The sequence below is a fragment of the Cornus florida genome, unplaced genomic scaffold, assembly GCF_030987335.1.
Source record: "Cornus florida cultivar Cherokee Brave unplaced genomic scaffold, ASM3098733v1 CherokeeBrave_3.0.0_Hap2_Chr08, whole genome shotgun sequence".
Lineage (NCBI taxonomy): Eukaryota > Viridiplantae > Streptophyta > Magnoliopsida > Cornales > Cornaceae > Cornus > Cornus florida.
The window spans coordinates 62,858,920-62,931,008 of record NW_026775578.1 but is presented as its reverse complement, the minus strand read 5'-3'; the positions used below and the strand labels follow the sequence as shown (position 1 = coordinate 62,931,008).

Genomic DNA, 72,089 nt, shown 5'->3' with positions numbered 1-72,089 from the left:
GATGTAGGAAGCTTTAAATGGATATAACTAATTCTCAAGATTTAAATAACATTCAATTAGATGTTATTTACTGTTATTATGATAATGTGATTTTAATCAGGTGCATATTTGTATTTTATGGTCTTAAACATGATATAAATATGTGTGGACTATTTGAGAACCATTGTCAAGATTTGGTTCTATGTCATGCCATTATCAAGATATGAATGATATGTCATTGTTAGGATATGCCTATGTAACTTATATGTTTCCAACCCATTGTTAGGATATAGGTATGGTCATTGTTGTTAGTGCGCCATTGTCAGGATATGGTTAGTTATATCTATAGTGATATTATATGAACCATGATACGAGCTTGAAGTCCCTTGATCAGTGGTTATGATAGAGGCGTATATTGCCAGTTAAGATGGGTAACTGGATTTAAGGATGTGTGTGCCATGGTAGAAGGAGGACTCGTGATCACATTTCTATGCGTTTTGCATGAGATACTCACTATCTGGTTGAGTTTGCCTTAGTCCAGTGAGAGTCTCTAGTGTGTATATTTATACTTATTGATTATATAGCTATTGCATATGTTAGCTATAGATGTATAGTTCTTCAGATCTTTGTTTGGGTTGTTGTTTAAAGGACTTGTTCATGGGTTTTTACCCACCTTTGTTATATTTTTCAAGTCATCGTTAGTAGTAGGATTAGCAATTGTTCATGCAGAACAGAGACTTGGCTTCATCATTCTTCTGGTGTCATCGACGTAGGATTTTATCTCCTAATTAGTTATTTCAGTTTTAGATAGTTATTTATTTTAAGTTATGGGATTTTTATTAGTGGTCCCTGTTTAAGGATTCCTGATTTATATTTTGGAGATTTAAATTATATTTGGGATTTTATTTTTTATTCTTCGGAGGTTCAGTTATATTTGGGTATTTATGGAATTATTCAGAGGATTTAATATTTATTTATTTATTTATTAGTTTTCCCTTCAGCGATATTATTTCTTTATTATTTATCTTTTTGTATTATGTACTTGTTTATTATTAATTGTTTGATATCTCATGGGTTTTGGGCTTGGACTTGATCAACCCACGGCCTGGAAATCTGGGGGTATCACATATTTGACTTAAGAAACTTATCCAAGATTTTGAACTTAAAAGTTGTAAAAGGATTACCTGAATTGAAGTTCTAAGAAGATCACACCTGCAGAGCCTATCAACAAGGGAAGCAAACCATGGTTTCATTCTGTTTCAAAGAAATTAACACATCAAGAGTTCTTATTTTAATTCATATGGACCTTTGTGGCCCTACTAGAACTATAAGTTGGTATGCTGTCAATACCAAAGCACAAAAGTGGTGTAGTGTGGTCAAGTTTGAATTTATAGAATGCCACTGCCACTACTGACTATTAATGTAGTTAGAGTGAGTAGGGATCGTCCCAAGAGAAATGAACAGTATTTTTGGAATCAATGTTGGATTAGTAGGTCGAATGATCAAAGAAGGTTTGATTTGATTAAACTATTGGTTCACTTAAAACAATGCAATTAAATGACAATTTAGAAATAGAGAAAGATATATGAGAAAAAAGGTCTTGGGGCTTAGAGTTCACCACTAAGCTTCACTTCACCAAACACTAGTAATTGTAGATTAATGGGGAAATTCAAGTTGTAATAAGTGTGTGTGTGTGTGTGTGTGTGTGTGTGTGCGCGCGCGTGTCACTAATTGAAAACAAAGCATAATGGATGGCAAATAAGTATAGATTGTCTAGTCAATCTAATGAATAGCACAACCTATCAAATGAGACTAATAACCATTCAATTAAAACACAATTAGTGCACACACAATAATCTAGAGAAATGAACTCCTTGCACTCATAAGTATGGAACATCAAACAAGAAGAATGGATTGTCCACCTATATAAGAAATTAAAGCAATTATACTACAACTAAGCTAGTGACATGAAAATTAAGCTAATTAAACTAAGGATGTGGCACAATCCATCAAGAAATAAGTTTAGACCATCAAATAAAATACAAGAGTATTCAATTAAGCACTATGCCTTGACCATCACTAGATTAATAACATCAACACACATAGACATGCATCAATTTCATTAAATCTAGAGAAAAATAGATGAACATTCATTCTAGCATACATAGACATATGGATAGAATTAAATGATCAATTGAAAGCATTAATCTATACAAAACAAGTCAAAATCACAAGATCTATATTTATTCATAGTCAAAACATCAATTACAATTAAAATGCCCAAAAATACACAAAATCTAGATTTAGGAAGCAAGCCTAAGGGCTATCTCTAGTCCCAAGAAAAGGTTTTAGCCACTCATTGTAATGGTCATGGAACCCTCAAGGGCTAACTTGGAGGTTGGCATCATCATTTTCATCCTTACTTTCTTCCCAAAACCCTAGTTCTAGAGTGAGAAACTATTTATATAATTGCTAAGATAAAACTCGATGAAATTTTTTTACAATATTGGTTCAATGAATCAATAACAAGCCTCTTTAAGTAGGCACCAAGTCAGAAATACAGCCTATGATTAGAGAAAATTCGTAGCTACCAAAATTAGGTAAAGTCCGGCACGCTCGGGAATTAGACAGTACACTGTCAGCAGTATTCTCGATCGGATTTTTGATCGATCAAACACTTAGCTTCGATCGATCGACGCTAGCATGGCATCAAAATATCCTCTTGGCCCTATCCACTTTGCTGAGCTGGCACCACCTCATTTCGATCGATAATAGCCGACTTCGGTCGATCGGGACTTCCTTCTATCGATCGAAGTTTCTCTGGTGCAATTTTCTTGGCTTCTTTCCAACTTTGCTCCTTAGCTCCAAAATTAAGCTAAATGGCTCTTATTAGCCTGTTTGAACTTTATTGACCTGAAATAGTCAAAGACACAAATAAGTACTAAGACATAAAAGTAAGATAGATGAATGAACTAAAATACCCTAACTTAGGTGCTAAAATGCGTCACATTTGAGCACTTATCACATCCCCAAACTTAGATATTGCTAGTCCTAGCAATGAACTACAAGGAAAGAAAGAAATAAACAACTAAGTAACTATGAACTAGAAAGCAATGAAATGATAACGCCACTTTCGTAGGGAACACGACTGCATTTAACGTATGTAATAAGCCTTTTGAACCCCCAGGTTACCCCTAGTGAACGAGTGAAGTCTCGTGAGGGTTTCCAGAAATGATACCCACAAACATTGAGCTCTTTCCAACTAAAGAGGCACCAATATACAAAACAAGCATTGGAATAAAACTACCTCAAGTATGCAATTTTTCAACCCTTTCCAAGCAGTCTCCCAAAATCTCAACATTAAGCAACTCACCCATCTTATTAACATAGAAGTTTTAAGTGGGAGACTTGTTCTGTCTAATACTACCCTGAAAGCAAATTCCAATTGTTGTCATACCTTTTTACAGATGATCTCTTAATCTCCTGTAAAGTATCAATCTCTAATGCCAGAATCCTTTAAGGAATTTTTAAACATTTTGGTGATGCATCAGGTCTTAATATCAGTTATCCAAAGAGTAGTGTAATCTTCTCTAAAACTGTCGAATGTAGAAGAGCAATTTTGAACCTGTTACAATGCAAAGAAAAGCATCTTCCCTTAAAATATTTGGGTATACCTTTGTATGCAACTGGTTTAAAAAGACCTTATTGCAATATTCTTATTGATAAAATTTCACAGAAGCTTAAAGACTGGAGCACCAAGTTGTTGTCAATTGCAGGCAAAATAGAATTGATTAAAACTGTAATCACTCTTATCTGCTTGTACTGGTGCAGTGTCTTTCACTTGCCTATTGCTATCATTAATCAAATTCAGAAGATGTGCAGAGACTTCATATGGGGTAGTAGAGATAATTTGAAGAAAATGCATCTTCTAAGCTGGAATATGATGTGTAGATCAAAAACAGAGGGAGGGTTAGGTATCAAAAAATTGAAAGATCTCCAGGTTGCTTCTCATTGCGTTCTGGCTTGGGATTTCTTGTTGAGTAAAGATAAACTATGGGTCCCTTGGTTTCAAAACAGGTATGCAACTAGATCCACATATTGGAATGATGTTCCAAAGTCCTCTCATTCAATTCTGTGGAAAAACTTGCTTAATGTTAGAGATTTAATGCTGAAGAATATTTAATTTTCAATTCGGTCTAGGCATCTTTTCAAGGTTTTGACTGACCCTTGGTGTGAAGGGGAAACACTACTTTAGAAATTTGGACATAGATTGGTTAGAAAGGTTGGGGTTCTCATGGTCTTCTCTTTTGTCCAGTTTAATTATAGATGGAGGATGAAACTTTACTCTTTTTCAGGATGAAATCTTCAGGCCTATTAAAGATTACTTGTCAATTCTACCTATCCATGCTAGGCCAAATAATTTACTTCGGGATGGTGGTGCCTTTGCTTTCAAAAAAGCTTGGCAAGGCTATAGAACTATATCTAATGAGGTTATGTGGTCCAAAGTTTGCTGGGGGAAAGCAAGACCTCGTTGGTCTCTGCATGGAGTTTTTCTATTTCAAGACAGATTGCCTACAATGTATAATTTGCAGAAGCGGAAAGTGTTGTTGGCTCCTCGCTGCTCAAACTGCTTACAACATATTGATACCAGAGATCATGTGTTTGTTCACTGTCCATTTGCTAAGAATTTTTGGGGCTAGTTGAAGGATACTCTCGGCTAGGGGCTGGATCTTAATTCAATTTTACAATGGATGATATGCTGATGTAGTTTTTACAACAGACCAATAATTTATTTCATACCATTCTTGTTGCTGGTTGTTGGAGTATATGGAAAGAAAGAAGCCAAAGATTACATGGACATAGCTCTAGTTCTACTTTAGAGGTGGCTAGGCAAATTTTATTCAAAGTCTTAGATGTGTATAATGTCTCAATTAGGGACATTATTTAATTAGCACTTTATTGTTTTTTTTTTATTTACTAGAATTGCTTTTCTTTAAGATCTTGTTCTTTCCAGCAAAATTCTAAGGGTATGCCCTCTGTGCCCCTGTATATATATATATATTTTTTCTTTTATACAAAATCCAATTATGAAGAGGAAAAAAAGAAAAAAAAAAAAAAAGTTATGGTCCTTCACACATCAAGATCATGATCATGCAAATCAAAACAACTCTAAAATCCTTTTTAAGTGAACTGGCATCAAATATGTTGCTATCTAAGCCAACTAAAGAAATGATCACATCCAGCTTCAAACTAACACACAAATCTAGTTCCGATCATCAAAACAAAGAATAGACCTTTTATTAAAACTTTATTCATCTAGGTGCGCTTATTCTTTTCACTCAATTTTTTTTTTTTTTTTTAACTAACCTAAGGGATCAAAGATGGAAGCATAGTGCAATGTGTTGATCTATTAAACTATCTAGCGATCCACGAGGTTGAGCGTTAGGCCAATAACTCCCAAACCGAACGGCTTTAGGGCATTAGGTGTTTAAACACCCCTAAAGACTTACAAGCTCAAACTAACTACGCTACAAATCAAAACAATCTCCATCTAATCATTTCCCACTTCTCACCTTTGGGGAGAAGTACTCACATTTTTATTTGCTTTTGCAAACCATTTTTTTTTTTTTTTTTTTAACCTAGAGTTTGGGCCCTCCACCTTTCGACGCAAGAAATTCAGTGCTTGATGAGTCTAGAATCCTGAGTGCTCAATGAAAAGGGTTTGTTATCCATTTTTGTCAAGATGAAAGCTTTTAATGCGCTATTAAAGCTTGTACCCCACAAATGAATGCTAGTGTGTGCCTGTGCTAGTGTAGAATCATAGAGTGAATCTCAAAACAATCACAAGATCAGGATAATGTAGACCACGAATGTAAGCAAGATATCAATCTTTTGAAAAATTTACTCCTAAATAGCATCCACAAAGCATAAAATGAGTATTGGACTCTCAAGTCAAGCAATTTTTAAATTCTACGTATCATGGTCCTCAAAAGATCAAAGTTATGGCTCAAACTCTCAAATCATATCAGATGCATAAAAACTAAGTGTGACATGTAAAATATGCTAACACACCCTCAAACTTAATCTGTGCATTGTCCTCAATATGCAAAGAAGCAACAAATAATGGAAAGATTATACCAAATGCGTAAAGCAAAAAGGACCCAACAATGGAAGCTTAACTCTAGAAGGCATACCCCCAAACTTAGATTCTGAAAACCTGTCTGAAAATGGTCACACTAACAACTATCAACGTATATGCATCAATGATATAAATGAGAAGTGAAACTGAGAACTGGGCAAAAATCATGGCATCTAGCAATGTAAAGCTCCGAATATCCAAAATTGAAATCAAAATCCCAAAAATCCATATATAGCAAGTAAATCCAAAACCAGATATCCAAAGATCAATGTATAAGCAAATGCAGTGCAAGAAATAATATCCAAAATATCCAAAACCAGTACAAGTGTCAAAATAATGCAAACATATCTAAGTGACAGCAGTGCAAGTATCAATGACAAATAATGAGGAGGAGAGAGAAAATGGTGGAATCAAGTAGTAGGATCTGGAGTCATCATATCAGCAATGTGCTGCAGTATATCTGACATCTGATTGCTGTGGCGAGTGAGAGAAGTGGTAAGGTCAGTCTACAAAGCGCGAAGCTCACGCCGCACCTCAGCTACATCTGCTCTCAAGTTATCGGATCGCCTTACTAAATCATCGTGCCTCCCTACCAAGTCATCATGTCTCCTCACTAGATCATCATGCCGCCTCATGACATCCTCGTGCCGCCCGGTCATATCAGCTCTGAAAGAAATAAAATCTGTGTGTAGCTGAGCGACCTTAGATCTGTAGCTAGAATCAATACTGGTATGGCGGGATCGAGTGTCGATCTGTGTTATCAGCTCAGTGGGAGGAACATGAGAAGGGTCAGCCTGCTGAGATGCAGTAGGTACATCTGGCTGTGAGGTAGAACCTGAAATAGTAATGCAACACCTCTGTCTGGGGGGGGATCTATCTACAGCATCATCCTCTAGAGCTGTCTCCTTTGCGGCTCATACTGTCTTTTCATATCCCTGTTCTTCCTGTTCTTAAGGTAAGAATTGTAGGTCTTTATCCACCTGGCCTGATCATAGGCTATCCTCTCTCTCTCTGTGCATCAGTCTCTGGAATCTCATTTGGGTCAAACTGATAACCCTGATCAAGTAGCAGTTGTGTAATCAAGTGGCCATAAGGTAAAGGCCAAGTCGCAACTCTGGAATTGTGTGTATGATGCAAATTCCTCCAAAACTTATGGATAAGCTCCCAAATAAGTGCAAGGATAGAAATCCAATAACCCTAGGTCAAACAGTATAGAGCCTGAAAAATCTCCTTTCGCCTCTGAGTACCATGGGCTGATGGAAAGGCATTGAGGTGCAACACGGAATCAATAAACCAACACCTGGGATTAATCTCAACCTGATCTGCAAAGGTGTTGCCCTTAAAGGCAGCATGTGGAGATAGTGTAGCTACCATAGTCAGCTCAAAGGGAAAAGGTGGAGCACTAAGATAAAATGGATCCTGAGAATCAGTAGCCAATGGAGATGAGTAGGGGTATCGGCAAATAGCAGCTATGGCTGAGGGAGAAATGTCGATCTCCTAAACGTCAATAGTGGTATGTAGAAGAAATTTGTCATCCTTATCCATCTGGAGGTACTGGTAGAACAATACAACCAACCGGGGATAGACAACTGTGTCTGCTGGTGTCATAACAGCATTAATGCCCATCCGAACAAGCTCATCATAGGACCAATTGTTCTGGTCCAACTCAGAGAAAAGATCATAGTCGAATCTGTACTCAGGATCCAGCTTCTTATGGGAGTAAGACTCAGCAGTAACCTCTCGAATAATAGGATGCTCGGCATCCATAGAAGATGACTTGGAATGGACTGCTGTGATATCCCTCGACTCCGAGACATGGGTTGATCAGGCCCAAGCCCAAACCCGAGGGAATATCAAACAATTAAAGTATTTAAAAGAACACAGAATACAAAATGAAATAAGAATAAAGAATAAAGGTGAAAGAATTCTAAATAATAAATCCTCATTAATTAATCCAATAATAAACCTCCAATAACAAATCCTCTGATACAATTAATTAAAATTACAACTTGAAAATCCATTATGTGGACCCCTAATCCAAAATCCAATTGAAATAAAATAATATCTAACTAAAACAATAATAAGGAAATCATACGTTAAAACGGATGAGTGAATAGATCGTCTCTGCTCAGCACGAACAGTTCTTAAGCCTGGAACTGACGAACACTTGAAAAATAATGGTGGGTCAGTCCCACAAACAAGTTTTAATCTATTACATCCCAAATAGAGACTCAGAACTCATATACATCCTAGTCAATCCAACAATAACTACATAGTCTGTATATATATAGATACACACTAAAGGAATCTCACTAGACTATAGGGTTGTTTCAACCTGAATAGTAAGCAACATGCAAAACGCACATATTGTGGGCATGAGTACCGAGACCTACCAAGGTACACAACTACATTATATCTAACTACACATCCCTGGTAATATACACATCCTAACCATGATCCTTAGACTCAAGCTTATATCATCGCATATAACTATATATATATATATATATATATATATATATATATATATATATATAATCCGTCCTATCCAAACATAAAATAAATATCCGACTTGTCATCCAACTGATTCAGTTGACCTAATATGAAAATATGTAGGATTTAACAACTTAGTTAATCCATTCCGTTATACATGAATAGGTAAGACTTAACGTTTTTAGTTAATCCGTCCCTAATATTGCACCATCTCATACTGGTGTATATAATGCATACATTCTATAAATGATGCCACAGTTATGATATCACATCAAATAAATCCATACATAGCATGATATAAATCATACAGATATTCATTTGCATTTAATTGAGCAAAATATAACAATTTTAAGTAGCAAGCATTAAATTTATCAATTAAAAATTAACATGCATCTCAAATAATTGTACTCCTCCACAATTTGATCAAATTTATTTAAAACCAAATAATTGATTAAAATAATTTAATCAAACCATATTTAATTAATTTAAATTAAATTAATTAGCTTTCATACTTAACATGTGTACTTAAATCATGTTTTTAAAATCCACCATAATCTAATTTAACAATTTAAAAATCATTAAAACAAATTAAACAATATATATACACACACAGTATACAAAAACTCATTACATAAATAATATATACTGTAATTTCAGAGTTTATCATGCAAATAGGTTTAATTAATTAAATTAAATATCCTGAAATTAATCTAGATCTATACAGAATATGAATCAAAGGGGAAGAGAAAAAAAGAACTTACCTTAAGGATTTTGATAAAAACCCTTGCCTCCTTCTTCCACTTTTCTTTCTTTTTCTTCCTTCTTTCTCTCTCTAAACTCTTTGTCTTTTTCCTCCAAAATATACTACGTGGTGTTATTTCTAGCCCCCTTTTACTAACCTATATTTATATATTTATAGGCTAAATAAAATAACCTAATCCTTTTCCTAATCCAAGTCAACTTAATAAAAGAAAATAATAAAATTAAAATATTAAAAAGGCAACTAAAACTATATTACGTACATACTCTATGTATATCCTTATTACACAAATATATAAAATATATACATCAGATTATTAATACTAAGTTACAATAATATTAATTAATTAATTACTTTCATTATATATATATATATATATATATATATATATATATATATATATATATATAAAAGTATCCATGGGTAACTAAAAATGTGTTACGTATATAATTTATGTATATCCTTATTATACAAATATAAAAATATATACATCAGATTATTAATACTAAGTTACAATAATATTAATTAATTAATTACTTTCCTTTTATATATACAACTATCCATGGGTAACTAAAAATATGTTACATCTATAATCTATGTATATCCTTATTATATAAATATATAAAATATATACATCAGATTATTTATTAATACTAATGTTACCATAGTATTAATTAATAAACTACTTTCCTTTTATATATATATATATATATATATATACAACTATCCATGGGTAATTATCCATGCCCATTAAACCTCCTATCCAAGTAGCCCATGTGATCTAATTGGTTGGCCCATTACTAATAACCATAACCATAAAATAAAATAAAATATCTAATCTACATTTAATCAAATATATCATTTAAGCACACAATCTAATTAAACAAATAATACAAATAACAAATAGACAAATAGTCAATTAATCAAGTAACACTTAATTCAATTAAACACATAAGCAATTAGCCAAATAATCAATTAAACAATTAAAAATGTAATTAAAACAAATAAATAAATACCGAGACTATCCTTTTAAAATTTAGGGGTATTACATTCTTTCCCCCTAACAAAAGGAATTCCGTCCTCGGAATTGGCCCTTACTTTCTTCCATTATTTCTGGAAACTGTAAGCAAAATACATCCTCCTGTTCCCAAGTAAACGTAGCCTCACCATGATGGCTCTACTTAATTCCAATGTATCAAGTAATATACATGGTTCCTATATTTAAGAAACACAATAATTATACAACTCATATGTTGTATCTAAAATATGACAAGGGTAATGATCCATGTTCCTCCAAGTTCCATAGAATATATGCACAAAACTTCTAAGCATCTAACGCTAACGATTTGGTAACGCTAATCCATAGGCTATTGCCTCAATTTATAAACACAATCCGTGAAAAGTCAAGTTAGTAAGTAAAACTGACATTCCTCCAAAAATCATCTTGCTTCCTATATGGAAGACATTACAAGCAAACTACTTCATGATAGAAAACTCTAGTATACGAGTTCGACTATTTACAACATCCTACTACCACATACAAACCGCACGCAGTCCATTACAAAAGAGAGTATTTCTCTCCAATGTATCTTTAAATAAAGTCAAGGTCTGATTGTACAACCTTTGTTTCCATTTCAAACCAACAAATGAGAGGTCTGCACTATTTAATATACAAAACCTCAAACATTGTCACTCCAACCTCTTTATGCTAACATTACCACAGATAAAAACTGAAAAGCGAAGTAAATGCTTCCAATTGTCCATGAAAACCTAGGATATAGCCTCAAGCATATCTTTTATGGTCTAATTTAATCTCTCGATCAATTCCTCTATCTATAAATATGAAGCAAAGTTGCTGCTCCAAAATTTTTATAAAGCTCCTTCGAAATAGAATTTTGTATCCACTATAATGGACATCCACATGCTATAACACCACTATCACTGTACTATAGAACTACTATGAAGCTCTAAAATGAACATTACTCCAATTAATGTCCTCAAGTGAACTTTCTCAATCCACCACTCTTAACCCATATGGAAATTAAAATTCCAATTCAATTTCTATAATCCTTACCAACCGTCCACTCTTGTTTAGTCCTACTTCCATATTCGCTATAGGAAGTGGCTAAAGATTCCTATGATATCCGATGATCAACTTTCCCACCTTTTAAGCAGGTGTTACACTTAAGGTAATTACATACATGTCCCTATCCATACCTGTTCACCAAAACTGACATTTGATGTCGTGATGTACCTTCTAACCATCTGAGTGCACTGATTGTCATATCACTATTTACAGAAACTATTAAATCCTCCTCTAATGCCTTAAACTCCATCTGAGTAAGGTTACACCTTCTCCAGGGTCAGCTCCGATATTCAAAGTTGACCTCCTGAATTACCTTGGTAATAACAAGTGTTATTATTACACATGCTATAAATTCAACTGATAACTCATCAACTAACCGAAAGATTTAAATATCGTATCGGTTGTTGAGAGCATCTACTTCCATAATTACTTCCACCAGACGGAACTTGATATAAAATGTGAATCACCACTTCTATCCATCTAAACCATCTTGTGATCCATTCTATTCGTATGAACTGAAGTCCTACCAGTTCGAATTAGACAAGATTAGCTGACCTAATTTATCAGTCAACCAATATCTCATCCAAAATCCTGACCCTTGTGTAAAATCAACAATCCCTCAACTAAATTCGTAAAATGCTCTCTCATTTCCACTTCAATATAGGAAATGGCTGCAAGGATCTGGTGATCTCTGATGGTCTATCTTGACCATCTAATAAATATTAGACTTAGAGAAAAAAAAATCACTATATCCCTCCTCATGTCTATCCTTCAAACATCTGTTTCATATCGTGATGCATCGTATTTCTACCTGGATGAATAAAGAACGAAGAGTTGTGAATCTCAGTCCTTACATCCACTCTCTAATTTATCTGCAGATAGTACCGTTAGTCTGGTACCAATAGCCTTCATATGCACCCATTGCCTAAAATGGAACCTCTTTAAAATCTAACTCTGCAACTAAATACATACACCACTAATCTGTGATAAACTTACCGATATTGGAAGTCAACCGGTAATTTTATTCATCAAAAGTCAATACAACCTTTCCACACACACTGTGAACCTCTTCTTGTTATATAGGTGATCGGTCTCACCATCTTGTCTTTAACACACCCTGTTTTTTTAACAAAAGTAGGTATCAATCCGATTTCTTATCTAACTTCCAAAAGAATATGGAACTTTTCGATCCATCCAACAAGTCGTTAATTTTCTAACAACAACTAATTGTTGCGAATTTTGACCTTTTAGAAAAATTTCATATTATTTATGTAAGCGAAGAGACTTGGTATCCTCCTCCATGTGCAACACCGGCAACTCCTCTTAATGACACACCCTCATGAATAAATTCTTGATTAAGAATTCACTGATGAAGATTTATTAAGTCTACTGTCCTCACTTAGCGTCATTCTACTAGGTACCTAAACCAACACGAAATCCTCCTTCCGACTTGGTAACAACTTCTGGAATTTCCAAGAAGATGTTCAACAAATCGGGCACCTCTAATAAATCATCGTTGCGTTACAGTGATCTTTATTTACCACAACCTCACGAATATAGAAGCATTATCAACCCTCTTATCATGGCGTTATAATATGATATAAATCCATACCTAGCGTAAAGTATATTAAACAAATCGTATTAGATTATTTGACTCGTAGTGATGGTTTTACTATCCCATTCCAAACAACATATCATAATGACGCATGTTCAGGTCTAATAGATTGGTTAAAATTATTTATATTTACCAAATCCTATGACCACATGCTCATATCCTAGCGTACTTCCCCAACTAAACCGCATACCAAAATCTCAAACAGCTAACAAAAATAAAATACGTGTAACAAACACAATAGCACAAAATATACTCATACTTAAAACATTATTCTTTCTAGGAAAAATCTCCTCTGAAGTCAACTTGTAAAATTGTTTCACACAATTTCCTTTTATAATTTCGTAGGTAATCATCCAATCTTGAAACATAACCTTTAAACCTAGCTTAAAAGTAACATATATTTGCATAAGCAAATACCAAGGGCTTAACTTTCATCCTCCTTATACGCGAAATGTAGACTATTTAACGTGGCGTTATAAAGCAAATTAGAACGTCACAGCGTAATACCAATGTTCTCCTGAATATGATATGAAATCATATGTTTTGTTCTGATAAGAACTTCATTAGATCCCTAAACTCCTAAAGAGTACTTCTTATATATCTTTTTTAAAGATGATAAGAAAGTTTAACTATAAGTAGATTGATCAACACCAATTCTACTAATATATTCACTATACTACTAAGAAATAAGATTACCCTTGCGCGATTATTCATCTTTAAGATTTTGTACCCTCTTACTTAGATACTCTGAAATCTCCTCCATTAGGATCCGCTTCGGGCTCTTCCTCCTCATTTTTCTCCTTTTTGAGAATAACTGAAGTCGTGTAGGCCTAAGATGCGATGACCTATCACACACACTTAAATCCTTTCTTGGCTTATACTTTAAAGTAGTTTCAATCGAAACTAAACCTTCGATCCCTAATTTTGTCATCTGGTCTAAGAAATCGATAACGTACTCCCTTACTTCTTTGGGTCTCTATCCCTTTCGCCTTGGACCCAATCTGCCTTCTAGTGCCAACCATTCTGTGACTACAGAATATAATTAACCTCAACTCCTCTTAAAGAACCGTAAATAGAGTATAACAAATCTTAATATGTGTTCTAAGTTTGAAGAGACGCAACGCGAAAATCACATAACGAAAGACACTTCTAAGGACACTTGAACCTGGAGTGCTCTAATACCAACTATGATATCACTCGACTCCGAGACATGGGTTGATCGGGCCCAAGCCTAAACACGAGGGAATATCAAACAATTAAAGTATTTAAACAAACACAGAATACAAAATGAAATTAGAATATAGAATAAAGCTGAAAAAAAACTAAATAATAAATCCCCATTAATTAATCCAATAATAAACCTCCAATAATAAAATCCTCTGATACCAGTAATTAATTAAAATTATGTAATACCCCAAATTACAACTTGGAAATCCATCATGCGGACCCCTAATCCAAAATCCAACTGAAATAAAATAATATCTAACTAAAACAATAATAAGGAAATCCTACGGATGAGTGAATAGATCGTCTCTGCTCAACATGAACAATTCCTAAGCCTGGAACTGACGAACACTTGAAAAATAATGGTGGGTCAGGCCCACAAATAAGTTCTAATCTACTACATCGCAAACAAAGACTCAAAACTCATACACATCCTAGTCAATCCAACAATAACTACGTAGTCCATATATATATAGATACACACTAAAGGAACCTCACTAGACTATAGGGTTGTCTCAACCTGAATAGTAGGCAACATGCAAAACGTACATATTGTGGGCATGAGTACCTAGACCTACCAGGGTACACAACTAAACTATATCTAGCTACACATCCCTGGTAATATACACACCCTAACCATGATCCTGAGACTCAAGCTCATATCATGGTATATATATATATATATATATATAATCCATCCTATCCAAATATAAAATAAATATTCAGTATGTCATCCAACTGATTCAGTTAACCTGACATGAAAATATGTAGGATTTAACATTTTAGTTAATCCATTTCGTTATACATTAATAGGTAGAACTTAACGTTTTTAGTTAATCCGTCCCTAATATGCCACCATCCCAAACTGGTGCATATAATACATACAATCCATAAATGATACCACAGTTATGATATCACATCAAATAAATCCATACATAGCATGATATAAATCATACAGATATTCCTTTGTATTTAATTGAGTAAAATATAACAATTCTAAGTAGCATGCATTGAATTTATCCCATAAAAATTAACATGCATCTCAAATAATTGTACTCCTCCACAATTTGATCAAATTTATTTAAAATCAAATAATTGATTAAAATAATTTAATTAAACCATATTTAATTAATTTAAATTAAATTAATTAAATTTCATTCTTAACATGTGTACTTAAATTATGTTTTTAAAGTCCTCCATAATCTAGTTTAATAATTTAAAAATCATTAAAACAAATTAAACAATATATATACACACCCAATATACAAAAACCCATTATATAAATTATATATACTGTAATTTCAGAGTTTATCATGCAAATAAGTTCAATTAATTAAATTAAATATCCTAGAATTAATCTAGGTCTGTACAGAATATGAATCAAAAGGGAAGAGAAGAAAAAAACTTTTCCTAAGGATTTTGATAAAAATCCTAGCATCCTTCTTCCACTTTTTCTTCTTTTTCTTCCTTATTTTTCTATCTAAACTCTTTATCTTTTTCCTCCAAAATATATTACGTGATTTTATTTCTAACCCCCTTTTACTAACCTATATTTATATATTTATAGGCTAAATAAAATAACATAATCCTTTTCCCAATCCAAGTCAACTTAATAAAATTAAACTATTAAAAAGGTAACTAAAACTATATTACGTACATAATCTATGTATATCCTTATTACACAAATATATAAAATATATACATCAGATTATTAATACTAAGTTACAATAATATTAATTAAATAATTACTTTCCTTTTATATATATATATATACACACACATATACATATATATAAAACTATCCATTGGTAACTAAAAATATGTTACGTATATAATCTATGTATATCCTTATTATACTAATATAAAAATATATATAAGGACCCGGTAAACGATTCGGACCCTCGGGTTCGGATTGTTACATTGTCTGTCATAACATGTCTTAGATTGAAGTGTTTTCGCAACCGTGCATTCCACTTAGTCTTTATTACATGACATGCATGCTTCTTGAATCCTAGGTTGACACTTGCTTTAATTATGTGCTCCATGTTATCCTGACTGCTCCATTTGATTTTAACGGTTGCACTTGTAGACAGTCTTGATACGATGTCATCCTATAGTCTACTTGTCATGTCATTATAGCATTTACTTGAGTTTTAGGTTTGTGAATGCACGTTGCATCATTTATGCTCATCACAGCCTATGCTTGCCCTGTTGATCCTATTTATGCTCCAAATGTTTCAAAAGTGACCTTTCTGCCCTCTATGCCATCACCCATTCTCTTGCATATCTGAGATTTCTTAATCATTTCTTGTACAAACATGATCATATTTGTCTATTTGCTGTTTCTACTTGATTCAGACTTTCTTTGTGTTTTCTTACCAATTGCTTACCTTATCCTATATCTATGCACTGATTTATTCTTGTTACTTTTGCAGATGCAGCGCAGACAAAAGACTCTAACTAGGAAATGAGTACACAGAGCTCCTCCACCTCCACCTCCAGAGGCAAAGTCTTCTTCTTCGTCTTCATCTTCAACATCTACAGCAGTTGTAATACCCCTAAATTTTAAAATGATAGTCTCAGTATTTATTTATTTGTTTTAATTGCATATTTAATTGTTTAATTGATTATTTGGCTAATTGCTTATGTGTTTAATTGAATTAAGTATTACTTGATTAATTGGCTGTTTGTATATTTGTTATTTGTATTATTTGTTTAATTAGATTATGTAGTTAAATGATGTATTTGATTAATTATAGATTAAATGATTAAATATTTTATTTTATTTTATGTTATGGTTATGGTTATTAGTAATGGGCCAACCAATTAGATCACATGGATTACTTGGATAGGATGTTTAATGAGTATGGATAATTATCTATGAATAGTTGTATATGTATATATGTATATATATATATATATAAGGAAAGTAATTTATTAATTAATATTATAGTAACATTAGTATTAATATATAATCTAATGTATATATTTTATATATTTATATAATAAGGATATACATAGATTATATATGTAACATATTTTTAGTCTCCCATAAATAGTTTTATATATATAAATAAATAAATATATATATATATATATATATATATATATATAAAAGGAAAGTAATTAATTAATTAATATTATTGTAACTTTTTTCGTAGTCACCAAGTAGCCTCATCAGCATGTATTTTGGTGACCCATTATTGGCTATAAATAGACATGTCTCCCATGCTTGATCATCATCCAAAATCATCAATTGTGAGTTTGTAATATCAGTTATATAGTGAGAGTGTTGGGGTGTATTTGAATTTTGGGTATAAGCCACTTTGCCTTGTATATCTTTATTTTCATAGTAAATTATTATTCCGTCTTCTCCTCGTGGACGTAAACATAATCGAACCACGTAAATCTTTGTCTCGTTTACATGTATATCATTTTATTTTCTTGTCATTTATTTTTCTCTTATTCTTATAAACTCCTATCCAATCCTTATTTCGTAACAGTTGCATTATTTTGCTACAGCTTTCCAACAATCTTGTACAAGTACCATATACCAGCATCTAATGCCACTGGATTTCCACTAGAAGAAAAATCCAAATGCATGTGTTTGTTTGTCACTTTTTTCTATAAATTAAAAGCCAAGTATAATGAATACGTACATAAAAGCAAAAACAAAGAAGTACTGGATTCCCACTTGGAGTTTAGATGTGTTTGGTTAATATATAACGTGTGTATATCCATATATGCCATATGGTGCAATGGCATCTCTTCGATATTTTATAAGTGGACGGTAAGAGTATGAATTCTCAAATGGACAAGGTGTGTGTTTGTTATTAATAAATAAATATATATATATATATATAGTTTTTAGACTTCTCTGCACATCGGTGAGTAGGAAATCTAATGTGGTCCAATTACAAATGTACAAATAGTTTATAATTTTAAATTTTCAAAAGTGACAAATAAGGAAATCAGTGAAGGTGACTAAATTTATTTATAAAAAAAAAAATTATTATCCTTATTTATCAATTTCTTGATTTTGTAATTACGGATTAGACAATACTTGGGTCCTCACCTGTGAGGATGTACACCATCTTGACGGCTGATTTGAACCAATAACATTTGAACACGCCCTCTTTAATTACCAAATCAAATATGGTGAGGTATATATTCACTTACCAAATCAGAGATGGTGGATTAATTACCATGATGGTGGATTATATTCTGTTATTAAAGAAGGACGTGTCCATTTATTATTAGTCTACATTGCCAATCAAGACAGTGTACATCGTCATTGGTGAAGACCTAAGTATTGTTCGAACGGATTAATTGTGCATTTGTGATTGAACCACGTTAGCAATAAGTAGGAATAACCTACTCACCAGTGAGTATGCGAGTCTTGTCCGTGCAAACAATTCCTTGAAAATGGGGTGTAGGAGTACCGACTAGGTAAACAAAATCATTAAAAAAATACCATTTTCTAAAATGAATAACTTATTATTAAAATTTTACTATTTATAATAAATTTTATTATATTCAGTATAAACTTTTTTATCGTAAAAAAAGTATCTTCTTTTTCAGATAATATATTCATGAAAAATTAATAAATTACTTAAAATTATTTTAAATTTTTCTACTTAATATTTTTATTTAAACAATTAATTTCAAGAATTAAAGGTAAATTTATGCAAATTTAATAGAGAATATGTTATCAGTAAGAATTATTTTTAATTTGTTTTAATAAGAAAAATGAATTAAGTGTAATTCAATAAGAAATGGCATTATGGTCATTTAATGAAAAATAGCCCAGAGGCATTTTGCAATAATTCAAGAAATATAGTGTACAAAATATACTTTAAAGAGATTATTTACAAATTTATTATTGTAATAGTTCATAAGAGTTTTTACAATTTATCCGCAAGAATATCTATAAAGAGTACCTTGTATAAATATAAGGTGCGTGTTATAACCAATAACAATGTGCTAAAAAGACTTGAGTCTATAGCCTTAATATATGGTCTTTGATTTTTACTCGTTGATAAAAATTGAAACCACTAGCCTACCTTTGTTTTAATAGCTTTAAATTTTTACTTTAGGTCCTATTTCAAAATTTAGAGATTGATTGAAAGAAAATAAAGAAGAAACACAAATAGAAGTCATTAGTCTACTTTTTGTCTTATTGACTCTTAGCCTTCACTCTCAAATCCTAGGTCAAAATTTTAAAACTTATGCAGACAAGAAAGAAAAATGGAAATCGAAGCCATCTTCTCAAATCATAATCTGATTGCACATGATGAATTTTGACTCTGAAAATAAGGGAACAGTGGCCAATCAAGCAGGTATAATGTTCACTTAACAAATGCTCAATTACTACCATACAAAAAGCAAAGAGAATTTTTTATTTTCAAGATCTGTTATTAGTTTTTGTTAAAATAAAATTATATATATCAGTAATTAGTTACTAAATGTTGCAGTTTGGTGATTATTTATCTACCGTCAATTTTGAATGGTGGAGAAGAATTTAATGATGAAAATTTAAATTCCAACATAACTACTCAAACAGATTATCCACCTGGATCAGATTGAGAATTTTAAGCCAAAAGATTCAAATCATTGAATTTGAAAGATTGACATTATAGCCAACCTTGGAATGATGCTTCATCAAGGAATCAAATATCACGTTCTTATGTTTTGATCAGAACAAGAAGCGAGACAGAGCAGATAGCTTCTGTTCATTGCCATTGTCGAAAAGGCCTAGATTTTTAATGAAGGCAAATTTTTTTCTTTCCTAAATCACATTTTATAAAACCAGCCTAAACAGCAAGCAAACAAGAGCAAACCTCCAACACACATACAAGAAGCTATACAACAGAAGTAACATGTTTATAGAATTGCACCACAACAGATGATCATTGCTGACCACCAAGCAGTACTACCACACACATAAAAGAGAGGCACAGTTGTACACCAATTTCGTCGGTTTTTACCTGTTTTAGTTTGTTATTCCTTGGGTTATTTGTTGCATGTTTTGTATATACGTGAGCAATGCTAACAGCATTTGTGTCTAGTCTTAATTGTGCTCGCACTCATTCAATTGGTGTTCCTCCATGGCATCATCACTCTCGAAGCCGTTTCCACAATCAGGGCAAAAGGCATCAATGTAGTGAAACGGGGCTGGATGATTTCGCATCTCCGTGCAGTATTTTTGTAGATAATGTAGCCTAATCGCCTCAGAAGAATGTTTAACAAAATCTACCCTTTTGGAAAAGCATACCAGACACTTAAATGTTGGTGGATTTTTATAAGCGAAAGCCTGCATATTCCAAATAAAAATCCACCATCATCAACAGGAGTAACATGTTTACAAGGACTACAAATGTATGAAGAGTGTGGTAAATGTACAGCAGAAACTTACTCTGGTGCTCTGGGCGAACGTAGGGGGTAGAATGCAGGGTAAAAATGTTCTTGTGAAAGCACAATTCTGCAGGGAAGGAGCTTTTGATTCCCTATCGGAGTTCTTCAGTCTCATTCTCTGCAGCATACACAACATCTTATTAATTTAAGAGCAAAATTCTCATGCCAAAGGTTACACCTATCCATGGCCGGACTCTATCCCAATAAAAACAGAAGGCTTAACCCCATTCCGGGATAATGTTGATCGTATAGAAATTCTAATGGAACTAATGATTTTAAGTACGTACCTGAAACAACTCTGCAGTAAATGAGCTTTTGATTCCCTCCTGAATTTCTCCAGTCTCATTTGCCTGAAGTATAAACAAGTTGTAATTAATTTGAGCACATAAATCTCATGCCAAAGGTTATGCCGGACTCTATCACAATCAATACAAAGGCTTAACCCCATGTCTATCATAGTTACGACATTGATTCCAAGTTCTAAAGGAATTAATGATATTAAGTACCTGGAAACACACTGCATCTGCAGGGAAGGAGGTGGTAGTTCCCTTTTTGATTTCATTAGTCTCATTTTCCTACAATATAAACCAGTATCTTAATAATTTAAGAGCAAAAGACTGGTGCAGCACAATAAAATGTCTCAAATTACTCTATTCATGAATACTTTGTGTACAGGTAAAAGTATCTCAAATTTCTGGGCCTTGCACTGCTCTTCCACATGAACTCAAATTCGGAGAATTCAAATTACTCATGCAGGGTACTGCTTTTCCACACGACTCTAGACGAAATTTAATTCAGGCACACACAATTCACTACTATGATTGCCTTTCAAAGAAAATTAACTACTATGATCCTAGATGACACAGTTCACTACTATGAATCAATCAAGAAATCAGATATTTAAGCGCAAATTCATCAAAAGAATTGTAAATTGTGAACAAGTTATTCATATCAACAGGAATTGAGATCACATACAATTATACCAACACATACAAGAGGACCGGAAGGAGGATTGGCGAGCTGAGATTGCTGATATTTCAAAATGGTCCAATCAAACACATAATCAAACTGAAACCATGAAGCAAAAAGAAAGCAACAAACTTCATTTATTGAGTGTGTGTAACTTTGAAATTAAAAGCAGAAGATCTTTCCGAAACCTAAAGGATGCATAGAAGGTCAACATTATCATACAATTTTAATCAAAAAAGAAGCCTACAGTTTCTTTCAAGAATCGACAGCTATGAATCATCAAGAATGTGGAGATTCAAATTAAGCAATGAAACGCAAATTCAGGAATCAAAAGAATGAAGAGCAACTTCAAGGATCGACTGCTATGAACGCAAATTCAAGAATCCAAAAACGATGAGCAACTTCAAGGATCGACTGCTATGAATCACAATGTAGATATTCAAATTAAGCGGCTTCAACGATAGACTGCTATGAATCAACAACATAGAGAGATTCAAATTAAGGCGCAACCCAACTTCAAGAATCATCGTAAAATGAAACGCAGATTCAAGAATTGTAAAATGAAACGCAAGAACACCACATTTCAATTCAGAATTGTAAATTACGAACAAGAATTGAAATCCACATGAATCATATTTTCATACCTCACCGTCCTCACATGCTACTGAATGTATGGAGCTTAAGAATCGTGGATCAATCTGGAGTGTTAGAAAAAAAAAAAAACAAACAAACAAACCTGAAATTAGATCAAAGGAATGCAAGATAAATTTAATAGAATAAACACCTACAGTAATCAATTACTTTTCCAATGGAACGGATTGAGGATCGTAGACGAAGAACATTCGTAATGTTCATGGTGTGAGAATTCGTTCGATCGAACTCTTGTGAAGCCTGTATTGCGTGAACTCTTGTGAAGTCTGAACTGCGTGAACTCTTGTGAAGCCTGAACTGTTCTGTTAAATGTGAGCCGTTTGGCGGGAACTTATAACTACTCCGTATTACAGCGTGTAATATATATATATATAAGGGCCTTATATAGATGGGCAAAATATTTCGTTAGCATATTCGGCCTTCGGCTATTTTGGCCTATTTCTGACGAAGGGGTTTTGTAATGTGCTTCTGAGAAAATTTTTATTATTCCGATTGATGACAGTATAATTGGTATAAAAAAAAGTCTTTCTTGTAGTAAGCTATACAAAGGCAATGAAGCTTTGAATTCATATTTATCTTTCACCTGATAGGATAATATTATAGGATTTACTGGCACACTTTACCAGGCATTGCAACGCAAATCTCAAAATATTCTAAATGCTTTGAAATTAGTTTCAACAAACAAAAGGCTTCTTCAAATATTCAGACAAGATGATTGGGATATTTTTTTTGCAAATATGGTGTCATTTTGCAATCGATATAACATTGATATACCTGATTTGAGCTCTCGTTATATAATGGGTACGGGTCATCTTTGTACATAAAATGGTATTTGGAACTTGAATTGGATTGTGAACTTGAATTGAATTAGATTGTTGAATTAGATTGTGTACGTGAACTGTAAAGTCTATAAATCATAAAAATTATATATTTTGATCTAGGTATTTTAATTTAACTCATTTTTTAATTTTATTAGGTTAAAAATAATGATGACTCAACATCAACCTTCAAACAAGAAAGTGAAAAGTATATCTATTCTCCCATTCTATCAAAAGAGAGGCCAAATGAGTAACAATTATCCGGCGGTTGACGGTGTTCAAGACGGGGCCGGTGTGGATGGGTCGACAAATAATAATGTTCCTGGCTCCCCATCTCAAAGTTTTGTGGCTTCCATTCATGTAGAGGAGCATGTTCAATGTGTGCTATCTGTTTCTCATGATCAAGGGCAGGTGTTACCTTTGGCCCGATGGGATCAAACCTCTAAAGGTGGTCAAAAGGGTAAAGGTCCAACGATATCTCGTATAGGACGTTCTTCCGCTTCGTCGGATTCGTCTCACAGCCAGGGCTCCCTTTCCGCACGAACTAGTCGTAAGCGTCGAACTAGTAATTCTATGATGGTTCCGGGCTCATCTTTGACTGATGGAAAGAAGCCTAAAGTCTTAGCGGATTCCTTTAAGGAATGTTTGGTTCCGGATCAGTTTTCTTCTGAAGCGGCGTGTAATATTCTTATTGGTGCGCAGACTGCTGATTCTGTTGCCTCAGACTCATCTCAATCGCAGTCTTTTGCTACGCAACTCGCTTTGTTAGTTGGTGATGGTACCCCTCGGGTTGCCACGTCCCATTGATCCGTTGTGTCTATTGTGTGGTGGGGTCTTACTTTTTGTTGTTTTTCTTAGTTGTGTCTTATGTATGGTTTATGTTTCGCTTTGCTTGTAGATGCCGTAGGGCTGCCAAAAAAAAAAAGAAGTAACAATTATCAATCAAAAAATGATAAAACTAGTGCATCTAATATTAACCATGATCTTGATTTTCAACCCCATGCCTTACCTCAAGTTGTTGAACCTAAGCAACTTCACTCCACTTCTATTGAAAGAGTTCTCGGGTTACGTATTCAAATACATGAATACCCGGTAAATCAAAGGGATGTGGTTAGACGATCTTATATCAATTTTGGGCCTTATCAACCTAAACTTTCCAATTATCCTAACTCTTGTAATGGAAGGCAGAATCGGTGATTTAAGTATGAATGAATCAAACAATTTCCTTAGCTAGAGTATCCTCTTCAAAAGATAAAGCATATTGTTTTTCACGCTTTCTCTTTGAAGAGAGAAATACGTCAGTGAGTCATTCTCCACTTATTGATGGTGGATTTAACAATCGGAAGAGAGTCAATGATGGAGATAATTGTGTATTCTTGAAACATATGGGACTTCAATCTCCACCGCATAAAAACTGTGTCACATGCTTTATGGAAATTTAAAGAAATTGGCAAAACACATTGATAAAGTGTTGAATGCCCAATCACAAGAAGAGGTTTTAAAGAATCGAATTTGGCTTAAGGCAACTATTGAAATTGTTCGCTTGCTAGCATTGCAAGGAATTGGTTTTAGAGGCCATAACGAAAGTTCAAGTTCATTAAATCGACGAAATTTTATTGAAGTGTTAAAGTATAAAGCAAAATGAAATTATGAACTCTCAAGTGTTATCTTAGACAATGCTCCGCAAAATGCCCAATACATTGCTCCATCGATTCAAAATGAGTTTCTTCATATTATTGCAAAGAGAGTGAGAGAAATGATTTGTGATGAAGTTGCAGGATGCAATATTGTATTCTTGTTGATGAAGCACAAGATGAGTCTAAAATGGAGCAACTAGCACTTGTTTTAAGATATGTTAATCATGATGGTTTGCTAATGGAACATTTTTTTTGACATTTTGGGAGTTGAAAACACATCAGCAGTGACACTAAAGGATACAATATCTAATATTCTTGTTCAGTTCAATCTTTCAATTCAAAATTTGAAAGGTCAAGGGTATGATGATGCTAGTAAAATGCGCGGCGAATGGAATGGACTACAAGCATATTGTCTTGAAGATAGGCCATTTGCTTATTATGTCCATTGTTTTGCTCATCGATTATAACTAGCATTAGTTGCAGCAATAAAAGATGAGCCGAATATTTGGAAATTCTTCTCCTATCTGACTTATATTGCCAATCTTGTTGTTTCCTCTCCCAAGCATCTTAGTGAATTAAAATCTTTTCAAAGGGATAAGATTGTACGTATGTTGAACAAGGGAATGTCAATCTAGTAAAGGGACTAATCAAATTGGCACCTTGCATCGTGCTAGAGCTACTTATTGGAGCTCACATTATGATTATGTGAGTGACTTGATTGATACGTATATTGCATCCTGCACAATTGTTGAAATTCTTAGAAAGGGTGGGCAAAGTTAACAGATACGTGGACAAGCTTTAGGTGTTTACATGGCAGTGAGAAGCTTTGAATTCATATTTATCTTGCACCTAATGGATAACATTATGGGATTCACTGACACACTTTGTCAAGCCTTGCAACGCAAATTTCAGGACATTCTAAATGTTTTGAAATTAGTCTAAGCAACCAAAACTCTCCTTAAAAAATCCAGACAAGATGATTGGAATATTTTCCTTGCAAATGTGGTGTCATTTTGCAATCAATATAATATTAATATACCTGATTTGAGTTCTCATTATGTAGAGGTTACAGGTCGTTATTGTCAGCAACAAGATCATATTACAGTTGAGCACCATTATTACTTTGACATTTTCAACTCTTCAATAGATTTACAGCTGATGGAGTTAAAAACATAGATTCAACAATGAAGTAGTACAAAACTATTTGTAAGAAGGAAGTTCAGAATATTTCTTCTCTTACTGATTTATGTTGGGAACTAGTTGTAAGAATGAAGTTCGAGTGCCAACCTTTGGTTGATAAATTGATCCATCTTGTGTTGACTTTTTCTATTTCTACAACAATTACGGAAAGAGTATTTTCAGGAATGAGACGTGTTAAAACAGCGATGCATAGCACGATGGGAGATGAATTTCTTACTGACTACATGACCATCAACCTTGAAAGGGACCTTGTTTGAAAATTTGACTTAGAGTCTATTATCAACGAATTCGAATCTTTAAAGACTCGTCGAGCATAACTTAAATATATATTTTGTAATCTTTGAATTCAAATATTTATCTAGATTATGTTATAAAACTTTTTTCACTAAAAAAATTGTGTTATTAAATTTATGTTTCATATTAACTCACTCCATTAATAATTCCCGAATCCGCCCTTGACCATAGGTGTCACTGCACCACCATTACTTTACAATTTAGGTGAACATTTTTTCTTAACAAAATAACATGCTAGCTCTAATGTTTTCATTTGTAACAGAAGTAAAAAAGAATGATACTGAACTTTGGGTATATATGGTATTTTTCTGTGTTGTTTTATCATTCTAATTTTAGTTTTGTTTAATAATTTACACATTGGTTACATTATTTAGCTACATGTCACGCCCCGCCTATGGAGGTTATGCCACGCAGGTGACACGCAGACGCTAAGGAGGACGCTGCATGGCAAGTGGAGTTTCTAGAGTCTTCCGAAGTTGTTTAGAGTTATGTGGAAGATTCTAGATATGTATACTATATTCTAGAGTTCTCCAGAATTGTGTGGAGTAGTATGGAGAGTTCTAGAATGTTATAAATACTAGTAGATAAGTATGGAAGTGTGAAAAAGGTGGGAGAAGATTCTAGAGAATCGATCTCCACCGTTAGTTAGAATGCATCCTAGTTATCCATTAGGAATGGGAATACCTATAAATAGGAGTAGGATTTCATTTTGTATCCAACAAGTCCTAGAGTGAGTCTTGAGAGCCTTGTAGAGAGTTTGAGTGCTAGCCTTGTACAAAGTATTCTTTGAAGTAATAGAAGTGTTCTTTCATTGCCAACTTAAGTGCCTTAGTGTGTACGAGTGTGCAAGCCAAGTGAGGAGAGGGTGAGGGCCACTACAACACTAGCAAGCGCACGAGGGAAGTGTGTTGGCTAAGGTGTGCACGGGAGTTAGGCTGACCAAGCACTTGCAAGAGTAGAAGCAACGTCTTGGTGCCACACAGGAGTACCTAGAGTGGTGCTGAAACTCTAAGCCCGTGACATACAGCTTTCCTATAATCTTATATGAGTACCATATACCAGCATCTAATGCCACGAGATTTCCACTAGAAGAAAAATCCGAATGCATGTGTGTGTTTGTCACTTTTCTCTATTAATTAAAAGCCAAGTATAATGAATACGTGCATAAAAGCAAAAATAAAAAAGTAATGAGAATTCCCACTTGGAGTTTAGATGTGTTCAGTTAATACATAATGTGTGTATGCCATATAGCGCAATGGCATCTTTTCTGCTTTTTAAAAGTGGATGGTATGGGTTCGAATTGTCAAAGGGACAAAGTGAATGGTGTGTGTTTGTTACAAATAGGGATTAAAAAAAAAGTATATCCATATTATATACGGAGTGTGTATATATATATATATATAGTTCTAATCACAAATGTACAAATAGTTTGTATTTTCAAAATGTGTAAAGTGGAAAATTAGAAAATTAGTGAGGGTGACTGAATTTATTTCAAAAAAAAATAAAAGTTATTATCCTTATTTATCACTTTCTTGATTTTGTAATTACAGATTAGACAATACTTAAGTCCTCACCAGTGACGATGTACACCATCCTGAATGTTGATGTGAACCAATAACATTTGAACACGTCCTCTTCACTTACCAAATCAGAGATGGTGAGTTAATTATCATCTCTTATTTGGTAATTAAAAAAGGATATGTACATTTATTATTAGTCCACATCGCCGGTCAGGATGGTGTACATCGTCACTGGTGAGGATCTAAGTATTGTTCTTACAAATTATTTGTACATTTGTGATTGGACTACATCAGTGATAAGTATGGATGACCTACTCACCGGTGAGTAGGCGAGTCTTGTGCATGCAAATAATTCCTTAAAAATGGGGTGTGTGAGTACCAACTAGGTAAACAAAATTTAAAAAGAAAAACCATTTTCTAAAATGAATAACTTATTATTAAGACTTTAATATTTATAATAAATTACAACGGGCCAGCGGCCTAATGGTATTAGTCCCTTACTTCGTAAAGAGAGGTCATGGATTTAAGCCTCCATGGAGACATGTGTGTGTGAATACCAATTATGAAAAGAAAAAAAAAATTATAATAAATTTTATTAAACTCGGTTTAAACTTTTTTATCATAAAAATATACCTTCTTTTTCAGATAATATATTCATGAAAAATTAATAAATTACTTAAATAAAAAATAAATTGTTTTTTCATGCAATATATTCATGAAAAATTAATAAATTACTTAAAATTATTTTAACTTTTTCTACTTAATATTTTTATTTAAATAATTAATTTCAAGAATTAAAGGTAAATTTATGCAAATTTAATGGAGAATACGTTATCAATAGGAATTATTTTTAATTTATTTTAATAAGAAAAATAGATTAAGTGTAATTCAATAAAAAATGATATTATGGTCATTTAATGTTGGAGGAATTTTGCAATAAAGTGCGATAATTCAAGAAATATTATGCACAAAATATACATTAAATGAATTATTTACAAATTTATTAATAGATCGGAAGAGTTTTTGCAATTTATTCACAAGAATATTTATATAGAGTACCTTATATATATATAAGGTGCTCGTTATAACAAAAAATAATGTGCCAAAAAGACTTTGAGTCTTTAGCCTTATATATGGTCTTTGATTTTCACTGTTAATAAAAATTGAAACCTTAGTCAACCTTTGTTTTAATTGTTAGAAATTTATCTCTTTTATGTGGCCTTTACATTATTATACATATGTTATACTAGAAACTTCCATGAAGAGGGTTTTAAGAAATTAATTGGAAGGTGATCCAATATTAAGTGCACCTATATGAAAAACCAAAAGTGCAAAGATAGATAAGACTTCAAACGTAATTTGAGTTACATATATACTCTTTTATTTATTAAGTGATTAATACTTCACTAATGGAATTTGAGTAGTGGTCACTTAATGAAAAGTTAAGTGATCCTTTAGTAACTCTTGAAGTTATTGTTCACTTAATGAATAGTTAATAAAGAGTTAAGATTTCTTGTAACTCTTGGTGTTCTTATGAAAATATAAAAGTCTTTTATGGGAAGACTAACTTTAATGAACTAATGCTATATAAAAGGGTCCCAAACTATACTCTCTTATAACGTGAATTGTGAAATGAAATACCACAATTAGTACCCATTAACTATAGAGAGAAAAGTGGTTTGAAGATCTTATAATTTCAACATTGGTTATTCAGAATAGACGAAACCTAACTTTTGGCTCAGTCAGCATCAATAACTAAGGTTCAAAATCTCTTACTCATAATGGATCAAGGTAAGATATGTACCACTTCTACATTTTATAACTCATTGTGTTTTTGTGCATCAAAGTTGAATCCTAATGGGCTAATTATTGTATTGTTAAAGTATTTCTTATTATGTCTAACAAGTGGTATCAGAGCCATGGTTTTCAATTTTGATGCATGAAACTTATATGAATTTTTTGAGTATCTCTATAGATTATTTTGATCCTTGATTATGTATAACCCAATTAATGCATAATATTGATGATTATATATTATAAAATTATTTTTTAGTTCACATTATGAAGTGTTCAATTTTGAAGTAGTATTGATAAGCCCAACGGAGGTTCAATATTATGAATAGTTGGACATTGTGAAATAATTAAACCATATATAGTTATGATTAGCCCAACGGTAGATCACTATGGTTAAATGAATGTTATGATTAATGTAAAGCATATTGGAGTTTTTCTGTCCAAAGGTGAAATAATTCTATAAGGAATATGATATGCATTACATCTTTGTCAACCTCATTTATGGTGACATAGGTAAGGATGATTTTAATGTCTTATATATATATATTTGAAAATATACTAATAATATATTGTAGTTCTGCCCAACAAAAGAATTACAATTGCATTATTGGTGTCTTATGATAATATGGTAAATCTATCGATTTTATATCTAACTAATTTTGATTTTAGTTAGATTTATTGAAAGTGTGGTGTTAATTTGCATGCATGACATATTGTTAATTAGATTATTTCTTTGTAGCTATGAATCCTACTGCAATTACTGGTTACTTGTCTGGTATTGAGGTTTTAAGTGGAACAAATTTTAAGAAATGGAAGGAACATATTGGAATTGTTCTCGGTTGTATGGATTTAGACTATGCATTACGGGAGCCTGCACCTATAAAGCCTACTGTTGAAAGTACTATAGAACAAAAGGCTTTATATGAAAAATGGAAGCACTCTAATCGCATGAGTCTAATGATTATGAAAAGCTCAATTATGCCTGCAATTAGAGGAGCCATTTCTGACTCCGATAATGCAATGAGCTATATGAAATCAGTTGAAGAACAATTTTTAGGTACTTCCAAATTTGTTGCTAGTACTCTAATGATGACAATGAAATATAACGGTCAAAATGGTGGTCGTGAGCATATCATGAAGATGAATGATATGGCCTCTCAATTGAAAAGAATGGACATGGAAATCTCTGAAGGATTTCTCGTTAACTTCATGATGACTTCTCTTCTTGCCCAATTTGGTCCATTTAAAATTAATTATAATACGCAGAAAGAGAAGTGGAAGATGAGCGAGTTGATTGCCATGTGTGTTCAAGAAAAAGAGAGGCTCAAAGCTAAAAAACCCGATATGGCTCACCTCACCATTGGGGGCCCAAGTAAAAGGAAGTTCAAGAAAGGTAAAGGTAAGAAAACTACACATGCTAATGTTGATGCTCACCAAGTCCAAAAGGAAGATAATAAGATGCGTTGCCATTTCTGTCATAAGAAAAGTCATGTGAGAAAAGATTGTCAGGGTTTTAAATCTTGGTTGGAAAAGAAAGGTAAAACCCAATGCTTTGTGTCTTATGAATCTTACCTTGTTGATGTTTCACCAAACACTTGGTGGATTGATACTGGTGCAAGTATTCACATAACAAATTCTATACAAGGATACCTTACAAGCAAGAGACTAAATAAAGGAGAGCGGGCCATTATATTGGGAAATGGAACAGAAGTAGACGTTGAGGCCATTGGGACTCTACGTCTAATTTTGAACACTGGTTTCATTATGGATTTAGTAGATACACTTTACGTTCTAGTATTTTCTAGAAACCTTATTTCAGTTCTGAAACTTAATTCTTATGGTTATGAATTAAAGTTTGGAGATAAAAGAGTTTCTTTATTCCTTAATTCTCATTTGGTTGGCTCTGGTATCCTACAGGGTAATCTTTATTCATTGAATTTAGATTCAAATTATACGCAGTCTCTTTTATCCTTTAATGTGAATGATGTTACCAAGAAAAAGAGAAATCGAGAGGGTGAGAATTCATGTTGTGGCATAAACGTCTAGGCCACATATCAAGAGAAAGGATGGCACATCTTGTTAAAGACGAAATTCTTGATTCACTTGATTTCTCTGATTTCAGTACTTGTGTGGATTGCATAAAAGGGAAGTACACAAAATTTAAGAAAAAGGGTGCTTAAAGGACCACAGAATTGTTAGAAACAATTCATACTGATATATGTGGACCTTTTCCAATCTCAACCATTAATGGACATAAATATTTCATTACAGTTATTGATGACTTTTCTAGGTATACTTATTTGTATCTTATTCGTGAAAAATCTGAGTCACTTGATGTTTTCAAAATCTATAAAGCTGAAAAGCGTGAGATCCGATAGAGGCGGTGAATATTATGGTAGATTCACTGAGTCGGGTCAAAATCCAAGTCATTTTGCCTTATATTTGAAAGAGAACGGTATTGTTTCAAATTATACAATGCCAAGCACACCTGAACAAAATGGTGTTGCTGAGCGTCAAAACCGTACTCTAATGGAAATGGTGAGAAGCATGATATATAATTCCTCTTTACCTGAATTTTTATGGGGTGAAGCTTTGAGGACTGCTGTACATATTTTAAATCGGGTTCCTAGTAAGGTTGTGCCTAAAACTCCTTATGAGTTATGCGTTAGTAGGAAACCGACTTTAAACTATTTTCATATTTGTGGATGTCCAGCAGAAGCTAAAATATTCAACCCATAATTAAAAAAATTGGACTCTAGAACTATAAGTTGTTATTTCATTGGTTATCCAGAACGATCAAAAGGGTTTAGATTTTATTGTCCTACTCATAATACTCGAATTGTTAATACTAGACATGCTGTGTTTTTAGAAAATGGGGATGTTAGTGGGAGAATTGAGCCTAGAAAAATTTCCTTTGTGGAAGATCGGATTCTTATGCCATTACAGGTGGTCCAAGATAAGGTGCCACCTACACCTATTATGGAAAATTGTGGTATTAAATAAACTTCCCACATTAAGGAATCTACTCCAATTGTAGAAGTACCTTTATGCAGATCCCAAAGAGAAAGTAGGCCTGCTATATCGAATGACTATGAAATTTATTTAAATGAGTGTGATTATGATATTTGTGATACCCCTCGATTCTAGAGCCACGGGTGATCAAGTCCGAGCACAGATCCGAGGGATACCAAACAATTAATATGTAAACAAGCAGAAATAAAAACTGAATTAAGAATAAATTAATAATACGCTGAAAGAAATCTAAAATAAGAATCCTCAAACTTGAAATAATAAATATAATTTAAAACTGTACAACTCGGGAATCCACCTAGTGGACCCCTAATCCCAAATCCTTGAATAAATTTACAGAATTAAAATCCAAAATTAAAATAGAAAGAAAAATCTTATGTAACCGGAAGAGTGAGTGTCTGTATCTGCATCAACACGATCAAGCTCTAGGCCAGGTACTGTCGACCACCTGAAAAATAATAGAGTGGGTCAGGCCCACATGCAAGTCCTGATCTACTACGATCCAAACAGGAATCCGATACGCAGATACATCTTAGATAGACTCAACAATATCTAGAGTAGTCCATATATGTATATATTACACACTATAGGACGCTCACTAGTCCAATAGGTATGTCTCAGCCTGAGTAGAGATACCATGCAAATCGCACGTAATGTGGTCATGTGTATCTAGACCTACCAGGGAACAAAACCACTGTCCAGTTATCCATCCTAGGCGATATACGCACCCTAACCATGGTCCTGAGACTCAAGCTCATACCATGGCACCATAACATAAATATATAAAGTCCGTTCAAGGTGTGTCATTCAAAAAGTTTATTGACCTGACACATAGTTATAAGTAGGACTTAACTTTTATAGTTAATCCATCTTATTTCAGAGTAGGTAGGTCTTAATAATTGAATTAAGCCATCCCTAATATGCCACCGTCCCATACCGGTGCATATACATCCATATAAGTAGGACTTAACTTTTATAGTTAATCCAACTTATTCCAAAATAGGTAGGAGTTAGTATTTTAACTAATCCGTCCCTAGTATGCCACCGTCCCATACCGGTGCATACAATCCTCCCAAGAGCACAGTTTATAAAATAACATTATGCATTCAACAACCATTCTCCAAAATATGCATCAATATAATTTAACACGTATATATGAATATTAGGCATTCACTATAGGGCCTAAAAATAACATTCCAATAATATAAACTGCTAAAATAATCTAAGCATTTATATTCTCCAACTTGCCCATAAATTGATGCAGTTAAATAACAAACGTATATCAATTTTTAATCTAAACCAAGCATAGATAATTTCAGGTAAATCTCTACACTTATAACTCCACCTAAATATGATTTACAGTATTAAGCCATAAATAAAACAATCTCCAAGTACAGTAAATAGGTTTCTTAACCACAACAGTGCACCACCAACAGGTTTTCCCCCAAATTCAACTTACTCCATTCCTTAGTCCAATTATGAATTGATGTTTCCCTATTGTTTAATACAATTGGAGTACCAATTAAATCTATACTAGGTATAGTTGATTTAATTAATTCACCATTCTTATAACACTATGGAAAACTTGATTATATCTATAATTAAATCATATTTAAAAGCCTTGATAAGTTCCAATATATAAACCTAGCAAAAAAAATTGCAATACTGCAAGGTTTCTTAAACTGAATGCTACTCCATCATCTAAGACCATACTGTACCAATGTTTTCCAATAGTTTTATAAGTTCCTAGTAATTAATTACATCCAAGAAAATCAATTAAACCATTTAAGAAAAGTCTGTACAACCCAAAATAGTCCCTAAAACTCGTTCTTGTGCGTTTTAAGAAGGAGCAGGCTCTCAAAATTGGGAGCCTGCTCTACTTTTCATCTAGAGCCAGCTCTAGGCTCTTAGAGCCGGCTCCAAGAACACCAAGAGCCGGCTCCCCCCCTTTGGGAGCCGTCTCTAAGAGGTTTGGGAGCCCTCTCTCCCTCCTCTTAGCAGCCTCTGTTCGTTTCATCTTCCTCCTCTCCGATTCTGATGATCACCAGTCCTTTGTAGTAGTTTTTAATACATGTTTTAAAGTCCACCTAGATTCCATATTGGTCACAGAACAAGAACATACAACCCAAACTTGAATTTAAACACAAGTTGTTACACAACAGCAGCAAGGTTTCAAGTTAACATTGTAAAGCAAACTAAGAACAGATTTATTTCATGAAATTAAATACAAATTAAACATGCATAAGAGACGTAATTAAGACTTAATTTAATCCCTGGAGGCTATCTAAGCATGCACAAAACACAAATTCCTGGGAAAGAGAAGATTAGAAACTTGCCTTTGAAACTCAAACTTGCAAAGCTAATCCCACGTCTCTGAGTATTAAACCACCCTTGCTGCTCCTATTATAGTCTAGTAACACACACCAAACTTCCCTCCATGATTCTGTTTTGTGAACCACTCAACCTCCCACTCCGGTTCTCCCTGTATCTCTCTGGTTTTCACTACCAATCTAGGGCTCTATTTGTGGTTTACAAAACGTAGTTTATTTTGTTCTTCAAACCCTAAACCATATCTTGCTTTATATTTATAGGTGTATATGAATACCCTAGTCCACGAATAATCAGAGACTAAGCCCTAATCCCCATCCTAATCGGCCCATGAACTATCTCAGTTCTAATCTACGGCGGCTCACTATACAACCTTCTTAACCCTATTGTTTAACTAACGTATTGTTTTAAAACAATTCATTCACTTAATTCCCATAATTAAATAACTACATCAAATAACTTAAGTCAAATAAAACGAAGATGCAACTAAACCAAAAAGAAGCCAATTAATTCAAATAAAACAATTAACTCAATCAAATTATTCAAGTAATTAATTAAAATAAATTTAAGTAAATCATTTATTTAAAAATAAATACACACTTAATCAATTAAACAAACCAAAACACATAGCTCACATATTAAAAATGCAATAAAACTCAAAATTATCAAAATTAAATTCCCATTCTATCCTTTTGGAAACTAGGGGTATTACAATATTGGCTTGGAAAATGATCCCATTTCTTATGCTCAAGCCATAAGTAGCGATAAATCAACTCTATGGCTTAATGCCATAAATAAAGAGTTGAAATCCATGAAGGATAATGAAGTCTGGGATCTTGTAGAATTACCTGAATGATCCAAAACTGTTGGTTGCAAATGGATTTTCAGAACCAAACGTGATTCCAAAGGTAATATTGAGAGATACAAGGCCAGATTAGTTGCTAAAGGATACACTCAAAAAGAAGGGATTGATTATAAGGAAACATTTTCTCCAGTTTCCAAGAAGGACTCCCTTCGAATAGTTATGGCATTAGTAGCTCATTATGATCTAGAGTTATATCAGATGGACGTCAAAACAGCGTTCTTAAATGGTGACTCGCATGAAGTGGTCTATATGGACCAACCTGAAGGTTTTCAGGATAAAGGCAAGACCCACAAGGTGTGTAGGCTTAAAAAGTCCATCTATGGTCTAAAGCAGGCTTCTCGACAATGGTATCTTAAGTTTCATAAAGTTTTAACCAACTTTGGTTTTAACGAGATTCTAGTGGATTCATGTATATACCTTAAGATCAGTGGGAGTAAGATCTGTATTATAGTATTGTATGTTGATGATATATTGCTTGCCAGCAATAATATGGGAATGATACATGAGACAAAACAATTCCTATCAAGGAATTTTGATATGAAAGATATGGGTGAAGCATCGTTTGTTATTGGTATTGAAATTCACCGAGATAGGTCTCGCGGTCTTTTAGGATTATCCCAATGAGCCTATATTGATAAGGTTCTTAAAAGATTCAACATGCAGCATTGTTCGAATATTGTTGCCCCTATTGTTAAGGGTGACAAATTTGGTGAATTCCAATGTCCCAAAAATGATATTGAACAGGAACAAATGAAGGAAATTCCTTATGCTTCTGTAGTTGAGAGTATTATGTATGCTCAAGTTTGTACACGTCCTGATCTAGCATATGTGGTAGGTATGCTTGGTCGATACCAAAATAATCCAGGTATTGATCATTGGAAAGCAGTCAAGAAAGTACTACGTTATCTGCAAGGAACTAAAGACTACATGCTTACATATAAAAGGACAGATAACCTTGAGGTTATTGGTTATTCAGATTCTGACTATGCTGAACGCATGGATACTCGAAAGTCTACTTTTGGATATGTTTTTATGCTAGCAGAGGGGCCTACTTCATGGAAGAGTCAAAAGCAATCACTAGTTGCCTCTTCCACTATGGAGGCCGAATTCGTAGCATGTTATGAAGCCACGTGTCATGCAATATGGTTAAGAAATTTTATCACAGGATTAAGTGTTGTTGATTCGATTACAAAACCCTTGAAAATTTACTGTGATAATGATGCTGCTATTCGATTCTCTAAGAATAACAAAACTACTGGAGGATCGAGGAATATTGATATCAAGTATCTTGCTGCGAAAGAAAGGGTTTTGTATCAAATTGTCTCAATTGAATATATCAGTACTACACTCATGTTAGCAGACCCATTGACAAAAGGTCTCTCACTTAAGCTCTTTAAGGATCATGTTGCGCGCATGGGCTTGGTGGAAAGTCTTTTATGTTTGGGTTAAAAGTGTATTGATATTTTTGGTGTGATCACATTATGTTTATGACAATATGATAATTATGTTGTGTTGCTTTCAACTTTCGTACACATTTAAATATAAAAGCAATACTGGATCGTTAATGATGAATTAGCACTAATCACCATTACTTTTTATGTCATTAGTATTAGTTAAATCTCACCGATTCAAGTTGATGAAGGTATTAATGCTATAATTGTTGAATGGTATTGAATCGATGAGTGATTCAATAACTACAATGGTTTGGCATTTGTGGTTTCATTGAACAGAATCTAATGGAGATGGTGCAACCTCTTCTTTGAAAAAGAATGATGGCCATATTATGTGAATAATCTAATAAATGGCATAATTATGTAGGCCAAGTGGGAGATTGTTAGAAATTTATCTCTTTTATGTGGCCTTTACATTATTATATATATGCTATATTAGATACTTCCATGAAGAGGGTTTTAAGAAATTAATTGGAAGGTGATCCAATATTAAGTGCACCTATATGAAAAACCAAAAGTGTAAAGATAGATAAGACTTCTAACGTAATTTGAGTTACATATATACTCTTTTATTTATTAAGTGATTAATACTTCACTAATGGAATTTGAGTTAGCGGTCACTTAATGAAAAGTAAAGTGATCCTTTAGTAACTCTTGAAGTTATTGTTCACTTAATGAATAGTTAATGAAGAGTTAAGATTTCTTGTAACTCTTGGTGTTCTTATGAAAATATAAAAGTCTTTTATGGGAAGACTAACTTTAATGAACTAATGTTATATAAAAGGGTCCCAAACTATACTCTCTTATAACGTGAATTGTGAAATGAAACACCACAATTTGTACCCATTAACTATAGAGAAAGAAGTGGTTTGAAGATCTTATAATTTCAACATTGGTTATTCAGAATAGACGAAACCTAACTTTTGGCTCAGTCAGCATCAATAACTAAGGTTCAAAGTCTCTTACTCATAATGGATCAAGGTAAGATATGTACTACTTCTACATTTTATAACTCATTGTGTTTTTGTGCATCAAAGTTGAATCCTAATGGGCTAATTATTGTATTGTTAAAGTAATTCTTATTATGTCAAACATTAATAGGTTTAAATTTTCACTTTCAACTCCTTTGTCAAAATTTAGAGTCTGATGAAAGAAAACAAAGAAGAAAAAGAAATTGAAGTCATTAGTCTACTTTTTGTTTTATTGGCTCTGGGTCAACACTCTCAAATCCTAGATCAAAATTTCGAAACTTATGCAGAGAAGAGAGAAAAAAGGAAATCGAAGCCATCTTCTCAGATCATAATCTGATTGCACATGATGAATTTTGACTCTGAAAATAAGGGAACAGTGGCCAATTGATAGTGATACTCGATAAGTTGATGGTAAAAAATTTCCATTTTCAGACTCATGAAATTTAAATTTTCACTAGTGTATCCGCATCCCAATCAAGCAGGTATAATGTTCACATAACAATTGATCAATTACTACTATATAAAAAGCAAAGAGATTTTTTAATTTTCAAGATCAGTTATTAGTTTATGTTAAAATTATATATATATATATATATATATATATATATATATATCAGTTATTAGTTACTAAAGGTTGCAGTTTCCTGATCGATACTTTTTTATCCTTTAAAATAGATAGTGGATGTTTCAAGTCTCTTAAGTGATTGTGTAAATGTGTTTTTTGATAATAAAAATAAAAATAAAAATTTTACTCGATCCACACAATATTTTTATCATTTATTTAATCTTTCTTAGAGGAGGCCCACTCTAAATTTACTGTCAAAATGGAACCATAATAAGAACATTTAAATATTTGCTCACATGTTTAAGTTGGCCACAGAGTTCATATTTGGATTGGAGAGTTTTAAATGTCAACTTGAGTATTGCCTAGAGAAGAAAATGTTCAAAATATTTCATACCAATTCCATACGTCTTCTCCAATTGGAAACTTTCCTTATATTACCTAAAGTTTTGAAAAATATAGCCGTTAGAAATTCCTCTCTCCATAGCTATACCTCATTACAAATACTCACCATCTATATCTTAATTGAACAATTAAATCTACAGTAGATTTTTTTCTTCAAGAACAAAAGATCCAGACAATCTTTGGGAATAGATTTTTTAGGATTTTGTGAGGATCTCAAAATGACATCCACTCGTTGTGCAGCTTGCAAGTATTTGAGAAGAAGATGCCCTTCAGATTGCATTTTCGCTCCTTATTTTCCTTCAAATAATCCTCCAAGATTTTCTTGTGTTCATAGAATCTATGGTGCTAGCAATATTGGAAGGATGCTTCGGGTAATATATTTATGTATATGCTTTTATTTATTTAATCTGTAGCCATTTATGATATCTAATAATGAAGCTAAAGAGTCAGTTTTCTTATATTGTTGAGTCAAAAAAAAATATTTAACCTATATTGTCAAGTCATTTGCTACTCAATACAATAGCTTTTTAATGAGAAATGATTTTAAATCCGTGGATTTAATCTGAAATCCTTGGTCAAACAGTGTTTATTCACAATGATTAACGGAACTCATATTAGGTCCCACTTCACTATATTTTGCAAATAAAAACAGCACATTTAAAGATTTCGGTGCAAATCTTCGATTAGATTAACACAAATCTTTGATTATTAATATCAAGAATGACTAATTAAGTTTTTTTAACATCTTTGTTTATTTTCAGTGAATTGATATGTCGGGTCCCAATCTCCTTTGCAAGTATGCAATAATTTATTTATTTTTTAAGAAAAGTTCGTATTTTTTAAAAATTGTATATTTATGTTTTCTTTTATATCATATATATGCATGATTTCGCAACCACAAAAAACAGAGTATATTACTACACTGGATACTATAGCTTAATTTAGCAGCATATCCCCTACAAAATATTTTTTTTTACTTCTTTATTTGCTCATTTAAATTCTATTTTTTCATCTCTAACACATACCCATTGCAGATGGCTTTTTTAGAAATTAAACCCTAAATTTGTTGCATGTAAATTACATATTGGCTATATATATTTGAATGCTTTCCATGACTATTAATTTGATGGTTGGATACGGAATATATTACTCCATTTACATTATAATGCTATAAATACAATTATGAGTGAATTTAAACTAATTCCTATATGAATGACATTTGAATCTTGGTTGATGATGATCAGGAACTCCCGGTTCATCTCCGAGCTGAAGCTGCAGATTCCTTACACTACGAGGCACAATGCCGGATTCAAAACCCGGTTTATGGCTGTGCCGGTATCATCTCTGCGTTGCATCAACAAATATACAAAGCACAAAGTGAGGTAGCCAGGGTCCAAGCGGACATTGCCTTCCTAATGAGTAATACTAGTAGTGTTCATGAACAAAATGTTGCTGCTCCAAGCTTCAACAACATGACCTTCTTGGCAGAGCAAAATAGTACTGTTGGGCAGCCATCACATGTCCCTTCCACTACTTGGTTTTACTAGCTAGGGTTTAATTGAAAGCATATGAATTAATATTTGCGCAAAATTTCCTTTCCTCTATGAATAAGTTTATGGGTAGGGTTTGTTTGGATGTAATATATATATATATATATATATATATATATATATATATATATATATATGGTAGTGGTTTGTTATTAAAAATTTAAGTAAAATATTTACAAAGTAAAATATTTATTAAAAAATGTTTATTTAGTCAACTCAAAAATAATTTCCGTCAGTTATATATATTTTTACCTAAAAAGAAAAATATTTTATGAGAAAGTTATTTGACGAATGACAAAACAAAGTATTACTTAGTCAACTCATATCAATTCAAGCTTCTTAGAATTAAATCAATACCTTCAAAAACACAAAGAGAAATAGATATATATATATATATATATATATATATATATATATATATATAGAATTTTCTTCTAAATTAAGTTTAATTTCAAGAATATTATAAGTATAAATTAAATTAAAAAATATTGAGTGACATTCAAGCACAACTTGGGTGGATTGCGCTTGGAATTCCCAACAAATCCCAATTCAAAATCCAATCAGAAGCACAACTTGGGTGGATTGCGCTTGGAATTCCCAACAAATCCCAATTCAAAATCCAATCAGAACATATATTGGTTTATCCAAGTTTCATCCTCCACAGTACCACCTCCAACCCTATAAAGAGATAACATATACTCAACATGACACGTGTTGTTCCTACAAGATCTCATGACTTATTTTATGAGCTCTCTTTTAGGTTATATTTGGTACAATGAATAAAAAAAGAAATGATGATATTAGTTAGGAGATAAAGGAAATGAGATGGTAGTGTTTATCATGTATTCTATTTGACTAATTAATGAAGGAAAAAAAAAAAAAAAAAATTATAGTAACCAGGAAAGGAAAAGAAATGATATTATTTAATAAATTTACTATTGTAACCTTTTTCGTAAGTTTTGTCTTTTATGTAAATACTAATAATAAAGCCAATGTCAATATTAAAAAAAATTTATTAAACTTTATGGCCCTTCCCTTTTATTTCCTCCCATTTTTTTGAAGGTTAACAAAACTCACCGTTCATGACTAATTTGTATACCTCCAAATTCCTAAATTTCCTTGAATGATTTGTACCAAACACAACATAGCATTCCCCTCCATCACCTTTCTTTTATTTTATTTTCATTTCTCTCCGAGCAAAATGGGCTGGGGCCTTAAAGATAAAGAAAACAATAACAAATTACATCATCACGTGAATATCAAAAGGGATCTCGCTAGAAAGGAAAAAAAATAAATAAATAAATATATATATATATAGGCCTAAGTGCGGAAAACACCTTTTAAATATACTTCGCATAACACTTTAACCTCTTATTTTTAAAAATGTTCTATTATCTCCCTTAATCACAGACCTAACATAAGATCAGTGTGGGCAGACTTGGAAAATTTTTTTATTTGTGTTACTACTATGTGTTTTGTTAGAATTTAAGAAATGGGCTCACTCAATTTTTTAAAATACTCCATTATACACACGTGCCCCCTTTGATTTTTGTGAATTTAAAAGATACTAAAATAATCCGGCTCTCTTTAAGTAATTAGGTTCTTATGATTATTATAATTTTTTTTAAAAAAAAACGATCTTTAAATTGGTTTTCTTCAATGGCGCCCCCTCCCCCCCTCCCAAAAAAAAATTCAAGGATCTGTCACTGTCCTTATTGTTTTAAAAATGTGTGGAAGCACCCTTCAAATTACTTTTTGCAAGTCCTTGACATAGAGCAATGCTTTAATGTTTGTTTAGCCCTTTTAGCTTTCCAAAAATATTGCATTTGTATTATAAGGTAAAGTGCACTTAACACCCTTATTATATACTCCGAAACACACTTTCACCCCCCCTATTTCTAAAAATGTGCTATAAATATCCTTAAGGTTTAAAATTTGTGCGAAAACCCTATCAAATCACTTTCCTGCAAAATCTGAAATAAAGTAATTGTAAAATGTTACGTATTGTTCTTTTACCCTTCTAACAATGCCCAAGGGGTATTTATTATTTATATTTGTTTCATGTAGGGATATTAGGTGGAAATAAAATAAAATTAAAAAAAAAAAAATCAAATCTCCACAGCTTACAAGTAGAAGTAAAAGAAAAGGAAAATAGGCGCTGCTGAAAGATCATTATTAGGTTCTCCTCAAGAGGATGGGTGGGAACTTTAATTTATAATAATTGTAGATCAATTAAAAAAAAAAAAAAAAAAAAAGGCATTTTCCATGTGAAACAAGGCCAAATGGGCATTTACATATGCATGTAATATAACACATGTAAAAACACCACCAACACCAACAATACCATTATCCAGTGCTGATCCCACCTACATGGAGTGCTACATTGACATTATTTAGCTGAAATCACTACCTTCATAATTGAACCCGAGTCCTCACACTTGCATCGTGCAATGGGTAAGAGCTCGTGTTCTCTGGAAAACAGCCCAAATATAGTAAGGCTATGGTTGGTTGCGTCAAATTTAAATTGGATTGGAAATGGGAATGCATTAAAATTTTAATTTCATAGTATTACAATCTCACGGATTCAACTCCAAATTCACCGTTTGAATAAACTTTGAAATTCAAGTGTAATTGAATTTCAATCCCAATTTGGATAAATCGTAATTTGGAATTGAATTAAAAAATGATTAAATAATTAAGCCCATGTGTATGTAAATACATGTATACAATGATATACAAGCACATACACTTGAATAGATATACACAGTTATACAAAACTAACATATATACACACATGCATGCACATATAGAGATATATACAAGACATTTTTTTTCCTAAATGAGATTTTTATAAATAAAGGAAAAAAAGAAACGTACAAGATTATCGAGGGCTCCCCTTGCCGTACAAGAACTGCAAAAAATTAGGCAAAAGCTAATCCATAACTAAGCAGAGCAATACAACCAAACCCTCGTTAATTACGCAAATGACCTCCTGGTGGGAAAGCCCCAGGACTCCAAACACCTCCCCAACAATGCTCCCCGCAAGGTCCACGGGAAGAGTATGAACACTACAATGGTGTTATAGATCTATGGTTCGAATTGTTCCATTGAGATGGGAGATAAGATGGAAGTGTCTGAAGTGATTGAGATGGAAGATGGATGTGATACCCCACTTTCAGAACGCGGATTGATCAAGTCCTCGCCAAAAAATCAGAGTTATCAAACAAGTAAGGATAATTTATACAAACTTCCCCCATAGTTTGTCATAATTACACAGACCTCCCCTGTAGTTTGGGAATTTACTTTGACCTCCCCTAAAAATAAAAATATCCTACACAGGCCTCCGTTATGTGTGACGGACTGTCAAATACACTACCGGACCAGTCAAATTTACTGAAATGCCATCACGTTGCCATTTGAAATTACTAAAGTACCCTATGTTATTGTCTAAGCATAACGTCACTACGTCAGTTATACACAGCTGCCTTATACATATCCTTTTGAAGGGAAATTGCATTCAATTGTACCTCTATTTCCCAAAACGGATGTCCTTTCATATGCCTAATCAATATGAGATCGTGTAAGTTAGGGTTTTATATCATTTCAACACTTTGAGAGAGAGAGAGAGAGAGAGAGAGAGAAAGTTTGTATGTGCTCTGCCAAGCCTAAAGTTCACATTGATAAAGAGAGAGAGGGGGATTTACCAAAGATTGCATCAACAAACGATTTCGTTTTCCATATTCGGCATCAAATCCAAGTTCGTTTTTGCGAAAAATGAGTTAGGGTTTGCGCGACATCGCATGAAAACAATCGGAACTCCAACCTACTGATTTGCAACATTAAAGTGCTTTGAGTTAAAGGTATGTGAAAATTTTTACAATATCTACTTGATTTTTTTTGCAAAATCAAAATGTATAAGTTAGGGTTTCGGTGTTTCTAATTAGTTTAGGGTATCTATTTTCTATTACTCTATATTTAGTTTAGGGTTTTTGTTTATTATTACTCTATTTAGTTTAGGGTGTTTATAATTGCTTTTTCATCTAATTTGGAGGTAGTTTTTCAATTCATTGTTCGGCGTACATTTTGTTTAATTTTTGTTTATTATTTGTTTTTTTACAATTTTAATTGTTACAATGATGGAATCAATTCATAATATTATTGCTCACTACAAGAGTAACCTAACTTTTATAACTAGTGTTGATCCGGATTTTTATAGCATCTTTAATCTTGTTAAAGATGTAACAACTTTAGCTTTATCTCATATTCCACTTATTGTCACTTTGTCACTGTATCTGTCTTGTGTTGTTCGTGCGTCTTCTGTTAGAATCCATGTGGATAGTGATAAAGATGTGTTAGAGATGTTTAAAGTAAATGCTAGTAAGAGATTGATAGACTTGTATATTGACAAGGTTGTCACTGATGTGAGTCCTGAATTTAGCTCAATTGAGGCCATGGACTTTGATGATAGGAATTTTGATGACATTAATTTTAATGATAGTAACCTGGATAATAATGAGACAAATGTCAATGACAATGATGCCAGTAATGTGAGAGACAATGAGACCAATGTCAATGACAATGATGACACTAATCTGAATGACAATGACACCAATGTGAATGAGAACAATAGAGGACATCTTGAGGATGAGTATGATTTGGAAGATGACAATGATATATTTAGGTTTAGATCTGAAGATGAGGAATGGGAAAATAGTGGAAAGGGATAGAATCCAGTTCACATTGATGATGGGAATAAGAATGTGGAGGAAGAAAAGAACCATAGTAAGGATCGTATGTCAGACAATGAATCTAGAGATGATGCTGGTACTGAATTTGATATATAATGACTTGTATGTGGAAGAAGAATAGTTTGAAATAAATGTTGAACAACAGAAATTTGAGACAGTAAGGGCTAGGTCTGTTGGACCAAGAGGGGGATGAATTGGTCAATTTCAAATCCTTTTTCTTCACAGCAAGATCAATGTTGACAAGAAAACACAATGAACACAAGGTATACAAAGAAAACCCTCTCAATAAGGAAAAACCTTGGTTCTTGGTGATAAGCGCCAAATATTGCATATTCAAACGCTCTTAATTGCATGTTTCAGTCTATTTAGCATGTTAATAAAGTATATTTTACAGGCTTTGTTGCATTTTGTCTATTTTCAGGGTTTATCTTCAAAATGGAATAAAAGCAAGCTTTTACGGGGTTTTAATGAACAAAGTTAATGGTGAGCTATGGAAACCAACAAAGTGGTCCTAAGTCTCTGAGCAAGCTTAGCCTGAGGAAGGAAGTCGACATGAGAAGCTAGTAAGAAAGATGAAATGCATCATTGGAAGAACAAGGCTGGCATTCAGACGTAACCTCTAAGACCATTCTTGGCGTTCGGATGCCATGTGTAATCGTAGCCTAGAAATTACGAAGTTAAAAGAAGATGAATTCCAGTAGCTAAACAAAAATGCATCTGGACACCCGATGCTAGAAGCTTGCACCATGAGCACCTCAGCGTCCACAAGGCACGCAAGCTTGACAAGCTGCGTCCGGACACCAACCTGCGAATTAATGTGGGATTTTGAATTTTTAGTTATTTTTCTCTTTCTTCTCCTACTTCAATGCACAAGTTTTAGGGAGATTTTTGACTGAATCTGGTAGAGGGGGTTATATAGATATTACTATAATGTATTTCATATCATCTATCATATCATATTTGAATTTTGTAGCAATTCTAGAGAGAAGAAAGGAGGAATAACTAGGGTTCTTGAGTATTTTTAAGAGGGGCTGCCATAAAGCTGAAGATGGAGGCTTCCTATTCAACCATTGGAGTTTCCACTACCTCCAAGATGAGCTAAATCTCCTTCTAAGGGATTGAGGTAGCCTGGACCAAATTATACATATCATTCTTTGTATTTTAATTTAGGGAAATAGCTTTGTATGTAATGAATTTCATGAATAAGATGAAGGTTCATATTGAAATAGTTCTTTTAACATATCTGAGGATTCTTTTAGCAGCTTGAAGGTGAGAAACTCTTGGATTGCTTTGAAACCTTGCAACTAAGCCCATAGAATACATGATATCAAGCCTAGAAGCTGTGAGATACAACAAGTTTCCAATGATAGACCTATAAAGGGTTGAAGGGACAGTTTTTGTGGTACACTTAAGTGTAAGTTTGGTATTAGGGCACAAAGGTGTAGAAACAACCTTACTTTCAGCCATGTTAAACTTCTTGAGTAGCTCAATAGCATACTTCTTTTAAGAAATGAGGATTCCTGTGGATGTTTGACGAGTTTGAAGCCTTAAGAAGTATCTAAGAGTCCTTAGAAGAGACATTTCAAACCTTGTCTTCATGAGATTGACAAATTATGAGGTTAATGAAGTGTCTGAACCACAGGACATGATATCATCAACATAAATTTGAAGAATGAGGAATTGATCTTGATGAGTTCTGACATATAAAGTGTTATCCATCTTACCTCTGTGAAACCCTTGTTTAACCAAGAAGTTATGTAGCTTTTCATACCAAGCTCTAGGGGTTTGTTTAAGACCATACAAATCCTTTCTTAGTTTAAACACATGAGATGAGAGTTGTGAATTTTAAAAACCTTTAGGTTGTTCTTTGTAAACTTCCTCTTTAAGTTCATTATTCAAGAAAGCTGACTTCATATCCATTTGGTAAAACTTTGACTTGTTTGTAACAAGCAAAAGATAAGAACATTCTGATGGATTCCATTCCTTCCACAGGAGCAAATGTTTCATCATAGTCAATACCAGCTTGTTGAGTATAACCTTTGCACACCAACCTTGTCTTGTTTCTGATAACTGAGCCTTCTTCATTCAACTTGTTTATGAGAATCCACTTAGAGCCAATAAAATTCTTGTCTTCGGGTCTTGGAACAAACTTCCAAGTGTCATTCTTGTGGATTTGATCAAGCTCTTCCTGCATAGCTACTATCTAATCTTTATCATTTTTGGCTTCTGAATAACATTTAGGTTTAATATAGGACATCATTGCAAAATGACTGTATTCTTTAGCATCTTCAACCTTTAACTCACCTAACTTCTTTTTAGCCCTTGTTTAAACTCCAGTTCTCAGTGAGCCAATGATGTTTTCAGCTTCAACCTGCTTCTGCAGAATTGGATAAGTAGTTTATTTCTAATTTATAGACTCTGAGAGTGAGGTACTAGCTTTATTTGATCCTGGTGTAAAATAAGTTTCTTCAGAGCCATTTTCTTGAGGATTCTCATCAAACCTCACATGAATTGACTCAACCACCTTTGAGGATCTTAGATTATAGCATCTGTAAGCCTTACTCTTGGTTAAGTATCCTACAAAGATACCTGATGTGTTCTAAAACTTGATATTCTTTTCAATTAAAACCCACTTGTAATAGCACGAATCCTTGTAGGATGATGAGCACTGAAAAGTGCGCATTTAAACCCGTTAAGCTTAAGCATTCTAGTACCTTTATCTATCTTACTTTGCCGTTTTAGACTTATTACGTGTTATTTATATTTTCAAGCACTAATCCCAAAATTGAGCTAACTCAGCCAAATAAGAGCTTAATTGAAGCAATCCTGAGATAAACCAAAGGAGGGAGCAAAGTGGAGAAAGAAAGGAGCAAAAAGGAATCAAGTTGTGCAGCTGAAAAGTTCGATCGATCCAACTTAGAGTTCGATCGATCGAAAATCTATGATCGATCACAGTACCTCTCGATAGATCCAACCTCGGCCTTTGCTGAAATTCCAAGTTCGATCGATCGAACATCACCTTCGATCGATCGAACCCTGTTTTGTCCTATTCAAATGATTGATCTTATCCACAGCTGTACGCCTACCAACCACTTTTGTCTTTTTCCCCATAAATATCTTGAAAATATCCCAGCCTTGTCATTATCCGGAGGAGTCAGACCACTTCGATCGATCCAAGATGCAGTTCGATCGATCGAACCCATTTTCGATCGATCCAAGTTAAGGTTCGATCGATCGAACTTCCTCCAGCGAGAAAAAGTTAAAGTCCAGCTCATTTATTCCGTCCTTCATCCAATCATTGGAGAATATACCTTGCACGACCACAGCTCATCATGGGGTGTATTTGACCTACCTATATAAGGAATATGATACACTTTTTGAGAAAGTCTCTTGTCACACATTGAAAATCATCTTGGAGGCTATTCTTGGAGAGGAAGAAAGGAGGAAGCTAGAGCAACCATTGGAGGAGATCTTCACCAACAAGGAGCAGCCATGGAGTTAACCCTTGAGGGTTGGATCATCACTACCATGAGTGGCTAGACATCCTCTTGGGGCTAGAGTTAACCCCAAGCATGCTTTCTATACTCTAATCTTGTGTATTATTGAGGGATTAGTGTTGTATGACACATCTTGATATTCATGTATATATAAATCTTGATTATTTCATGGTTTGTATGGTTTAATGCTTCCAATTGACTATTCTATTCTATCCATATGTCTATGTATGCTAGAGTAGGATATTCATGTGCTTATCCCTAGATTTAGTGTTTTTGATGCATGTCTATGTGTATTGATGCTATAGATCTAGAGATTATCAAGATGATATGCTTAATGAATGCTATTTTGGTTCATTTGATGGTTTATGCCTATTCTTGATGGTTTATGCCTCTCCCCTAGTCTAGATAGCTTTATTTTCATGCTAGTAGTGTAGATTTAGTGTAGTGGTAGTGTAATGTTAGATGGGAGGACAATCTACTCTTGATGTTTGATGTTCCATGCTTGTGAGTCCAAAAGGCATATTCCTCTAATATTGTATTGTATGTGGATTGTGAGCTTAATGAAGGATTAATGACTAGTTATGATATATTGTATCTTTCACATGTGTTTAGACAATTTATTCCTCTCCCAATAGATATTTTGTACCTCTCACATGATGTTTAGATAATGCATGTTTAACTAAATCATCCTTATGGATTGCTTGGACTATGAGCTTAATGAAAGGTTCAATAACTTGAATTGTTATTTTGTTATTTTCACATGATGTTTAGACAATATATTCCTCTACCAATAGATGTATTGTGGCCTCACACATGTTGATTGAGACAATTTGCACTTGTTGAGTCACCCTTACCAATTGAATGTCTTTTACACACACAACATTGTTGCAACACATTCATTTCCCTCATTAGTCACTTGATTATGGTTTGGAATAGTATTGTTTGGTGGTGATCTCACACCCCAAGACCTTTCCTTCTTACTTACTCTTTATCTTATTGCATTGTTTTATTATAGTTTAGCTCATTTAGTATAATCAACCAACCCAATTCTCTTTTGCAGTCATTTGGTACGTTAGAGTCGAAGTTGAAATTCCAACACGTATAATCCCTTGGGACGATCCCTACTCACTCTTGCTACGTTAGTAGTGGTGTTGGTAGTAGTTTTTATAAATTTAAATTTAACATAAAAGGCTTTTCTTGAACCACACATTCACTACATTTAGTTTGGCGTTTACAAGCGACCTCGTCAGATTTTGGCGCCGTTGCCGAGGATTTTAAATTGGCAACGTCGAATTGTGAAATTCAATTAGGATTAGTACTCTTTTGATCGTGTCTTTACTTTCTTTTTATTTTCTGTTTTTGATTGCTTATTGAATTTGTTCTCCATTGACTAGGTGCATTGAGCAATGAGCTAGCAAAGTAATTCCAAGCTAAGGAGCAAAGCAAAGCAAAGGAAAAATGCTTAAAATGAAAAATTGTTAAGTAAAATTGCTAAGCTAAGCTTTTAATTTTGGAGTTGAAGTGCTAAAGGACTATTGTGAGACCTTCTTACTCAATCTCCTTAGTTAAATTGGGGGCCCACGTGAAGGCATTGCATAGCATCATTAGATAAATCGGGGGCCCACGTGGAGGCATTTATTTGACATACATTGCATTTGAAAATTGTGGTTGTGAAGTTTAATTGCATTGTTGAGAAAGTTGCTTACTCGTGATGCATTGTGCATGCATGGTCGTCGTTCATTGAGACCTACTCTTGTCCCTCTTGATTTGCATTTAGAATCCACTATTAGGAATCCAAGAGGAAGAGGAAGTTCACATAGAACCAATCTACCAATGGACGCTCTCAATGATGATCATGTTGAAGACCTTGGTCACATAGACCAACAAGGCATCCTTCATCCTAATGTGCAAAATGATAATATGCAAGTTCCATTAGGCATGCCTAGGCCATACATTCATCAACCTCCTCAACAACAAGGCCAAATTCCAATGGGAATTCCAAGGCCAATGTATGCACCACAACCCCCCATCATTAATCAAGCTCAATATAACCAAGGTGTCCATGTTGCACCTCAAGTTGCTAATTCACCACTCGCATTGAGAGATCACTATGTGCCTAATGAGTATAATGCACCCACATGCATTCAATTGCCACCATTTAGATCACACCATTATGAGATTAAAGCACAAACTATCCAAATGCTACCTAACTTTCATGGACTTCCTAGTGAAGAACCTTACAAGCATTTGGATGAGTTTCTTGAAGTTTGTTCTACCGTTCGATACACGGACATGCCGGAAGAAGTTTTAAGGCTGAAACTTTTTCCATTCACCCTTAAAGATAAGGCGAAGTATTGGTTTAACAACCTTAGGCCTTTTTCTATAACTTCTTGGGCAGAAATGCAACAAGAATTTTTGAAAAAGTACTATCCGGTTTCTAAGACCAATGCTATGACAACCGTCATTAGAGAATTCACACATGGGGAGGGAGAAACTTTCCACGAGGTATGGGAACGCTTCAATGAATTGCTTAGGAAGTGTCCTCACCATGACATGCCTAAATGGCAGTTGGTTCAATTCTTCTTTGAAATCTTATCGGACAATTATAAAGGTATGGTTGATGCTTCAATGGGAGGTTCTTATATAGACCGGCAAGAGGAAGACGTGTGGCGTCTTTATGAGAGCATGAGTGAAAACTCTTTGCATAGAACATTGTCATCTAGGAATGGTAGAAATTCTCAAGGTAAGAAGAGTGTTGGCTTGCATCAAGTTGACCACTTAAATGATATAACCGCCGAGATGAAGTCTTTATCTCAAAAGTTTGATCAATTGATCAATCAAAACTTGGCGAATCAAGTGTCTTCCGTTCCTAACCATTCTCCCAGAGCTCAAAATGAATCATGTATGACTTGTTCTAGTGTTCTTCATTCTACTTCTAATTGTCCTCATGGACAAATTTAAAATGAACCCATTGAGCAAGTTAATGCAACATTTGTGAACCAAGGGAACAATCCTTATGGTAACCATTACAATCCCGGTTGGAGGAATCATCCTAATTTTTCTTGGAAAAACCAAGGGGAGGGCTCAAACTCTTCCCAAGGCGGTTTTCAAGGGAAATACATTCCATCTCCACTTCAAAACCAAGGATCCCAAGGTTCAAGACCATATAACTCACAAGGAAATCAATTTGTTAATTCTCATTTTCCTAACTAATCATATTCTCAAGGAAATTCTAGAGGTTCCGCTTTTAAGGAAAAGGTTTTAAATGCTTTGGGACTCTAGAAGCAAATACTCAATTGTTGCATTCTCATTCTCAATCAATTGCCAAGCTAGAAACCCAAGTAGGGCAAATAGCTGAAACACTTAATGCTAGAGAGAAGGGAAAGATGCACATGAATGCCCCAATCAAATAACAATGTGTTGTAGAAACCAAATCCTCATTGGAAGGGCATAATGTTGAGCATGTCAATGCGGTAACAACCTTGAGAAGTGGTAGGGTAGTAGACAATCAAGTTAGAATGCCTAATGAAGAGAGTGAACCGGTACAACCTCAAGTTGTCACCCGTCCCGTTCCACACACTATTCCTCCTTCATTGCATGTGCATGATCTTGAGAATGAAAAGCCCTCAAATTGTGAGTTGAAAGATGATTTCCAAAGAGATTCATTGAAAACAGTGTTAAAAAATGTGTTTGAGAAAAGTTCTTTGAAAAATGTTATTCATGATTCTTCTTTGAAAAGTGATTTGAAATCCAATGAATTGAACAAGTCCAATGCTGAGAATTCTTTGAAAGAAAATGCTGAAAGAGTTTTTGAAAAAGCTCCATTTCCGGACGCCTTGAAAGGGTCCATTTCAAAAGAAAGGCAAAAGACCAAGAACAATGAGATAATGGATATGTTTAGGCAAGTTAAAGTCAATCTTCCACTTTTGGATGCAATTAAGTAAATTCCGGCTTATGCCAAATTCTTGAAGGACTTATGCACCCAAAAGCGGAAGAACAAGAGCCAAACATCAAAGAAAGTGGTCTTAACCGAACAAGTGAGTTCCATTCTACAACACAACACTTTGCCAAAGTTTAAGGACCCCGGTGCACCTACAACATCTTGTATCATTGGTGAACATGTCATCAACCGGGCACTTCTTGACTTAGGGGCTAGTGTTAACCTTCTTCCCTATTCGGTTTATGTCAAATTGGGCCTAAATAAATTGAAACTGACGTCGGTGGTTTTACAACTTGCCGATCGATCCATTAAGAAGCCTAGGGGGATAATTGAGGATGTGTTGATTAAAATTGATAAGTTCTTCTTCCCGGTTGACTTTGTCGTCATTGACACGGAACCGGTGCCCGATCCAAAGAACCAAATTCCGGTTATCCTTGGCCGTCCTTTCTTAGCAACCTCAAATGCCAACATAAATTGTAGGACGGGGATAATGAAGATTTCTTTTGGGCACATGAGAGTGAAGTTGAACATCTTTAACCCCACACCCAATCCATTTGACAAATATGAGGAAGAGGTTAATGTGGTAGAGGAATATCATGATCTTGCTTGTGAAAGGAATGAGCTTTTGTGTATGAACAATGTTTCAAAGCCTTCATCTTTATCTTCAGCATTGCATGCAAGAAAAGTTATTTCGAACTCTTGTTGTGAAAGGGCGTGGAAGCCCAAGGAAAGTTTTGACAAGGAACTCAAGACGTCTTTTGAGTTTACCCCAACAAGTTCTTCCAAGAACCATTTGTTGGGAGTGACTCGAAACATCTCTCATCCCAAAAAGGAGGGGATGCATTGCAAGATCTTTGATCTGGGTTAAAAGAACCCTAGGTCTTGCGGAGACGTTAAAGACTAGCACCGAAATTCGTAGGATGTCAAAACCCTATTCCTCCCTCATTTCTATCTTGCATTTTGATTCTTGCGAAGTCTAGATACTGTTTTTGTGGTTCATATACATTGGAAGGAACTGAGTAAGGGATTGCATGAGCATTCAAGTCATTTTGAGCATTTAGACATAATTTCGATCGATCCAAGTTTTGGTTCGATCGATCGAACATTGGTTCGATCGATCCAACTATGGACTCGATCGATCCAACTCTCATTTTGCACCCAACACTTAGAAAAATTTTGGACCTGCATCCAAATTCCAAAATGCATGCTCTCGGGATCTCCAAATTTTCAAAAGTTCGATCGATCGTAAACCATTTCGATCGATCGAACTACCTTTCGATCGATCCAACATGTGGTTCGATCGATCATAAGTCCCAACACTTAGAAAAATTTTGGACCTGCATCCAAATTCCAAAATGTATGCTCTCGGGACTTTTCAAAATTTTTCATGTTCGATCGATCGAATTCCAAGTTCGATCGATCCAAGGTTCCAGCACGTGTCAACTCTTGAAGCCTAAAACTTGTACATTCTTTATCCTCTTCGATCGATTGAAATCTTTCTTCGTTTGATCGAAATTTGCATCTCATTAAATAAATTTCCTTTGATTTTTCAAAATTCAAAATTCAAATTCAAAAAAAAAAAACAAAAAAAATTTAGAGTGGAGACCTAAGTTTGATCGATCGAACTTAATGTTCGATTGATCGAACTCTGCATATCGTGTTTTTAAAAATAAAATCGAGTTGGATCGATACATTTGGATCGATCCAACTTCGAAACAAACCCTAACCCTAAGTCTCCCTCTCTCTCAATCTCAAGCTCAATCCGGCCAACCTCCATTCCAATCATCTTCCTCATCTCCGGCGAGCCAATTCCGGTAAGGTAGAGCCTTATTTTCACCGCGGTTTCGCCGCCTCTCTCTCATCTCATCCCTCTCGGTTTTGAGGTAAACCGCGAGCCATTTCTTGATTTAAAAGTTTAATCGATGCATGATTCATGATTTTCTATATTGATTTATGTTGTATGTGTATTAATCATCCATTTTGAAGCATCAATTTCATGATTATGATATACATATACACACATGCATTCGGCCGAACCAAAATTGGGGATTTTTGATTTGATTTGGCATTTGGGGAGTGGTGTTGAGGATTGGATGTTTGGTGTGTAAATGGGCCCACAAACACGTTTGTGTGGGCCCAGTGCTCTAGATCTCACAGATCTGCGACTTTTCAGATTCGGCATTCGTACAGTTCGATCGATCGAACTTGTGCTTCGATCGATCGAAGTAGTGAACTTCATTTCACTATCTTCGATCGATCCAACCTGTGTATAATCATGCTTCGATCGATCCAACTGTTGGATTGATCCAACTCACTTCGATCGATCCAACTTTTGAACATTTTTTACTTCGATCGATCGAAAATTTTCTGTGATCGATCAAACTTAAAGTTCGATCGATCGAACTTTTAAAGATCACACATACACACTCCATTCATCTTGTGTCGTCTTCATGCTATCTTTATATGCACAATGCCTGTGATATTCCACATTGGATGCATTTCATACCTACATTACTTAGCATGACTCACATTTCATCATTATCATAGATTCATGTCATCCATATTCTGTCTATCTTATTTGACATACATGTTTCTATTATGCATTTAAATTCTTATATATCTGGCACTAACTTATATATTGAAATTTTCTTGTCTTTTTACAGATCATGCCTCCGCGGTTCAAGATAGTAGCCAGGCGATCTTCGGGGCCACAGCGACCCCGCAGACATATACGGCCCAGGATAGAGATGGTTGCAGAGCCATCTCATGCTCAGGAGGAGCCCGCACAGGCTACTCCCCCTCAGTCCCCATCCCACGAGGCTGAGGAGGGAGCTGACCACGTGCCATCTACATCCCAGGCTCCTCCAGCCTTCACACCATCACCTTCTCCTGTGCGCCATCAGGCAGATGCAGTCGTCATGCCATCACCGCAGCCACCTTTACCGGCTCAGCGCCGTGACCAGTTGCTGCCGAGATATGCAGCCATGACCGTGGCTCAGGAGTCGTACTTCGATACTGCGTACTTCTCCGAGTCTATCCTGACCCGGTCTAGCTATCAGGATATCATGCAGCGGGGCCTCTCAGCCATCCTTGCCCCAGTTACCGGCCTTGTATACCCGCGACTGGTGCGGCTATTCTTTCAGCATCTCCGGCCCTCGCCACGATCAACCGCGGAGATGATCACTACAGTGGATGGCCACGAGATTGTCATCACAGTTGACACTCTGGCCCGTTCTTGCCGGTGCCCACACCGGTGTCCACCTGAGCTTGCAAAGACATACCCGAGGCTGCATAGGCCTTAATTTTCTGACATGGCTGTCTCCTTGACAGGCCATCATGCCGGTGGTCAGACATTCGCCACCAGGACCTTCTTGCCTGACGACCTCTGGTTCATCAACACAGTTCTCTTCCAGAACATTTACATGGCGGGCCACAAGATCCAGAGGCGTCATGATTACTTGACAGCTCTTTACGCTTTTTACACGGGCTGCTGGGTATCTATCCCAGTCCTCATCTGGAGCGTGATGAGGTTGTTGTATGATTCTTTCATTTCCAGGGAGGACCCTAAGCGATCCAAGGTCCTGCCCTTCAGACACCTCATCACGCAGATCCTTCTTGACCAGCGCTACAAAGTACCCCCAGATGAAGAGCCCCTTGCACGGTCCAGCTTCTATGGGAGAAGCGACTGGAAGAAGAGCTACAATGCTTTTATTCGGAGTCTTCAGGAGCCAGCTGTAGAGGCAGCAGCTGAACTAGAGGTTGAGGACGCAGCCCAGGCATAGCCGGCACCTCCAGCAGCAGTAGATATCGCAGCGGACGATGCACCAGTCGGTCCGGCTGCCGATTGCATGGACATTGACCTGGAGCGACTTGCGGAGGAGTATGCCGATGCTGCAAATGATGCTGATGCCGATGATACCAGTGATCGAGCCGCTGCTCAGGAGCGAGTTCGGGAGTCTTCTTCAGAGGCATCTCTGCCTGAGTCTCCAGTTCCCACTCCCGGATTCGGAGCACGCTTGCAGACACTGGAGGAGGACGTAGCAGCCACGCGAACCGATATCACTACCCACCGAGCTGAGTTCACCTCTTTCAGGGCGGATGTCATGGCTTGCTTTGCCGATCTCTCCAGCCAACTCCCTGCACCTGCACCCGCACCTGCACCTCCAGCCACTGCAGATCTTCACGATCAGGCCTCCTGAGACTCCACTTCCAGTTGTTCTATACTTTCATTTCTTTTATTCTGGATCTGTATTATACTGTCACTGTTACTGTATTATACTTTGCGGCCGGTCTGTCGGCTTTATTATTTTATTGATGTACCTGCACTTTATATTCTCTATATATTGCTTTTTGATTATATATGTCTCTTAGTATCTCATATTTGTATGTTTGACTCCATCAGGTACACCACAGTGACTTCAGTGAGAGAGTGCTGCCCAATTTTTCAGGACCACTCTTACACCTCTCTCTCTAGTCTCTATTTATCCCATTTTACACTTGCATGTCCACTGTGCACTGATTATCCTATCTTGTTATCTAATGAGTTTATCCGAGTGCAAACTTTTCAGGACCACAGTTTATCCCAAGTTTGGGGGGGCCATGCCACCCACTTTGGATACTTCTATCCTGATCATTCATGTCTAAAGCACTGGTATACTCTTTCATTTGTTCTCTTCACACATTGAGGACAATGTGCAGTTTAAGTTTTGGGGTATTGGTGTATGTTTCAGTGTTACTTTAAAATTCAAAATTTGAGTATGTCTTGTGCATTTGAGGGATATTTCTATACTTGGTCCATTTCTAGCTATGATTTTGATCTTTTGAGGACTATATTGCTTAAAATTTAAAAATTGCTTGACTTGAGAGTCCAATACTCCTTGTATGCCTTTTGAATGCCATTTAGGAGTAAATTTTTCAAAAAAAAAAAAAAAAAAATTAATATCATGCTTGCACTTTTGGTCCACATCATCTTGATTCTGTGATTGTTTTAAGATTCATTCTAGGATTCTACACTAGCACCGGCGCACACTAGCATTCAATTGTGGGGTACATGCTTTGTTGATTATTGAATTGGTTATATCCCAATTGGGCTAGTAGTGCATTGAAAGCTTTCATTCTTGATAAAGGTGGATAACAACCCCTTTTCATTGAGTAGCCGGGATTCTTGCCTCATTAAGCAGTGAACTTCTCGCGCCGAAAGGTGGAGGGCCCAAACTCTAGGTTAATAATTGAAAAAAAAAAAGAAGAAGAAGAAGAAGAAGAAGTTGCAAAAAGCAATAAAAGTGAGGACTTCTCCCAAAAGGCGAGAAGTGGGAAATGATTAGATGGTTGTTGTCTTGATTTGTAACCTAGTTGATTTGAGTTTGTAAGTCCGTTGGGGTGTCTTAACACCTAATGCCCTAAAGCCATCTGGTTTGGGAGTCATTGACCTAAAGCTCGCTACATGAATCTTCTAGAAAGCTTAAGAGATCAACACATTACACAATATTTCCATCTTTGATCCTCAATGAAAAAAAAAAAAAAAAAAAAAAAAAAAAAGAAGAAGAAAACGAGTGAAAAGAATAAGCGCATCTAGAACAATAAAGCTTTAATAAAATGTTCACTCTCTTATCTTGATGATCGGTACTAGATTTGTGTGCTAGTTTGAGGGTAAGGATGTGATTACTTCTCTAGTTGGCTAAGATAGCAACACACTTGATGCCGGACCTCTCACATGGATTCTAGACTTGTTTCGATTTTCATGATCATTTTCTTGATATGTGGAGGACCATACTTGCTTGCTTGATATTGAAATTTTTGGAGATTGCTTAGAAACGGTTGAAAAATTGCATACTTGAGGTAGTTTTCTCCCAATGCTTGTTTGCAATATTGGTGCCTCTTTTGAAAGAATGAGTTTAATGTTTGTGGGTACCATTTCTGGAAACCCTCACGAGACTTTACTTGTCCACTAGGGGTAACCTAGGGGTTTAAAAGGCTTGTTGCATATGCTAAATGCAATCGTGTTCCCTACGAAAATGGTGTTATTATTTTACTTGCTTTCCAGTTTATACTTGTATAGTTGTTTATTTCATTCCTTTACTTCTTAGTTCATTGCTAGGGACTAGAAATATTTAAGTTTGGGGGTGTGATGAGCACTGAAAAGTGCGCATTTAAACCCGTTAAGCTTAAGCATTCTAGTACCTTTATCTATCTTACTTTGCCGTTTTAGACTTATTACGTGTTATTTATATTTTCAGGCACTAATCCCAAAATTGAGCTAACTCAGCCAAATAAGAGCTTAATTGAAGCAATCCTGAGATAAACCAAAGGAGGGAGCAAATTGGAGAAAGAAAGGAGCAAAAAGGAATCAAGTTGTGCAGTTGAAAAGTTCGATCGATCCAACTTAGAGTTCGATCGATCGAAAATCTATGATCGATCACAGTACCTCTCGATAGATCCAACCTTGGCCTTTGCTGAAATTCCAAGTTCGATCGATCGAACATCACCTTCGATCGATCGAACCCTGTTTTGTCCTATTCAAATGATTGATCTTATCCATAGCTGTACGCCTACCAACCACTTTTGTCTTTTTCCCCATAAATATCTTGAAAATATCCCAGCCTTGTCATTATCCGGAGGAGTCAAACCACTTCGATCGATCTAAGATGCAGTTCGATCGATCGAACCCATTTTCAATCGATCCAAGTTAAGGTTCGATCGATCGAACTTCCTCCAGCGAGAAAAAGTTAAAGTCCGGCTCATTTATTCCGTCCTTCATCCAATCATTGGAGAATATGCCTTGCACGACCACAGCTCATCATGGGGTGTATTTGACCTACCTATATAAGGAATATGATACACTTTTTGAGAAAGTCTCTTGTCACACATTGAAAATCATCTTGGAGGCTATTCTTGGAGAGGAAGAAAGGAGGAAGCTAGAGCAACCATTGGAGGAGATCTTCACCAACAAGGAGCAGCCATGGAGTTAACCCTTGAGGGTTGGATCATCACTACCATGAGTGGCTAGACATCCTCTTGGGGCTAGAGTTAGCCCCAAGCATGCTTTCTATACTCTAATCTTGTGTATTATTGAGGGATTAGTGTTGTATGATATATCTTGATATTCATGTATATATAAATCTTGATTATTTCATGGTTTGTATGGTTTAATGCTTCCAATTGACTATTTTATTCTATCCATATGTCTATGTATGCTAGAGTAGGATATTCATGTGCTTATCCCTAGATTTAGTGTTTTTGATGCATGTCTATGTGTATTGATGCTATAGATCTAGAGATTATCAAGATGATATGCTTAATGAATGCTATTTTGGTTCATTTGATGGTTTATGCCTATTCTTGATGGTTTGTGCCTCTCCCCTAGTCTAGATAGCTTTATTTTCATGCTAGTAGTGTAGATTTAGTGTAGTGGTAGTGTAATGTTATATGGGAGAACAATCTACTCTTAATGTTTGATGTTCCATGCTTGTGAGTCCAAATGGCATATTTCTCTAATTTTGTGTTGTATGTGGATTGTGAGCTTAATGAAGGATTAATGACTAGTTATGATATGTTGTATCTTTCACATGTGTTTAAACAATTTATTCCTCTCCCAATAGATATTTTGTACCTCTCACATGATGTTTAGATAATGAATGTTTAACTAAATCATCCTTATGGATTGCTTGGACTATGAGCTTAATGAAAGGTTCAATGACTTAAATTGTTATTTTGTTATCTTCACATGATATTTAGACAATATATTCCTCTACCAATAGATGTATTGTGGCCTCACACATGTTGATTGAGACAATTTGCACTTGTTGAGTCACCCTTACCAATTGAATGTCTTTTACACACACAACATTGTTGCAACACATTCATTTCCCTCATTAGTCACTTGATTATGGTTTGAAATAGTATTGTTTGGTGGTGATCTCTACACCCCAAGACCTTTCCTTCTTACTTACTCTTTATCTTATTGCATTGCTTTATTATAGTTTAGCTCATTTAGTATAATCAACCAACCCAATTCTCTTTTGCAATCATTTGGTACGCTAGAGTCGAAACTGAAATTCCAACACGTATAATCCCTTGGGACGATCCCTACTCACTCTTGCTACGTTAGTAGTGGTATTGGTAGTGGTTTTTATAAATTTAAATTTGACATAAAAGGCTTTTCTTGAACCATACATTCACTACATTTAGTTTGGCATTTACAAGCGACCTCGTCATAGGATATGGCTACATAAAGGGTGTCGAACCATGAGGATTACGAAGTTTATGGCCATTAAATTTGTAAGATTAATTCCAGTTTAATTCGAGAATGGTTGAATGTTGATTGTTGAATAATCTAAATTACTTGAAATTAAATACTAGACTTGAAATTAAATGATTAAGTTTTCAAATGGAGAGACGGCTAGGGAATTGACTTCACCATCCCCTCATAACCATGGCCGATTTTGTTTATCATGGGGGAAACTATGAGATGCATAGCAATGATTCGTGCGGCTTACGATCACAACGAAATCGTCAATGCAATAAATGCACATACAATTCAAGAGCTAAGCATAACCCATCTTTGGTTAGCGCAATTTGTGCACCTAACTAAGCTAGACTAACACGGAGTACAACTTGTCTTCCCTAAGTATGATATATCAGAGTTCTTACTTTGTATGTCATGCAAACAATTGTATAACTCATCATTCTCATTATCACCATGAAAATGAACATGGTTCCCTTATAATAAAAGCTTTCTAAGATAAGAAGAGGTTTTCATTATAAAAGATTTTGTACAATAAAAATCATTATAAGATACTTAGAACTTGTAAACATCAAAGTTATACAATAGCTATACAAATACCTCATTTTCCCTAAAATATTAACAAAGATCAAACCATATAGTTACTTGGAGATGGCTACGTGAACTCCCTAGGAAGAGAGTTAGCTTCTCATTTGCATGGTTGAAGCCTCCATTAAAGCTTAAAACTTCATCTTTCCAAGCTTCATTTTTGCCCTTCTCTTGCTCTTCCAATATTTCTCTCTAGACTCTTTCAAGCCAAAAGGAAGTAACCTTAAAATAATACTCCTCTAAAATTCAAAGATCTCGGTACTCCTACCATTTCTTGCATCACTAGGGATCATGAAATTAATAAGGCTCTTTTGGATTTAGGAGTAAGTGTTAACCTCATTCCATGCTCGGTTTATTGTCAATTGGGGTTAGGAGATCAAAACCCTACATCGGTTGTGCTTCAACTCACTGATAGGTTAACAAAACAACCACGGGGAATAGTTGAGGACATCCTTGTCAAGGTGGACACATTTTATTTTCCGGTTGATTTTGTAACTCTTGACATCGAACCAGTGCCCCAATCATCCTAGATAGACCTTTTCTTGCCACCGCCAATGCCACAATCAATTGTCGGTTGGGTATTATGGATAACTCTTTTGGTAATATGATAATCAAGTTGAATGTCTTTAATGCGAGCTAACATCCCATAAATGAATGCGAGTGTTTCCTAGTTGATGTGATTGATGATCTTGTCCAAGAGTCTCTTCCTTTTATCCTTTTAAAAGATCCATTAAAAGCATGTCTTGCTTATTTCAATATGGATACTTTTGATGTTGATTGTTCAATTCGTGAAGTGAATGCTTTTAATAAATATGTATTACTAAATACTGTTATTATTTTCTATTTATTAAAATTGTGACAACAACAAAGTTTAATAATTATCATTTTGCTTTTTAATTTTCATTTCGAAAAGTAAAATCATGTTTTTATATATTACGATAACAAAAACACAAAAAATGTGACATGAACGTAGCAACCTGAACTATCCAAGCCCATAATTTTCCAAACCAGTCTTAATAGGGCCGTTTTGGTTCGCAAAAACCTTCGGGTCATAGGAAACCCACAAGACATAAGTAGTACTCCGTAGGGCCCATTTGGCTACCGCTTTTGCTTTGACCCAAAGCAGAAGCAGTGTTTCTGTTTTAAAGTGTGTTCAACACTATTTCGAAACTTGTTTGGTAATGCAAATTTGTTGTAAGATTTTTTGAAGTAAAAATATGAAATTTGAAAAATTAAATGAATAGTTAAAAATGTCATTTTAGAATTTTTTATTATTATTTTTTTAAAAGTTCTTTTTCTACAATGCCGGAAGCAACAAAAAATATTATTTTTATACTTTCGATTTTGGCCTCATTTAAGAAGTACTTGGTACTATTTGAATGATAGCAAACATTATCAATTTGTACCAAAGGGTTTTTGGCCTAATGGTATAATCTCTTCATCTTCAAAATAGAGGAAGGGGGTTCGAGTCCGGACGTGGACAAAAAAGTATGTGTGTTTGCTTTACCATAAAAAAAAACACAAAAAAAAAAAAAAAAAACCGTCGCCAATTGGCCCCTAATAAAATAGGTCATTTTACAATTAAAAAAAATGGAGGGGTTTATAGACAATATACACATATCGTGCTTATATATATAGCCACGAGCGTTATGTTGCCGTCAGTCTCGAAGATATTTTTACTTGGGAGTTTCTTTCGTCTCTGTCGCTTTTAGGGTTTCAAACACTCAAAGGTACGCGACGCCAATCTCCTTGTATCTTCTCTCAATTTTCCGTCAACTTTCCGTCCTTTTCTATGCAGATCTGTTTGGTCGGTGAGAGAATATGAGAAACGGTGATAAATTTTTTTCGATTTGATTACTGTTTTAGGGTTTGTGATGTCTTTCCTAGGATTTCAGTTTTTCTGGCAATATCTCTGCTAGAAAACGGAGCACTTTGTTTCGATCCGACGTTTTGGTTACATTAACCCTAGATCTGATTGTTCTTTTGACTTGATTTGTAGCTGACCTTACGTGTGTTTATCTTTAGATCTATGTGGCAAACTGTGTACTTCATATCTATTTTTTTTTTTATTATTAATGATTTTTTTTTTTTATTTTTGCGCTAAAAGTATGGGTTATATATATATGTATATATATATTTTAGCTATGAAGTTTAATGGTTGATTTGGCTGGTTATGTTCTCAAGTTTTGTCCTAAGTTTGGGAAATGTGTCTGAAGAGCAACGAAATAATGAAATATTGTTAAATATTGTTGCAATAGTCTTGCCAATTAGTTTTGGACAAAGCTTAAGCCTAATTGACAAAGCTTAGTGGAGGCTTTTTCTCTGTGGTAACAAACTATGAAAACATTCAAGACTGGAAATTTTTTGATTTTGATAATATGATTTTTGTGTCTTCACTTACTACCAAAATGAAACTAGGTCGTGTTTGTTCTGTCTCTGCTTTGAATTGGTCAATAATGGATTGTTTTCTTTGTAAAATTTTTGAGGGCACATTAAGGATGAGATAAAGTAACTTGTATTTTAGTTACAGTTAGTGAAGGTAAATGAAGTGCTCAGTCTCTGCTTTGAATTGGTCAATAATGGGTTGTTTTCTTTGTAAAATTTTTGAGGGCACATTAAGGATGAGATAATGTAACTTATACAGTTAGTGAAGGTAAATGGAATGCTCATGTAGCTTATATATATATATATACATATATATATGTATGTTTGTATTCTAGTGTATCATTTGTTGTTTATTGCTGAAGATTATTAATGGTAGGGAAGGCATAGTTTTGGCTGAAACAACTTGAATGGAATTTTTGTACTTTGTCAATATTGTTCAACACCATGATAATTCAAATTTGCTTTAATTGAAGTGGAATAGGTAAAGAAGATTGCATTGAGGCCTCCTCTATTTAGTACACTAATGAAATATATGTCTCCACATTATATTCAGGAAGAGAACTTCATTTTGGTTGTAAAATTAAGATATTTTTTAAGAAAATTGATCCCTAGCAATAGTTGTGTCGACCCAAAGGTGCCTGTCTGTAATTGGAGTAAGTTATACATGACAAATTTGTTTCTGGTGTACTACAACTGCTGCTTTTCAAATTACCAAAATTAAGGGTGTCTAGTGATGATGTGGATGCTGCTGTTCTTTTTCTGTAGATAATTGTTTGTATTATTTCTATATGCAGTTAGTATGTTAATGAGTTTACAGTACGTGATCTACTCTGACAATGAACTGGTTAACCTTTTCTTGATCCCGTGAAACTGTGTCATGTATTTTATACTTCTTACTGTTATGTGTTTTTATTTGCATATTTACACCAAATCAAAGGTTATAGGAAAATTTATCATCTTGTGCATAGGTAAGATGAGGCCCATTTTCTGTGGAAACTTTGAGTTTGATGCACGTCAGTCTGATCTGGAGCGGCTTTTCAGAAAATATGGGAAGGTTGATAGAGTGGATATGAAATCTGGTAATTTCAGCACCATGTTCCTTATGATTTGATTTGATTTGATTATTTTTAATTTTTTGCAGAATTTGTTTTTTTAACTTGTTAATTTATAGTTTTCTTTCAGTCATTGGATTTGTTTTTATGTCATGGTTCTTTCCTCTTTTTTTATTTTTATTTTTATATTTTTTGGGAGTAATTTTCTCATGGTTATTTTTACAGTCAATTAATTGATTTGATGGTGAAACCATCTTACACGGATCTTGAACTATGAATTGTCAAGCATTCTTCTGTACTGAGCTGCTTTTGTATTTATTAGGATACACTTTTAACTAGCACTGATACATGAAGGTGCTAATATTTGTAATAAAGAAAGCAACTTTTCTTATGTTGTTCGCTACAATCAGCATATATGAGTAAGACACAAGTCTGCCCTGAACTATTAGCCAGCATGCCCCAAGTGAGAAATCGTTCCACTGGTTAAGTTAAAGGATTTATTTTGTGAATAGAGTAAATTTAATGGGCGTTTTTTTTTTTTTTTTTTTGTTTTTCCTGCAAGGATAGATTACGAGAAATGAGTTATTTTTGTTTTATGTATTGGTGGCGGCTGATATTAACATGCATCACTTTTGTTTTGTAACATAGGTTTTATAGGTAATTTGTTTTGTAGCCTCCTGCAACATTGTTAAACTGCATGTCAAAATCATTTATTTTCCTTGACTGAAGTCATGTTCATGGATGGGCCCTGACATTAACTATATTTATATATATATATTATATACATCTATTATAAGATGGTTTACAAAATAAATTATCATACGGAAAGCATGGCCAATATCCCTGTGAGGTCGTGGATTCTACAGAACCAACATATTCAGCTAGGAGCAAATTCCAACACCTAAGGGCGGCAGTTTTTGGTACAGTTTTGACTGCAGAATATACAGACCACGTGAATCGGCGACAGCAGCAGTCCTTCCTCGTCGAGTTGTTGTGGGGTGCTAGGATAATTTTAAAGAAAAGAATATGTTTATTGAGTGTAAAACCCCCATACTCAATTAATTCTTTGGCGCAGGATTACCTTGCAATGTCCATACACTTCCTGGCGGATGGATGGGCTCTTCTGCATTACATTTCCTGTGCCACTCTGATCCACTGTGGCATCACAATCCCACATTTTCCTCAGACACCATTGCTTTCCATTCCTCATGACTTTTGTCCAGCCCTCATTTTCAGACATGTTCGGTAGAAACATTGCCGACCTGGAAGCAAAGACAACAGAATAGATGGAGAAGGCACTCTCTTTTCATTGTCTTACAATGAGACATCCACCTTTGGATTCTTGTTCCTTGACATCATTTAGTTCATCCATCACCCAAGGTCTGTTACTGATTTTACTGGTCAATAGTTTCTAGATTTCACAGAGCGGTTTATTTTGTGGTAGTACGATAGATGGGTTGTGTACTCGTTGGAGAAAAAAATGCCATCTCATATGAAGGAATCATTTACATGTGATTCTCCACGTAGTTTTCTTTCTTGAAAGTTTGAATAAGATATTTTTGTTTTTTGGATTCTTTTACTTTACTGGATTGCAGGGTTTGCTTTTGTTTATATGGATGATGAGAGAGATGCCGAGGATGCAATTCGGGGACTTGATCGGATAGAATTTGGTAGAAAGGGACGCCGACTTCGTGTCGAGTGGACTAAGGTAATGATGCATTATGCTGCTACCTATGGTTATGATATTTTTCTTTGAAAAGTTTCCATTACTTCTCTCCTCACTCTATCTAGTGTTTTCGGTCACATCTTTACTTGAGCTGTCCTTTGCTATGTTCCAGCAGGAACGTGGTGTTAGAAGGCCTGGGAGTTCTTCTAGAAAATCTTCTGGTAATTTAAGGCCTTCAAAGACCTTGTTTGTTATCAATTTTGATCCTTACCATACAAGGACAAGGGACTTGGAAAGGCATTTTGATCCACATGGGAAAATATTGAACATAAGGATTAGAAGGAATTTCGCGTTTATTCAGTATGAAACCCAAGAAGATGCTACGAAAGCATTGGAAGCTACAAACATGAGGTTTGTTCTTTGGTATTGTTTTCTACAATTAGTTGTCAGGGATAGCATCTTTTAAGTTCCATTTTTAAAATTGTGATCTTTCCCCATGTGAAATGTGATTACATTTTGCTGGAAATACTGTTTGTACTTGTGTGTCTATTTCAAGGTACCTTACATGTGTTTTGTGCATTTTATCTTGATGTGCAGCAAGCTGATGGATCGAGTTATTTCAGTGGAATATGCAATCAAAGACGATGATGACAGGAGAAATGGATATAGCCCAGATAGAAGCCGTGATAGGTCACCTGGAAGAAGGCGATCTCCAAGTCCCTATAGGAGGGAGAGGGGCAGTCCTGATTATGGCCGTGGCCGTAGTCCAAGTCCCTATAGGAGAGACCGAGCAAGCCCTGATTATGGCCGTGGCCCCAGCCCGATCAACCACAGAAGGGAGAGAACTAATTCTGATTATGGCCGTGGCCCTAGCCCTAGCCCTAGCCCTCGAAGAGAGAGGCCTAGTCCTGACCAAGGCCGTCGTGGACCCAGTCCAAGAGAGAAGGTTAGTCCTGATTATGGTCGTGGCCCCAGCCCAAGTCCTCGGAGAGATAGGTTCAGCCCTGAGGAGGAGGGTCTTCGTGAACCCAGCCCAAATTATAAGCCTGAACTGAGGGACAGCCCGAAGTATGCAGGAGATGAAAGCCCCATGCAGGAGAGATACAGGAGGTTTATACATTATCTTCTTCTCCTCTTTTGCTTTGATTTAAATCTTTACATAGCTAATTTTTGCTGATAAATTTCAGTTGTTGTTTTCTTTTAAATATGTATAGTTCTGACGTGTTTTTTTGGTACTGATGCAGTCGCTCACCCATAGAACGGGAAAGATCTCGGTCCTGAATCACATTGAGCTGAAAAACTTCCAACTGCTTCATCTTTGGTAGTGATATGGAGTGTTGCCTTTGCTGCTGCTAGATTTTCCAATGCAACTGGCCTTGGATGAAACTATGACAAAAAAGGTTACTGGAAGGATTGATGTTGGATGCTAGTCTATGTTAGTTTTGTTGTTAGTATGTCTCTTAATATGCTCTGAATGTAGTGGATACTAGTTTTTGTTGTATTTTGAACCAGGATAGCACAGCAAAAAACTTGCGACTTTTGATTGAGATCTTTAAATCAGTATTTTCCCGTTTACTTCATTTGCTTTGCTCTACTCTGGATATTAGTTTTTGTTGTTTTCAAGTTAAATCGTTTTGTGCAAAATATTTCTGGCAACTGGCCACATTTTAGCTACCTATCACATTTTGGTAGCTTCCTTTCTCCAACTTTTTTTTAGGATTTATATGTCTGAAACTTATTTTTCAGGTGTTCTCATGTTTAGTTATTTTGATAATGGTTTTTACTTTTTAGGTATTTTCTTCTCCTTTGTCCTTCCTTTATATTTTTGTTTAAGGGTTTAGATTTATGATTAGTTGTTTGATGAAAATCTCTATGTAACTGTTGGATTGGGGAATTTATTATATTTAGAAAACCTTTTGCAATACACAAGAACGAGTATAATCTGTTGATCTAGTCGAAATAACCAGCAATTTTATGCATTGTTTGGAAGTTGGTTGGACGTGTTTAAATAATTTTGGGAATGTCTTTTTGTGTATTTGTTGTTCAACGGAATCTATTTTTATATACAAAAACTCGGGGAGTTTGGGGGTGCTTGCCAATATGTATGAACCGGGGGAGTTACGGCGGTTCATTATCATTGCTACCCAACTTTAGTTTTTCCTTTTTCACGTAAAATGAATGATTTTTTATTTTCATGTTTTTTTTTTGGGTGTTTGGCAGGGTTTAGGTTGAGTTTAATGTGGGGATATTTTTAGTAAATATTTTAAGGACAACCAAAACCTATATATATATATATATATATATATTTCATTCAAAAGAACGGAGCAGTTCACGCGGTTGGATTGGGTTGGGTTGGCCGTTGATTCATTTTGAAGAGAGTGAGTTTGGGTTGGGCCATGGAAAATCAAGGCAGTGTAAATTTTTTTGTTCATCATATTTTCAATCAATAGCTTGTTGCCTCTAGCCTCAACATGCTTAACACTAGGGGCTATTATCCATTATGGCTTATATTTGTGTGGTGTTGAGAGTGGTATTAAGATATAGAACTGACTTTTGACTCTTATACTTCAATGATACTGCTTCCGAACACGGAGGCCGTACGCCGCCGTGTGCGGGAGCCCTTCGGTCTCCTAATTCCGTCGTCCAAGTTCCCAAGGTTTAATCATTTTCCTTCTTCTAAAGTGGCAACCCTAGTTTTTAGTAGATAGAATAGCTCCTTTAAATATGCTTGAAGTTGTTTATCAAATCCTTTTGAGCTCACAAGTAGCTTCCCTTATAAAGGGGGCGCTGTTATGGTTCATCATCATCATTGCCTTTGGGGCAATTTTTGGTTGTTAGGGTCAAGCGTAGTGAACAATGAACAAGTTTTAGTTAGCTGGGCTTTTGTATGATCAACTTGGAATACAGAATTCCCAAAGTGAATGCCTCTAATTCAAACCAGGCCTAGTTTGGCTGGGCTGGGCTTGAGCTTGACTTAATAACTAGAAAATGGAAGCAGTTTAAATTTTAGATTGAACAAGCTTGGCGTAACGGGTAGACGTTTGTCCATTTATTCTAAAATTTAAGCTGTTGGGCAGTGTTGCATATCTACCCATTTATACTCTTTCACTCCCTATCCGGATTCGATGTGAGACAAATATTCTTCATAGTACCTGAGGACTTCTGATCCCCATACACTGATGACATCATAGGATGTGACTAGCGAAGTCAATTTGACTTGAAATTTGCATATTCTGTCTCTATTGAAAGAGATACAGGAGCCTCTAACTACTGTTTGGTGTAGGGACGGAAAAATAAATGGGAAAGGTGATGGGAAGGGTGGGGAAAATATATAATAGTATTGTACATGCAAAATCCCTATCCAAGGTACATTCATGTTTTTTTAAAAAAATTAAAGAATTCTCAGTTTTTGTGTATCAAAACAAATTAAAAGTTTCAATAATCATGCGTTATTCGAGATTATCTAGTATAAGTATATGTGGGGTATTATGGAGTATTACTTTCTTGGAAGGTGGAAGAGGTATAAAACATCCTTAGGAAGCACTTGTGTCATTCTTTCATTTTATTTGGTTGGTTGAAAGGAAAGAGACGAGAAAGATGTGACACCTTTTCATTCTCCGGTAAGAGGGAAGAAACCAAAGTTTTTACATTATTTGACCACTATACCTTTAGTATTTTACAAAAATTAATAAAGGACAATAAAATCACTTTATATAATATACCATACTCATCATCCTCTTTCCTCTTCTCTAGACTTGCAACTTTCCCCCACAAAAAAAAAAAAAAAAAAAAAAAACGAAAAAGAAAAAGAAAAAGAGAGAGGAAAAAGTAAGAAGCCCACGTGACCCACGAATTTGTGAACATATGATACCTTTCCTACCCCCATCTCGTTTCTATTTCAATATCATAACCATCAACTATCAAGTGCGGAATGGGTTATTCCTTTTTAACAAGAACAACTAATTAGAATTTATAAATAGGTCACTACTGGTGTTAAATGATCTTAAATTTTTTAATAAAAATAACTAAAAATCCAATTTTATTGAATTGAGTTGTAAAAAAACAACAGATTGGTTTTTATTTTTATTTTTTTTCAACTGTTGTGTGAGATTGAAAAAAATTGACAATTATAATAACTAATTCTATTATGTAACGCTGATATGCGGTCACATTTGCAAGCCGCAAATTGCAACTACGAGCTTTGATGCCAATTAATAGAAATTTGAAAAAATCAATAGAAAATTACATGTGAAATACATGTTTGGACGATTACGATAACCAATTCCATTATGTAACACTGATACGTGCACAAGGACAGACTTAGGAATTTGATTGAGGGGAGCATATAGACATAAAAAAATCTAATAAAGCAACACAAGTACATGAGTGCAAGAAGAAGAAATTTTTAAGGGGAAAAAAATTAAAAACAAAGAAGAAAAAAATAAATAACAAAAAAATGAGACAACTCTAGGGAAAAAAAATTATAGTTTAATTGAAGAAAGGGAATATTAGGAGAATAAAAAAAAATTGACGAAAAAGAAAGAAAGAATAAGAAATTTTTTTAGGTAAAAATTATTTTAGGGGAACATAATGTAAATTTATATACACAGTGCTATAAATAATTTATTTTAATGAGCCAGCAGGGCACATGCAGACATGCTGGCTCCTGGATACGCGTTCACATTTGCAGCCATGACTACGAGCTTTGATGCCTATTAAAAGAGATTTTAAAAAATCAATAGAAACACCAACTTGTCAAGTTAGTACGAACATGAAAACGACATGTGAAATACATGTTTGGACGATTACCATAACTAATTTCATAATGTAACGCTGATATGCGTTCGCATTTGCAGCCGCAAATCGCGACTACCAATATTGGTACCGATTAATAGAAATCTGAAAATAAAAATAAAAAAAAGGAATAGAAACACCCCCCTTGTCAAGTTAGTGAGGATGACATGAAAATTGCATGTGAAATGTCATGTTTTGCCTTTAATTTGATAAAAGTTAATAAGTAAAAATTATTAGCCAGTAGCCACACAAACGTCCACCCTTTGGTCCCTTTCTCACTACGACCACCTGTGTTTACATTCCTTTCTCTCAAAATCACCTAATTAATGACCATAAAGCGACCACCAGGCGCTACCCCAAAGCTGGGTTCACATCGGTCGCCTCTCTTTTTCCTTATTTTTCCTTCCCTGTCCTCTTCCTTT

The 72,089-nt window shown here is 34.7% G+C and overlaps 4 protein-coding genes across 8 annotated transcripts; all 4 read left to right on the top strand.

Annotated features, from left to right (window-relative positions):
• Window positions 1–36,473: 36,473 nt before the first annotated feature.
• LOC132270400 (secreted RxLR effector protein 161-like) lies at window positions 36,474–37,265 on the top strand. Its single transcript, XM_059771584.1, has one exon. It carries the CDS (start codon window positions 36,474–36,476, stop codon window positions 37,263–37,265), a length of 792 nt encoding a protein of 263 aa, XP_059627567.1.
• A 2,158-nt stretch (window positions 37,266–39,423) lies between these two features.
• On the top strand, window positions 39,424–40,752 carry LOC132270399 (LOB domain-containing protein 23-like). The gene is made up of 2 exons (XM_059771583.1): window positions 39,424–39,576; window positions 40,450–40,752. Exons 1-2 carry the CDS (start codon window positions 39,424–39,426, stop codon window positions 40,750–40,752), a joined length of 456 nt encoding a protein of 151 aa, XP_059627566.1.
• Window positions 40,753–44,891: 4,139 nt separating this feature from the next.
• On the top strand, window positions 44,892–45,482 carry LOC132270398 (uncharacterized). The gene has a single exon (XM_059771582.1). The coding sequence runs from the start codon at window positions 44,892–44,894 to the stop codon at window positions 45,480–45,482; it is 591 nt and encodes a 196-aa protein (XP_059627565.1).
• A 17,925-nt stretch (window positions 45,483–63,407) lies between these two features.
• Window positions 63,408–68,453, top strand: LOC132271858 (serine/arginine-rich splicing factor RS40-like). 5 transcript variants are annotated; one of them, XM_059773361.1, is made up of 6 exons: window positions 63,408–63,500; window positions 65,124–65,234; window positions 66,803–66,915; window positions 67,046–67,284; window positions 67,471–67,983; window positions 68,118–68,453. In XM_059773361.1, the coding sequence occupies exons 2-6, from the start codon at window positions 65,129–65,131 to the stop codon at window positions 68,152–68,154; spliced, it is 1,008 nt and encodes a 335-aa protein (XP_059629344.1). In that variant the 5' UTR covers window positions 63,408–63,500; window positions 65,124–65,128; the 3' UTR covers window positions 68,155–68,453. The 5 variants fall into 5 exon arrangements, with proteins under 5 accessions (XP_059629344.1, XP_059629343.1, XP_059629342.1 ...); XM_059773360.1 differs by having other exon boundaries at window positions 63,448–63,601; window positions 67,049–67,284; XM_059773359.1 differs by having other exon boundaries at window positions 63,448–63,601.
• The last annotated feature ends 3,636 nt before the right edge of the window (window positions 68,454–72,089 follow it).

Excerpts from the sequence above, each read along its gene's own strand:
- LOC132270399 (XM_059771583.1), top strand. The coding sequence starts at position 39,424 with ATGACATCCACTCGTTGTGCAGCTTGCAAGTATTTGAGAAGAAGATGC. Across the intron at positions 39,577-40,449 it reads ATATTGGAAGGATGCTTCGG|GAACTCCCGGTTCATCTCCG; the intron begins GTAATATATTTA and ends GATGATGATCAG.
- LOC132270398 (XM_059771582.1), top strand. The coding sequence starts at position 44,892 with ATGGAATCAATTCATAATATTATTGCTCACTACAAGAGTAACCTAACT.
- LOC132271858 (XM_059773359.1), top strand. Across the intron at positions 67,285-67,470 it reads TTGGAAGCTACAAACATGAG|CAAGCTGATGGATCGAGTTA; the intron begins GTTTGTTCTTTG and ends CTTGATGTGCAG. Across the intron at positions 67,984-68,117 it reads ATGCAGGAGAGATACAGGAG|TCGCTCACCCATAGAACGGG; the intron begins GTTTATACATTA and ends GTACTGATGCAG.
- LOC132270400 (XM_059771584.1), top strand. The coding sequence starts at position 36,474 with ATGCAGCATTGTTCGAATATTGTTGCCCCTATTGTTAAGGGTGACAAA.